The 72089-nt window shown below is 45.4% G+C and overlaps 2 non-coding genes across 2 annotated transcripts; one reads left to right on the top strand and one right to left on the bottom strand.

Annotated features, from left to right (window-relative positions):
* The first annotated feature begins 36902 nt into the window (after positions 1 to 36902).
* Positions 36903 to 36984, top strand: trnas-gcu (transfer RNA serine (anticodon GCU)). Its single transcript has one exon. It is a non-coding gene; the product is annotated as a tRNA-Ser (tRNA).
* Positions 36985 to 69750: 32766 nt separating this feature from the next.
* On the bottom strand, positions 69751 to 69823 carry trnat-agu (transfer RNA threonine (anticodon AGU)). The gene has a single exon. It is a non-coding gene; the product is annotated as a tRNA-Thr (tRNA).
* Between the last annotated feature and the right edge of the window lie 2266 nt (positions 69824 to 72089).

Below are 72089 nucleotides of genomic sequence, written 5' to 3'. Positions count from 1 at the left end.
GTTTTATAAGCATTTTTAATTTTATTGCTTAAATCGCATTTTCTCGGCGAGCTGAGCACTTTTTCTGAATTGTGCCGCTCCCGTCACTCTGGTTAGGTTGGCATCGAAAAAAACGCTCTCGGGCGCTTTAGAGTGCCGAGTTTATCACTGCGCATGAAGAAATGACCACCTCCAACGTTTGGTTTATGTTTTATAAGCATTTTTAATTTTATTGCTTAAATCGCATTTTCTCGGCGAGCTGAGCGCTTTTTCTGAATTGTGCCGCTCCCGTCACTCTGGTTAGGTTGGCATCGAAAAAAACGCTCTCGGGTGCTTTAGAGTGCCAAGTTTATCACTGCGCATGAAGAAATGACCACCTCCAACGTTTGGTTTATGTTTTATAAGCATTTTTAATTGTATTGCTTAAATCGCATTTTCTCGGCGAGCTGAGCACTTTTTCTGAATTGTGCCGCTCCCGTCACTCTGGTTAGGTTGGCATCGAAAAAAACGCTCTCGGGTGCTTTAGAGTGCCGAGTTTATCACTGCGCATAAAGAAATGACCACCTCCAACGTTTGGTTTATGTTTTATAAGCATTTTTAATTTTATTGCTTAAATCGCATTTTCTCGGCGACCTGAGCGCTTTTTCTGAATTGTGCCGCTCCCGTCACTCTGGTTAGGTTGGCATCGAAAAAAACGCTCTCGGGTGCTTTAGAGTGCCGAGTTTATCACTGCGCATGAAGAAATTACCACCTCCAACGTTTGGTTTATGTTTTATAAGCATTTTTAATTTTATTGCTTAAATCGCATTTTCTCGGCGAGCTGAGCACTTTTTTTGAATTGTGCCGCTCCCGTCACTCTGGTTAGGTTGGCATCGAAAAAAACGCTCTCGGGTGCTTTAGAGTGCCGAGTTTATCACTGCACATGAAGAAATTACCACCTCCAACGTTTGGTTTATGTTTTATAAGCATTTTTAATTTTATTGCTTAAATCGCATTTTCTCGGCGAGCTGAGCACTTTTTCTGAATTGTGCCGCTCCCGTCACTCTGGTTAGGTTGGTGTAGTGTATTATTATTATGATATCATGCAATGTTCATCTCACTAGTAAGCCTAAGTACGACCAGGGCATGTTCGGGTCAGGTTCGTGTGGTATTGTTTGGGGCTTGGTCCAGGAAGGTAGACTCATTGGCGCCAGACACATCTGGCTTCCATTAACAACTGCTAAGATACACACGATGTAGAGATGGGGAGGCAACTGCGGGGTCATAGGTCAGCCAACAGCCCCATCTGCGCGCTCCCGCGTGGAGGGAAGCGCAAGAGTATAAGGTTTAGGACGAGAGTAGACAAAGGAGACTCGACATCTTGGCTAGGGCGCGAGACACTTCTCTCTGACATCGGTTGAATAAAATCTTTCCCCAATCAACCATGTGTGACTGAAGTTTTCCTTCCCCAAGCCAGCCACTTTTTCACCATCTTGTTTGGAAGACCAGCTGACCATCGAAGAGAATTCACCACAATTTTGGCGTCACGAACTGTACTCTTGTCCTTCGGGGAGCCCTCGCCCGCCCGGGTGCGAGCATCGAGCGTCCGGCCGGCAGGCTGAGTTTGAGGTGAGAAGCTTTCACTCACAGTGTCGCAATGTGCTCGTGCCTGGTGGGGGGGGGGGGGGGGGGATGGAGTGGCTCCTAAGCGGGACAGTTAACGGGCCTGGTGTGCCAGTGGCTGGCAAAAAGGGGGGGGATTTGTCTCCCCTAGCTGGATGTCGACGAGATGTGGATTTTGAAAGGGGGGAGTAGCCCCAATAGAAAAATGAAAATGTACAAAAAAAATAGAAAAAAGAAAAAAGGCAAATAAAAATGGGAAAATAGCATAAAACTTAATGGGGAATGTGCACAATAGTGTGAGTGACATGTCTGGTGTGAATGATGAATGAGAAAGAAAATGCTCCGAGAGAGGGCACGTGAAACAGGACAGGATGTCTTAGGCATTACTGATCGGCTGTCACGAGAGAATAATAATAGAAAGTCCCATAAAACGTGGACTTTGTTTTGGCTACAGATCCGATGGAGGATGGAAATTTTAGCTGTGTGATTGAGGCGGAAACACAGGTACGATTGAACACTGTGTGCGACAAGAGACGGGCACCACCAAGCCACCGGAGGCATAATTCCCGGGGTCGTGCTGGGACGTTGAGATCACACGCAATGTAGTTGAGATCACACTAATGTGGTTGAGATGTTCGGTGGGGGCATTTGTCTCTATATATAGGTCGCACGAAAAAGGGAGGCGTGCTGCAGACCGCAATTGGCAAAGCGGAGGAATGGGCAGCCTTGGCATCCGTAACCGTGTGAACGAATGTGGGAAAATTACCGGCTGGGTCTGGGACCAGGGTGCCGAGAAGGATGATGCGCGCAGACCACGTTATTTGAGCACTGATCAGATTAGGAGTTTGTGCGGGTTGCAAGGTTCCCCCGGCTGACAGCTGGTGCGTTAGCCGCTTAGAGAGATACTCTTCGGGCAACTTACCGGGGCGAACTGGTGCGCTGCGGTTGTACCCAAGTCGTCACGGTCCGATTCCGATTGGCGAGGCGCACTGTAATAGCACACACTCCTGTCAAAGTCTGATAAAATTTACGGCTTGCAGCAGACCGCAATTGGCAGAGCGGAGGAGTGGGCAGCCGGTAGAAATTGGAAAGCGTGGAAAAAAGAGGCCTCAGGGGGGTTAATTTTGGTATACCATGTAAGAAAAGTAATTTGTGTGCACACCGAGGTTAAAAATCTGCAGTATAAGGGGAAATGCAAAGCGCTCTTAGGGGAAACAAAGACTAGAAGTGCAAAGGGCTTGTTTGTAAGTGCACCTGCGCACGGTAAGAAGACACAGAATGACCAAACCGCATGGAAGCGGTTAGTGAGAAGCTACATGAGAGATCGAATCCCTTTGTCTGTGTTCTGTGTTTGTGCGTAATGTCTGTGAAGTTTCTGTCAGTTGTCGTCGGTCGTCTGAGCTGTGTGCGCGCTTAGTGTATGGGGTGCGCGTGCGTGCGGATGCGGGTGAGTGTGTGAGCTCTGCGTGCGCGCTGTGTGTATTGAGCGGGCGTGCGTGCGCGCGGATGGGTGTGTGCATGTGCGGTTGTGTGCGCGCTCGGTGTGTGTGCGTCAGAGAATGTTCAAGAAAGGAGGGGGCCCTGGGTGCTCCAAGGCGCGGAATGGTGCTGTGTCGGCAAAGGTGGGGGCCGGCGAGACCCGCGGGCCTGGCCAGCCCGTGGCGTCAACATTGATACGCTGACACCCCCCCCCCCCCCCCTTGTCCGAGGGCGCTGTGCCGAGGAGCCCGCAAAGGCGAGGCTGGGTCCCCCCGGTAGAGGTCAATGTCGATGAGAACTGAGACATGACGAGGGGAGATCAAATGTGGATGAGCAAAGGGTGCATGATTAACAACGAACGTGCATGATTAAAACTGAAACTTCACTGGCACTAATGTTGAACAGTTTGCAAATAGGCAAGAGAGAGACATGCTTGCAATACTCATTAAAATACTAATGTATGTGTTCCTGTGTGTCTCAAGAAAAGAGTTCGGCAGTGGCAGCAGTGATTTATGGCAGGACGCCACACACATTCGGCCCAGGACCGATAGGTGGGGGGAGACAGTGAAGAAAGGGGGGTTCGCTCATAAATTAAGAGGGAGCCTGTTGAGGGCGGCCAGCGCCCCTAGTCCATCTGACAACTAATGAGAAAGTGAGTGATTACGTTAACTTGAACGAGATTGCTATTTCTCCTGTTTGCATAACAAATACGAGACGGTGGACGCGCACGTCTCCTCCCAGAGGACAAAGAGACACGGACAGAACTCCCAGGTCGTCTGAGGAAAGGCTTCGTGGAGCGCCGCACCGAAATTCTTAAGGCCAGTGTGATTTTGTCCACAAACTCTTGTGTGGTACTCTCACTCGAGAACAAGGGATTACAAAGCGGGCTTGACAACAGACTGATCGACATAAACTGATGTACGGTTGTTTTCAAACAGGTGACATCTCGAATTTTAATCTTGGCACAGGGGATTGGGGGGTCATAACTATGTGGAACCAAACACATATCGGACCAACATTCTTGTATAACGAGCGTGTATAACATCTGAAGTTGGCAAAATCTGATTGCATTGTCTTATGTGTTTTGTGGCCTCTGGTGCTTGATTATTTTCTGATCAAAAAAAATAAATAAATAAATAAAAATAAATAAAATAAAAAAAAAAAAACATGGGGGACAGGAGCCTTACCAGTCCAACAGTGACCCCCATAGAGGTTGTGTCGAAAAATAACCCGCTTATCAAAGGGGTTAAAGAAATTTCGAACAAATGGAATAAGAGATGGCCTGGCATTGAGAGGCCTTGGCCGGCAGAAGGGACTTTTAACCGAGAAGTAATTGAGATTATACGTGTACTTGTATCGACATACAAAGCAGGAGTCAAAAAAGGGAAAAAAGGGGAAAAGAGAAAGGAGAAAAGGGAATATGAATTGGGATTGTTGAAAATATTTGACGAACAGGGACAAAAATTGGATCAGGAGCTTAAGCAGAAAAAAGAGGAAATCACAGCTGATGTACTGAAGAATGTGGAAGAAGCTAGGAAGCTAATGGACAAAGTTAATACACCTTTCTCACATGTCGCCCCGGTTAAGAGTCCCCCGGCGTACAATGTGAGTGATAAACGTAATGGCTATCCGCAACTCCCGATAGTTAACCAAGAAGGTAGCTATCAGTCGGAGACCGAAGACAAAGGCATTGTCGAAACCAGAAGAGCTAGAACCACCATTGTTATGCGTCCTAGCCTGACCCATAAGAAGAATAAAACTCGACATGCGACAGAGGGGAGACAAGGGTACACCAAGAGGGAGATACAGGATGATAGCCAGAGCTACACAGAAGGGGCAGCGGGGGGCTACAACCCCGTAATCAAAAGCATTTCGAGAAGAACAGAGAAAAAAGGACGCACCCCAGGGAAAGAGACAAGAGCAAGGAAAGATGTAAGCGGTACGGAGGGCGGAAGCGGCAAGGACAGCTGGGGAGACGAATGCCCTGTGCCTACTGCACGCTCCACCCTAGTTGCCATGGAGGACTGGAGAAGGACCGCTTTAAGGAGCATCGAAGCCAGAAAAGAACAATGCTTGGAGGGGTTAGAATGGAGCGTGGAACCAAGAGAGCAGGAGGATCTAGAGGAACAGTTACAAAAGTTAGAGGTGGCCAAGCTTGAGTTGGAAAAAGTGCCGTCCAAAATGCCAGGGACACCGTTTGGTCGGGAGCAAGGATCAACCCGAGCAACCACAATTCTGCCAGTGATGGTAGTGGGACAAACCCTACCCCAACAAATTTTATTGCAACCCCCGCTGACTGCTGGCCAACCACCGCAGGTGGCCATGGCAGTGCCCGTCAGTTTAGCACCCCAATGGGGGCGCAACCAAACGCAGTTCCGAGGCACCAGAGTGCGTGGAGCCAGGGGAAAGGCAGGAAAGTCGAAACCCAAAGGGGGTCCGGGACAGAGGTCTGACGCTTGCTATAACTGTGGCCAAGTAGGACACTGGGCCCGCAACTGCAGCATGCCCACCAGAGGAGGCCTAGGAGGGGAGTTCAGCCGCCATCCCCCAAGACCCCAGGGCCCGATGAACCCTTTCGGGGGCCCGGAACCTGGATTCTAGAGGTGCCCGGTGGGCCCAAGGGGGGATGTCAGCTGGTAGTGTCAGGTCCGGAACGAGAGCCAACAATAACAGTGAAAGTAAACAATCAACCGTTGACAGCAATGGTTGACAGCGGACCGACTTTCACTTGCGTCCGGCCTGAAGACGCTATTCATCCCCCCATGTCCGGTCATTTTGTACGGGCAATAGGGTTCAAGATTATAAAACAGCTGATCCCTTCCACAAGACCAGTACAGCTCTGCTGGAAAGATCAAATGACAAACATACCAGTTTTGGTATCGGACTGTACCCCCACTGCCCTCCTAGGCAGAGATACCCTGCGGAGATTGAACTGCACCATAAAGTGTTCTCCTGATGGTTGTGTGGTCGAGGTCTTACACGAGACGTGCCATAAGGTGCTGATGTAGTCAAAACCCAAAGACAGATAGAAAGAGGGAGTGAGAGAAGAAAGGGGGGCTAACTCGTCAATAATGAGGAGATATTGGGAGTAATTCGTTTGTCCTTTCTTTAAATCGTTTCCTGGAGTAGATGGGTTAGCAACACGAGAAATTTAGAGGTTCAACAGAAAGAGAGTTAAAAGAAAATAACATTTTTGATTTGGACAATTGCAGGCTAACAGGAGCATGAGAGAGGACAGCTGAGAAGCGGGATCCACTTTGATCGGGGAGATTGGAAATTCACAGCACCATATTCTAAGTCGCATTTTTGAGCAAGCATGACACACGTGAGAGATCAAAACATAGATCAGGGCTAGTTGTGGGACGCAGACCTCTGAGTTAATTTTGAATAATGATACTGTAGACACAATGTACTGTCCCATTAAATTGGAACTATAACCAAAACGTAGTTCGACAATAGGATGAGTTGCAGGACTTACAATATAAAGACGACATTGCTGTTACTAGGAGAATTTGACTTTTGGTAAACAAACGTTACTAGTGAATGGAGGGCAGCAGCTACATTTGGAGATAGTCTTACAAGTTTGATGTCCCAGTCTGTCACTCTCAGTGCCAGGATCCCTGAAAACTCGATTCCGAGACTCCGCCTGCAGCCGTGGACGACTACAAAACGGTGCCTGGATTTGAGGCACCTTTGACCTTTGGCAAGGACAACGAAAGACTGTTGTTGTGCTTGGAGGGGGCAAGTACAGTCCGGAAGAAAGACAACATCCTCGGGGATGAGAAAAGACAGTGAGAAGTGGAGGAACTCACAATGTTGAAGAAAAAATGGACATTTGAACAATGGACTCATTCGAGAGTGATGGATGTGTTGGCTCTGAAGCAACGACAAAAGAACACCATCTTGAGAGGGTGAGGTGCGGCAAAAGATATGGACTTGAAATGTCCGACGGCCAAATCGCACTCCTTGCCGTGGCGGTGCTAAAACTTCGTGGGGCTTGGGGTAGAGTGGACAGGAGCTTCATTGTGCACTGGGTTTGACAGAACTGAGGAGACTTGATAAAAAATTGAATAATGCGTAGAGCTACAGAGAGAAGCATCATGGTCAGAGATTGAACAGATTTGAATAAAACAAATAGGCTAAAACGGTGAGAAACAAGAGCGAGATCTGATGTTTTGGCTCACCAGACATAAGAAGTAGAAATCGAGTTAGATAAATTTTAGAACGGGACATCTAGACTAAAATGGATCCAGTCAAGAGGAAGCTAGGACGCTCGATGTACCTACTCAATACTATAGAAGTTTGTTGCGCCATAGTGGAGTTTGGGTAGTCAGAAAGTTGGATCCGTTAAATTTTTGACTTTCACACATTCATGCATAGGAGTCGCACAAGGCCACAGGTAACAAGATAATGATTGAGATAGGGCTCAAATTCAACTGCACCCACACGGCAATGTAGAAGCAGGAGAGCGGAGTAAGGGATTATATGCTAAACAGTCCGCTGTAGGGTTACTCATAGGAGATTCTGTCAAAAGAACTACTAAGAGGTGGAGGCAAAGATAATAGGAGGACATAGATATTCGACGGTCTGATAAGGGAAAACTCCATTGTCAAAGGTCGGATTGGAGCAAGTAGGAATTTGCCATTTTAACAGGGATTGACAGCAGGAGAGATTGAGGATAGAAGATCTGGACAGCAATGACGTAAATTACATTAAAAACTGCTCATTCGAGGGAGACGGCTCGGCGCTCCCTGTGTGGAGCTGCAGCTTTGCAGAAGGGGGGCAGACCGCGCGAGTGAGGAGTGGTGATAGGCGACCACAAGGAAGTAGGGAGAGGTGTTGGATGGTGTGACAGGCAGGAGTTTTAGGAAGAAGAAGAAAAAAAATTAAAAAAAAAGGGGGGGAGTGAGACTCGCCAAGAGGGGCAATAAAGAGAAGCAGACTGAGAAACAGTTTTGAGCAAGACAACGGGAAAAAAGGGGGAGAGCCAAATGATGACGTAAAAAGCCAGAGAGAATAGTCTGACCCATCTTTACTGAATTTAATTAGGATAAGTAATAGAGATCGAGTTTGTAGGACCAATACGAGGGTATGGAGGCTCCCTCAAAACGCGGGTCCCACGGTTAGTCCCTCAGATAGACATATATGACAATTTGCGACGAATCTGATGGGCGAGTTTATGGGAAATTGAATTGGAGATTTTACAATAGGTCATGTTGACGAGTATGTCCGAATGTGAAGAGTCACTATTACGAGTCAATATTTGCCTGCACACTAACATACTAACTTTGCTTGGTTTGGGGGGAGAGCTGAGTGATAGAGACGGATGGGTGTGTCTGTGAGTGTGTGGATGGGTGAGTGCGCATGTGATCATCTACGGCTGTGTGTGCGCAGTATGATTGGCCAGAGAGGTCTGAAGTTGGGGTGATGTGTTTGCCATTGAGGATAAAATTCCTCTCACCTGAAGGGGTGGTACAGATCGGAGGGACTGGAACTGGTAAGTGATGAACTCTGACCGGAACCGTGGTTCAATGATCAATCAGGGGCACCATCAACAACAAAACCGTTCGATGGAGAAGGCCCGTTTCAGCGATATGGTCAGACAAGACAGAACTAATATCAAGCATCAAGACTTTGGACAATTTGACGTGTGACGACTTTGAGCTCACCCGACGGAGTGATGGACAAGGTGGACAGTGACCAAATGTTTGACGCTTGAGCTTGCTTGCGACATGAGCGAGCTCTGCTTTGTTTTTCTGTGTGACTTGATTCTTTGCAGCAGCAGCAGCAACGGCCACCAGCCAAGGAGCGGATTGCGCGTTGTTTGCGTAAACTTGTTTTCGTTCTTGCAGGTTGTCGGTTGCGTTCGTGGAACGTTTGTGTTGAATTTACAAGAATATTTTAACCCTTGCCCTTTTGGTTTTTATAATGAACTTGTTGATTACATGATTTTCAGGACAGGATCCCCGAGCGCCAGGATTCATTTTATGACTGTTTTTGTTTTGATACTTGATGTCTGTTTTTGTGTGTACAAGTGTCCGCTGTCAGCAGGGCTATAAGCTCACTGACAGGAGTGCGCTGATTTTTGTGTGTGTTGCCGAGTGTGTGGTGGACAGTCAAGTTTCAGAGACTTGGGGTGACGGTCCCGGGGCCCAGATGGGAGCTAGAAGTTCCGCGGGCCTGGCTACAATGAGTGTGGTGTTGAGGGGCACACCTTGCAGGTTCCTTTTGATACGTAATGACACATTGGGTGAATGTGTCAAAAGGGGGGAGTGGTAAAACAGAAAGGGGTGAGTAGGTTTCAATTTGTAATTGTGATATACAAAGTTTTTTTCCAAATTCACTTGTTTTTAAGCTTTAACAGGACACGCCAGAATTCAACTAGCAGTGATGGAAGGAGCCGAAGAAGCATCTTGAAAGAAAGGGAGTTAACGGGAAACAACAACCTGGAATGGATGCGAAGCGTGGTAACAATTTAGTGACAATAAGGTTTAAGATTTTTCAATGACAAAGTGCGAAGGACAAATCATGCAGTGATTTGGGAATGGACAGTGGCACAATACACAACGAAAGTTTGGAAGGTTATTGAATGGGAGGAAGACGGGGCCAGAGACAAGGAATGGGGAAATTTCTGAACGCGTGACTGCATTAAAGCTGCTATTACAGGGCAAATGTTTAATTATACATTTTAGGACGAGTAGTTTGCATAACGAATACGGAGAGGATTTGAGTGGCTGTACCGTTTTGGAAAGATTACGTAAGCGTTGTTTCAGGATGATGACTGGTTTGAACAGTGAGGTGGCTCAAACATAAGGCACAGATACATAAAGGTACAGACCTAGGAAACTACAGTATTGTGAGGGATACCGGTTTGAGAATGCTACGCATCTTTAAACTGAGGGAGGAATTTGGGGGTGACAAATAGTATTTGGACGGGAAAAAGAGCGGCTGAAGTGACATGACTGACGGGACTTCAGAAAGATGACAGTGTGATTGAGACGGGGACATCTGCGACAGGAAAGGCTACCAGGAACGGGTAGAATTTACATTGTGACTGGGGGGAGCTAGCAACGCTGTCGGCACGACGAGAAATGAGGGGAATGAGTCCTGGTTTGTTTGTTTGTTTGTTTGTTTGTTTGTTTGTTTGTTTGTTTCAGGGACCGCGTGGGCCTCTGGAAACGCGGGGTAAGTGTCGGGAGCCCTCGGGCGTTCTGATGAGATTTCGATGAGACGATGGACACAGCTTTTTCCTCGTTGCCCCATCACCGCCGAATAATTATTTGAGGGGGCTGGAAAGACTGGAGCTGTCGGGTTGTGTTGCCCTGCCAGCGTTGGCCGTCGGGGCCGGAAGGACGTCCGGCCTGGGCTGCGGCCTTTGCCATTATGACTTCACATGTTTGCACTGTTAACGTCACTTGATACAGACAGTAGCTTTAGCTTGTCATAGGTCGCCTGGCTGCTGACCGGGGCCTTGCACGGGATTCAACGGCCATCATAAGCAACAGGAGGACACTGAACGGACAGCCGGCCCGGGACAGTGCCGTCTACTACTAGTGCTATTTTCCACTGACGGCTCAGTGGACTGGATTTCATATCTGCACGCACTTGTGCATGCAAGGGGGGCAGCGCAACAACGGGTTTAATGTTCTTGCATGCTTTGACGATTCGTTTTTATATACCTCACTGTGTTACATCGTTGTTTTGTTGCCATGTTATCTACTTTATTATGTGACCGCATTGGCTTGCCCCGTGGCATGTTTACGATACGACGTTGCATGTTGAGCGATCTGTATTTGAGGGTCATGGTTCTGCTTGTTGCGGTGTTTAGGGCTCATGCTACACTTTGTGAAATGTGGTGTGTGCCGGAGCTCCCTTCACCTGACTCTCGCCAGGTGAGAGGCGCCTCCGGGGGTGTAGAATGGGCCTCGTTCTTTTTCCTCGTCATTAGATTGGCGGGGTTTTTTCGACGGCGGTCCGGCAGCTTTTTGGGGCTTCTAACGGGCCACAGCAAACTTTTCCTCTCCAAATTGATGGCGTTGGTGATATATTACCGAAGGGGGGTGTGCGGACGGCGTCAATCAGTTAATGGGGTTGGGGGATTCGATCTTGGTCAAATGTGGTTCCTGAGAGGCCTCAGATTGCTGTCAGGGAGGAATTTGCTATTAAATTAGGTTGAGCTTTCCTAGTTAATGTAACCTTAAGTAGCATGCCTTGAGCATGGTTTAGGATGAGACAAATAGGTCCAAATTGTGGACGAAAACCTTAAAATGGTTGGGGGAAGGTTTTTGGATGTACCGATGTCTTTTCGTGTTGAGTTGTTGCCGGGGCACTTGTGGTGCCCCGGCAGGGGGGAATATGTAGTGTATTATTATTATGATATCATGCAATGTTCATCTCACTAGTAAGCCTAAGTACGACCAGGGCATGTTCGGGTCAGGTTCGTGTGGTATTGTTTGGGGCTTGGTCCAGGAAGGTAGACTCATTGGCGCCAGACACATCTGGCTTCCATTAACAACTGCTAAGATACACACGATGTAGAGATGGGGAGGCAACTGCGGGGTCATAGGTCAGCCAACAGCCCCATCTGCGCGCTCCCGCGTGGAGGGAAGCGCAAGAGTATAAGGTTTAGGACGAGAGTAGACAAAGGAGACTCGACATCTTGGCTAGGGCGCGAGACACTTCTCTCTGACATCAGTTGAATAAAATCTTTCCCCAATCAGCCATGTGTGACTGAAGTTTTCCTTCCCCAAGCCAGCCACTTTTTCACCATCTTGTTTGGAAGACCAGCTGACCATCGAAGAGAATTCACCACATTGGCATCGAAAAAAACGCTCTCGGGTGCTTTAGAGTGCCGAGTTTATCACTGCGCATGAAGAAATGACCACCTCCAACGTTTGGTTTATGTTTTATAAGCATTTTTAATTTTATTGCTTAAATCGCATTTTCTCGGCGAGCTGAGCGCTTTTTCTGAATTGTGCCGCTCCCGTCACTCTGGTTAGGTTGGCATCGAAAAAAACGCTCTCGGGTGCTTTAGAGTGCCGAGTTTATCACTGCGCATGAAGAAATGACCACCTCCAACGTTTGGTTTATGTTTTATAAGCATTTTTAATTGTATTGCTTAAATCGCATTTTCTCGGCGAGCTGAGCGCTTTTTCTGAATTGTGCCGCTCCCGTCACTCTGGTTAGGTTGGCATCGAAAAAATGTTTCTCGGGTGCTTTAGAGTGCCGAGTTTATCACTGCGCATGAAGAAATGACCACCTCCAACGTTTGGTTTATGTTTTATAAGCATTTTTAATTTTATTGCTTAAATCGCATTTTCTCGGCGAGTTGAGCGCTTTTTCTGAATTGTGCCGCTCCCGTCACTCTGGTTAGGTTGGCATCGAAAAAAACGCTCTCGGGTGCTTTAGAGTGCCGAGTTTATCACTGCGCATGAAGAAATGACCACCTCCAACGTTTGGTTTATGTTTTATAAGCATTTTTAATTTTATTGCTTAAATCGCATTTTCTCGGCGAGCTGAGCGCTTTTTCTGAATTGTGCCGCTCCCGTCACTCTGGTTAGGTTGGCATCGAAAAAAATTTTCTCGGGTGCTTTAGAGTGCCGAGTTTATCACTGCGCATGAAGAAATGACCACCTCCAACGTTTGGTTTATGTTTTATAAGCATTTTTAATTTTATTGCTTAAATCGCATTTTCTCGGCGAGCTGAGCGCTTTTTCTGAATTGTGCCGCTCCCGTCACTCTGGTTAGGTTGGCATCGAAAAAAACGCTCTCGGGTGCTTTAGAGTACCGAGTTTATCACTGCGCATGAAGAAATGACCACCTCCAACGTTTGGTTTATGTTTTATAAGCATTTTTAATTGTATTGCTTAAATCGCATTTTCTCGGCGAGCTGAGCGCTTTTTCTGAATTGTGCCGCTCCCGTCACTCTGGTTAGGTTGGCATCGAAAAAAACGCTCTCGGGTGTTTCGAGTGCCGAGTTTATCACTGCGCATGAAGAAATGACCACCTCCAACGTTTGGTTTATGTTTTATAAGCATTTTTAATTTTATTGCTTAAATCGCATTTTCTCGGCGAGCTGAGCGCTTTTTCTGAATTGTGCCGCTCCCGTCACTCTGGTTAGGTTGGCATCGAAAAAAACGCTCTCGGGTGCTTTAGAGTGCCGAGTTTATCACTGTGCATGAAGAAATGACCACCTCCAACGTTTGGTTTATGTTTTATAAGCATTTTTAATTTTATTGCTTAAATCGCATTTTGTCGGTGAGCTGAGCGCTTTTTCTGAATTGTGCCGCTCCCGTCACTCTGGTTAGGTTGGCATAAAAAAAAACGCTCTCGGGTGCTTTAGAGTGCCGAGTTTATCACTGCGCATGAAGAAATGACCACCTCCAACGTTTGGTTTATGTTTTATAAGCATTTTTAATTTTATTGCTTAAATCGCATTTTCTCGGCGAGCTGAGCGCTTTTTCTGAATTGTGCCGCTCCCGTCACTCTGGTTAGGTTGGCATAAAAAAAAACGCTCTCGGGTGCTTTAGAGTGCCGAGTTTATCACTGCGCATGAAGAAATGACCACCTCCAACGTTTGGTTTATGTTTTATAAGCATTTTTAATTTTATTGCTTAAATCGCATTTTCTTGGCGAGCTGAGCACTTTTTCTGAATTGTGCCGCTCCCGTCACTCTGGTTAGGTTGGCATCGAAAAAAACGCTCTCGGGTGCTTTAGAGTGCCGAGTTTATCACTGCGCATGAAGAAATGACCACCTCCAACATTTGGTTTATGTTTTATAAGCATTTTTAATTTTATTGCTTAAATCGCATTTTCTCGGCGAGCTGAGCACTTTTTCTGAATTGTGCCGCTCCCGTCACTCTGGTTAGGTTGGCATCGAAAAAAACGCTCTCGGGTGCTTTAGAGTGCCGAGTTTATCACTGCGCATGAAGAAATGACCACCTCCAACGTTTGGTTTATGTTTTATAAGCACTTTTAATTTTATTGCTTAAATCGCATTTTCTCGGCGAGCTGAGCACTTTTTCTGAATTGTGCCGCTCCCGTCACTCTGGTTAGGTTGGCATCGAAAAAAACGCTCTCGGGTGCTTTAGAGTGCCGAGTTTATCACTGCGCATGAAGAAATGACCACCTCCAACGTTTGGTTTATGTTTTATAAGCATTTTTAAATTTATTGCTTAAATCGCATTTTCTCGGCGAGCTGAGCGCTTTTTCTGAATTGTGCCGCTCCCGTCACTCTGGTTAGGTTGGCATCGAAAAAAACGCTCTCGGGTGCTTTAGAGTGCCGAGTTTATCACTGCGCATGAAGAAATGACCACCCCCAACGTTTGGTTTATGTTTTATAAGCATTTTTAATTTTATTGCTTAAATCGCATTTTCTCGGCGAGCTGAGCGCTCTTTCTGAATTGTGCCGCTCCCGTCACTCTGGTTAGGTTGGCATCGAAAAAAACGCTCTCGGGTGCTTTAGAGTGCCGAGTTTATCACTGCGCATGAAGAAATGACCACCTCCAACGTTTGGTTTATGTTTTATAAGCATTTTTAATTTTATTGCTTAAATCGCATTTTGTCGGTGAGCTGAGCGCTTTTTCTGAATTGTGCCGCTCCCGTCACTCTGGTTAGGTTGGCATCGAAAAAAACGCTCTCGGGTGCTTTAGAGTGCCGAGTTTATCACTGCGCATGAAGAAATGACCACCTCCAACGTTTGGTTTATGTTTTATAAGCATTTTTAATTTTATTGCTTAAATCGCATTTTCTCGGCGAGCTGAGCGCTTTTTCTGAATTGTGCCGCTCCCGTCACTCTGGTTAGGTTGGCATTGAAAATAACGCTCTCGGGTGCTTTAGAGTGCCGAGTTTATCACTGCGCATGAAGAAATGACCACCTCCAACGTTTGGTTTATGTTTTATAAGCATTTTTAATTTTATTGCTTAAATCGCATTTTCTCGGCGAGCTGAGCACTTTTTCTGAATTGTGCCGCTCCCGTCACTCTGGTTAGGTTGGCATCGAAAAAAACGCTCTCGGGTGCTTTAGAGTGCCGAGTTTATCACTGCGCATGAAGAAATGACCACCTCCAACGTTTGGTTTATGTTTTATAAGCATTTTTAATTTTATTGCTTAAATCGCATTTTCTCGGCGAGCTGAGCGCTTTTTCTGAATTGTGCCGCTCCCGTCACTCTGGTTAGGTTGGCATCGAAAAAAACGCTCTCGGGTGCTTTAGAGTGCCGAGTTTATCACTGCGCATGAAGAAATGACCACCTCCAACGTTTGGTTTATGTTTTATAAGCATTTTTAATTTTATTGCTTAAATCGCATTTTCTCGGCGAGCTGAGCACTTTTTCTGAATTGTGCCGCTCCCGTCACTCTGGTTAGGTTGGCATCGATAAAAACGCTCTCGGGTGCTTTAGAGTGCCGAGTTTATCACTGCGCATGAAGAAATGACCACCTCCAACGTTTGGTTTATGTTTTATAAGCATTTTTAATTTTATTGCTTAAATCGCATTTTCTCGGCGAGCTGAGCACTTTTTCTGAATTGTGCCGCTCCCGTCACTCTGGTTAGGTTGGCATCGAAAAAAACGCTCTCGGGTGTTTAGAGTGCCGAGTTTATCACTGCGCATGAAGAAATGAGCACCTCCAACGTTTGGTTTATGTTTTATAAGCATTTTTAATTTTATTGCTTAAATCGCATTTTCTCGGCGAGCTGAGCGCTTTTTCTGAATTGTGCCACTCCCGTCACTCTGGTTAGGTTGGCATCGAAAATAACGCTCTCGGGTGCTTTAGAGTGCCGAGTTTATCACTGCGCATGCAGAAATGACCACCTCCAACGTTTGGTTTATGTTTTATAAGCATTTTTAATTTTATTGCTTAAATCGCATTTTCTCGGCGAGCTGAGCACTTTTTCTGAATTGTGCCGCTCCCGTCACTCTGGTTAGGTTGGCATCGAAAAAAACGCTCTCGGGTGCTTTAGAGTGCCGAGTTTATCACTGCGCATGAAGAAATGACCACCTCCAACGTTTGGTTTATGTTTTATAAGCATTTTTAATTTTATTGCTTAAATCGCATTTTCTCGGCGAGCTGAGCGCTTTTTCTGAATTGTGCCGCTCCCGTCACTCTGGTTAGGTTGGCATCGAAAAAATCGCTCTCGGGTGCTTTAGAGTGCCGAGTTTATCACTGCGCATGAAGAAATGACCACCTCCAACGTTTGGTTTATGTTTTATAAGCATTTTTAATTTTATTGCTTAAATCGCATTTTCTCGGCGAGCTGAGCGCTTTTTCTGAATTGTGCCGCTCCCGTCACTCTGGTTAGGTTGGCATCGAAAAAAACGCTCTCGGGTGCTTTAGAGTGCCGAGTTTATCACTGCGCATGAAGAAATGACCACCTCCAACGTTTGGTTTATGTTTTATAAGCATTTTTAATTTTATTGCTTAAATCGCATTTTCATGGCGAGCTGAGCACTTTTTCTGAATTGTGCCGCTCCCGTCACTCTGGTTAGGTTGGCATCGAAAAAAACGCTCTCGGGTGCTTTAGAGCGCCGAGTTTATCACTGCGCATGAAGAAATGACCACCTCCAACGTATGGTTTATGTTTTATAAGCATTTTTAATTTTATTGCTTAAATCGCATTTTCTCGGCGAGCTGAGCACTTTTTCTGAATTGTGCCGCTCCCGTCACTCTGGTTAGGTTGGCATCGAAAAAAACGCTCTCGGGTGCTTTAGAGTGCCGAGTTTATCACTGCGCATGAAGAAATGACCACCTCCAACGTTTGGTTTATGTTTTATAAGCATTTTTAATTTTATTGCTTAAATCGCATTTTCTCGGCGAGCTGAGCACTTTTTCTGAATTGTGCCGCTCCCGTTACTCTGGTTAGGTTGGCATCAAAAAAAACGCTCTCGGGTGCTTTAGAGTGCCGAGTTTATTACTGCGCATGAAGAAATGACCACCTCCAACGTTTGGTTTATGTTTTATAAGCATTTTTAATTTTATTGCTTAAATCGCATTTTCTCGGCGAGCTGAGCGCTTTTTCTGAATTGTGCCGCTCCCGTCACTCTGGTTAGGTTGGCATCGAAAAAAACACTCTCGGGTGCTTTAGAGTGCCGAGTTTATCACTGCGCATGAAGAAATGACCACCTCCAACGTTTGGTTTATGTTTTGTAAGCATTTTTAATTTTATTGTTTAAATCGCATATTCTCGGCGAGCTGAGCACTTTTTCTGAATTGTGCCGCTCCCGTCACTCTGGTTAGGTTGGCATCGAAAAAAACGCTCTCGGGTGCTTTAGAGTGCCGAGTTTATCACTGCGCATGAAGAAATGACCACCTCCAACGTTTGGTTTATATTTTATAAGCATTTTTAATTTTATTGCTTAAATCGCATTTTCTCGGCGAGCTGAGCGCTTTTTCTGAATTGTGCCGCTCCCGTCACTCTGGTTAGGTTGGCATCGAAAAAAACGCTCTCGGGTGCTTTGGAGTGCCGAGTTTATCACTGCGCATGAAGAAATGACCACCCCCAACGTTTGGTTTATGTTTTATAAGCATTTTTAATTTTATTGCTTAAATCGCATTTTCTCGGCGAGCTGAGCGCTCTTTCTGAATTGTGCCGCTCCCGTCACTCTGGTTAGGTTGGCATCGAAAAAAACGCTCTCGGGTGCTTTAGAGTGCCGAGTTTATCACTGCGCATGAAGAAATGACCACCTCCAACGTTTGGTTTATGTTTTATAAGCATTTTTAATTTTATTGCTTAAATCGCAGTTTCTCGGTGAGCTGAGCGCTTTTTCTGAATTGTGCCGCTCCCGTCACTCTGGTTAGGTTGGCATCGAAAAAAACGCTCTCGGGTGCTTTAGAGTGCCGAGTTTATCACTGCGCATGAAGAAATGACCACCTCCAACGTTTGGTTTATGTTTTATAAGCATTTTTAATTTTATTGCTTAAATCGCGTTTTCTCGGCGAGCTGAGCGCTTTTACTGAATTGTGCCGCTCCCGTCACTCTGGTTAGGTTGGCATCGAAAAAAACGCTCTCGGGTGCTTTAGAGTGCCGAGTTTATCACTGCGCATGAAGAAATGACCACCTCCAACGTTTGGTTTATGTTTTATAAGCATTTTTAATTTTATTGCTTAAATCGCATTTTCTCGGCGAGCTGAGCGCTTTTTCTGAATTGTGCCGCTCCCGTCACTCTGGTTAGGTTGGCATCGAAAAAAACTTTCTCGGGTGCTTTAGAGTGCCGAGTTTATCACTGCGCATGAAGAAATGACCACCTCCAACGTTTGGTTTATGTTTTATAAGCATTTTTAATTTTATTGCTTAAATCGCATTTTCTTGGCGAGCTGAGCGCTTTTTCTGAATTGTGCCGCTCCCGTCACTCTGGTTAGGTTGGCATCGAAAAAAACGCTCTCGGGTGCTTTAGAGTGCCGAGTTTATCACTGCGCATGAAGAAATGACCACCTCCAACGTTTGGTTTATGTTTTATAAGCATTTTTAATTTTATTGCTTAAATCGCATTTTCTCGGCGAGCTGAGCGCTTTTTCTGAATTGTGCCGCTGCCGTCACTCTGGTTAGGTTGGCATCGAAAAAAACGCTCTCGGGTGCTTTAGAGTGCCAAGTTTATCACTGCGCATGAAGAAATGACCACCTCCAACGTTTGGTTTATGTTTTATAAGCATTTTTAATTTTATTGCTTAAATCGCATTTTCTCGGCGAGCTGAGCGCTTTTTCTGAATTGTGCCGCTCCCGTCACTCTGGTTAGGTTGGCATCGAAAAAAACGCTCTCGGGTGCTTTAGAGTGCCGAGTTTATCACTGCGCATGAAGAAATTACCACCTCCAACGTTTGGTTTATGTTTTATAAGCATTTTTAATTTTATTGCTTAAATCGCATTTTCTCGGCGAGCTGAGCACTTTTTCTGAATTGTGCCGCTCCCGTCACTCTGGTTAGGTTGGCATCGAAAATAACGCTCTCGGGTGCTTTAGAGTGCCGAGTTTATGACTGCGCATGAAGAAATGACCACCTCCAACGTTTGGTTTATGTTTTATAAGCATTTTTAATTTTATTGCTTAAATCGCATTTTCTCGGCGAGCTGAGCACTTTTTCTGAATTGTGCCGCTCCCGTCACTCTGGTTAGGTTGGCATCGAAAAAAACGCTCTCGGGTGCTTTAGAGTGCCGAGTTTATCACTGCGCATGAAGAAATGACCACCTCCAACGTTTGGTTTATGTTTTATAAGCATTTTTAATTTTATTGCTTAAATCGCATTTTCTCGGAGAGCTGAGCACTTTTTCTGAATTGTGCCGCTCCCGTCACTCTGGTTAGGTTGGCATAGAAAAAAACGCTCTCGGGTGCTTTAGAGTGCCGAGTTTATCACTGCGCATGAAGAAATGACCACCTCCAACGTTTGGTTTATGTTTTATAAGCATTTTTAATTTTATTGCTTAAATCGAATTTTCTCGGCGAGCTGAGCACTTTTTCTGAATTGTGCCGCTCCCGTCACTCTGGTTAGGTTGGCATCGAAAAAAACGCTCTCGGGTGCTTTAGAGTGCCGAGTTTATCACTGCGCATGAAGAAATGACCACCTCCAACGTTTGGTTTATGTTTTATAAGCATTTTTCATTTTATTGCTTAAATCGCATTTTCTCGTCGAGCTGATCGCTTTTTCTGAATTGTGCCGCTCCCGTCACTCTGGTTAGGTTGGAATCGAAAAAAACGCTCTCGGGTGCTTTAGAGTGCCGAGTTTATCACTGCGCATGAAGAAATGACCACCTCCAACGTTTGGTTTATGTTTTATAAGCATTTTTAATTTTATTGCTTAAATCGCATTTTCTCGGCGAGCTGAGCACTTTTTCTGAATTGTGCCCCTCCCGTCACTCTGGTTAGGTTGGCATCGAAAAAAACGCTCTCGGGTGCTTTAGAGTGCCGAGTTTATCACTGCGCATGAAGAAATGACCACCTCCAACGTTTGGTTTATGTTTTATAAGCATTTTTAATTTTATTGCTTAAATCGCATTTTCTCGTCGAGCTGAGCGCTTTTTCTGAATTGTGCCGCTCCCGTCACTCTGGTTAGGTTGGCATCGAAAAAAACGCTCTCGGGTGCTTTAGAGTGCCGAGTTTATCACTTCGCATGAAGAAATGACCACCTCCAACGTTTGGTTTATGTTTTATAAGCATTTTTAATCGTATTGCTTAAATCGCATTTTCTCGGCGAGCTGAGCACTTTTTCTGAATTGTGCCGCTCCCGTCACTCTGGTTAGGTTGGCATCGAAAAAAAAACGCTCTCGGGTGCTTTAGAGTGCCGAGTTTATCACTGCGCATGAAGAAATGACCACCTCCAACGTTTGGTTTATGTTTTATAAGCATTTTTAATTTTATTGCTTAAATCGCATTTTCTCGGCGAGTTGAGCGCTTTTTCTTAATTGTGCCGCTCCCGTCACTCTGGTTAGGTTGGCATCGAAAAAAACGCTCTCGGGTGCTTTAGAGTGCCGAGTTTATCACTGCGCATGAAGAAATGACCACCTCCAACGTTTGGTTTATGTTTTATAAGCATATTTAATTTTATTGTTTAAATCGCATTTTCTCGTCGAGCTGAGCGCTTTTTCTGAATTGTGCCGCTCCCGTCACTCTGGTTAGGTTGGCATCGAAAAAAACGCTCTCGGGTGCTTTAGAGTGCCGAGTTTATCACTGCGCATGAAGAAATGACCACCTCCAACGTTTGGTTTATGTTTTATAAGCATTTTTAATTTTATTGCTTAAATCGCATTTTCTCGGCGAGCTGAGCGCTTTTTCTGAATTGTGCCGCTCCCGTCACTCTGGTTAGGTTGGCATCGAAAAAAACGCTCTCGGGTGCTTTAGACTGCCGAGTTTATCACTGCGCATGAAGAAATGACCACCTCCAACGTTTGGTTTATGTTTTATAAGCATTTTTAATTTTATTGCTTAAATCGCATTTTCTCGGCGAGCTGAGCACTTTTTCTGAATTGTGCCGCTCCCGTCACTCTGGTTAGGTTGGCATCGAAAAAAACGCTCTCGGGTGCTTTAGAGTGCCGAGTTTATCACTGCGCATGAAGAAATGACCACCTCCAACGTTTGGTTTATGTTTTATAAGCATTTTTAATTTTATTGCTTAAATCGCATTTTCTCGGCGAGCTGAGCACTTTTTCTGAATTGTGCCGCTCCCGTCACTCTGGTTAGGTTGGCATCGAAAAAAACGCTCTCGGGTGCTTTAGAGTGCCGAGTTTATCACTGCGCATGAAGAAATGACCACCTCCAACGTTTGGTTTATGTTTTATAAGCATTTTTAATTTTATTGCTTAAATCGCATTTTCTCGTCGAGCTGAGCGCTTTTTCTGAATTGTGCCGCTCACGTCACTCTGGTTAGGTTGGCATCGAAAAAAACGCTCTCGGGTGCTTTAGAGTGCCGAGTTTATCACTTCGCATGAAGAAATGACCACCTCCAACGTTTGGTTTATGTTTTATAAGCATTTTTAATTGTATTGCTTAAATCGCATTTTCTCGGCGAGCTGAGCACTTTTTCTGAATTGTGCCGCTCCCGTCACTCTGGTTAGGTTGGCATCGAAGAAAACGCTCTCGGGTGCTTTAGAGTGCCGAGTTTATCACTGCGCATGAAGAAATGACCACCTCCAACGTTTGGTTTATGTTTTATAAGCATTTTTAATTTTATTTTTTAAATCGCATTTTCTCGGCGAGCTGAGCGCTTTTTCTGAATTGTGCCGCTCCCGTCACTCTGGTTAGGTTGGCATCGAAAAAAACTTTCTCGGGTGCTTTAGAGTGCCGAGTTTATCACTGCGCATGAAGAAATGACCACCTCCAACGTTTGGTTTATGTTTTATAAGCATTTTTAATTGTATTGCTTAAATCGCATTTTCTCGGCGAGCTGAGCGCTTTTTCTGAATTGTGCCGCTCCCGTCACTCTGGTTAGGTTGGCATCGAAAAAAACGCTCTCGGGTGCTTTAGAGTGCCGAGTTTATCACTGCGCATGAAGAAATGACCACCTCCAACGTTTGGTTTATGTTTTATAAGCATTTTTAATTTTATTGCTTAAATCGCATTTTCTCGGCGAGCTGAGCGCTTTTTCTGAATTGTGCCGCTCCCGTCACTCTGGTTAGGTTGGCATCGAAAAAAACGCTCTCGGGTGCTTTAGAGTGCCGAGTTTATCACTGCGCATGAAGAAATGACCACCTCCAACGTTTGGTTTATGTTTTATAAGCATTTTTAATTTTATCGCTTAAATCGCATTTTCTCGGCGAGCTGAGCGCTTTTTCTGAATTGTGCCGCTCCCGTCACTCTGGTTAGGTTGGCATCGAAAAAAACGCTCTCGGGTGTTTAGAGTGCCGAGTTTATCACTGCGCATGAAGAAATGACCACCTCCAACGTTTGGTTTATGTTTTATAAGCATTTTTAATTTTATTGCTTAAATCGCATTTTCTCGGCGAGCTGAGCACTTTTTCTGAATTGTGCCGCTCCCGTCACTCTGGTTAGGTTGGCATCGAAAAAAACGCTCTCGGGTGCTTTAGAGTGCCGAGTTTATCACTGCGCATGAAGAAATGACCACCTCCAACGTTTGGTTTATGTTTTATAAGCATTTTTAATTTTATTGCTTAAATCGCATTTTCTCGGCGAGCTGAGCGCTTTTTCTGAATTGTGCCGCTCCCGTCACTCTGGTTAGGTTGGCATCGAAAAAAACGCTCTCGGGTGCTTTAGAGTGCCGAGTTTATCACTGCGCATGAAGAAATGACCACCTCCAACGTTTGGTTTATGTTTTATAAGCATTTTTAATTTTATTGCTTAAATCGCATTTTCTCGGCGAGCTGAGCACTTTTTCTGAATTGTGCCGCTCCCGTCACTCTGGTTAGGTTGGCATCGATAAAAACGCTCTCGGGTGCTTTAGAGTGCCGAGTTTATCACTGTGCATGAAGAAATGACCACCTCCAACGTTTGGTTTATGTTTTATAAGCATTTTTAATTTTATTGCTTAAATCGCATTTTCTCGGCGAGCTGAGTGCTTTTTCTGAATTGTGCCGCTCCCGTCACTCTGGTTAGGTTGGCATCGAAAAAAACGCTCTCGGGTGCTTTAGAGTGCCGAGTTTATCACTGCGCATGAAGAAATTACCACCTCCAACGTTTGGTTTATGTTTTATAAGCATTTTTAATTTTATTGCTTAAATCGCATTTTCTCGGCGAGCTGAGCACTTTTTCTGAATTGTGCCGCTCCCATCACTCTGGTTAGGTTGGCATCGAAAAAAACGCTCTCGGGTGCTTTAGAGTGCCGAGTTTATCACTGCGCATGAAGAAATGACCACCTCCAACGTTTGGTTTATGTTTTATAAGCATTTTTAATTTTATTGCTTAAATCGCATTTTCTCGGCGAGCTGAGCACTTTTTCTGAATTGTGCCGCTCCCGTCACTCTGGTTAGGTTGGCATCGAAAAAAACGCTCTCGGGTGCTTTAGAGTGCCGAGTTTATCACTGCGCATGAAGAAATGACCACCTCCAACATTTGGTTTATGTTTTATAAGCATTTTTAATTTTATTGCTTAAATCGCATTTTCTCGGCGAGCTGAGCGCTTTTTCTGAATTGTGCCGCTCCCGTCACTCTGGTTAGGTTGGCATAGAAAAAAACGCTCTCGGGTGCTTTAGAGTGCCGAGTTTATCACTGCGCATGAAGAAATGACCACCTCCAACGTTTGGTTTATGTTTTATAAGCATTTTTAATTTTATTGCTTAAATCGCATTTTCTCGGCGAGCTGAGCGCTTTTTCTGAATTGTGCCGCTCCCGTCACTCTGGTTAGGTTGGCATCGAAAAAAACGCTCTCGGGTGCTTTAGAGTGCCGAGTTTATCACTGCGCATGAAGAAATGACCACCTCCAACGTTTGGTTTATGTTTTATAAGCATTTTTAATTTTATTGCTTAAATCGCATTTTCTCGGCGAGCTGAGCACTTTTTCTGAATTGTGCCGCTCCCGTCACTCTGGTTAGGTTGGCATCGAAAAAAACGCTCTCGGGTGCTTTAGAGTTCCGAGTTTATCACTGCGCATGAAGAAATGAGCACCTCCAACGTTTGGTTTATGTTTTATAAGCATTTTTAATTTTATTGCTTAAATCGCATTTTCTCGGCGAGCTGAGTGCTTTTTCTGAATTGTGCCGCTCCCGTCACTCTGGTTAGGTTGGCATCGAAAAAAACGCTCTCGGGTGCTTTAGAGTGCCGAGTTTATCACTGCGCATGAAGAAATTACCACCTCCAACGTTTGGTTTATGTTTTATAAGCATTTTTAATTTTATTGCTTAAATCGCATTTTCTCGGCGAGCTGAGCACTTTTTCTGAATTGTGCCGCTCCCATCACTCTGGTTAGGTTGGCATCGAAAAAAACGCTCTCGGGTGCTTTAGAGTGCCGAGTTTATCACTGCGCATGAAGAAATGACCACCTCCAACGTTTGGTTTATGTTTTATAAGCATTTTTAATTTTATTGCTTAAATCGCATTTTCTCGGCGAGCTGAGCACTTTTTCTGAATTGTGCCGCTCCCGTCACTCTGGTTAGGTTGGCATCGAAAATAACGCTCTCGGGTGCTTTAGAGTGCCGAGTTTATGACTGCGCATGAAGAAATGACCACCTCCAACGTTTGGTTTATGTTTTATAAGCATTTTTAATTTTATTGCTTAAATCGCATTTTCTCGGCGAGCTGAGCACTTTTTCTGAATTGTGCCGCTCCCGTCACTCTGGTTAGGTTGGCATCGAAAAAAACGCTCTCGGGTGCTTTAGAGTGCCGAGTTTATCACTGCGCATGAAGAAATGACCACCTCCAACGTTTGGTTTATGTTTTATAAGCATTTTTAATTTTATTGCTTAAATCGCATTTTCTCGGAGAGCTGAGCACTTTTTCTGAATTGTGCCGCTCCCGTCACTCTGGTTAGGTTGGCATAGAAAAAAACGCTCTCGGGTGCTTTAGAGTGCCGAGTTTATCACTGCGCATGAAGAAATGACCACCTCCAACGTTTGGTTTATGTTTTATAAGCATTTTTAATTTTATTGCTTAAATCGAATTTTCTCGGCGAGCTGAGCACTTTTTCTGAATTGTGCCGCTCCCGTCACTCTGGTTAGGTTGGCATCGAAAAAAACGCTCTCGGGTGCTTTAGAGTGCCGAGTTTATCACTGCGCATGAAGAAATGACCACCTCCAACGTTTGGTTTATGTTTTATAAGCATTTTTCATTTTATTGCTTAAATCGCATTTTCTCGTCGAGCTGATCGCTTTTTCTGAATTGTGCCGCTCCCGTCACTCTGGTTAGGTTGGCATCGAAAAAAACGCTCTCGGGTGCTTTAGAGTGCCGAGTTTATCACTGCGCATGAAGAAATGACCACCTCCAACGTTTGGTTTATGTTTTATAAGCATTTTTAATTTTATTGCTTAAATCGCATTTTCTCGGCGAGCTGAGCACTTTTTCTGAATTGTGCCCCTCCCGTCACTCTGGTTAGGTTGGCATCGAAAAAAACGCTCTCGGGTGCTTTAGAGTGCCGAGTTTATCACTGCGCATGAAGAAATGACCACCTCCAACGTTTGGTTTATGTTTTATAAGCATTTTTAATTTTATTGCTTAAATCGCATTTTCTCGTCGAGCTGAGCGCTTTTTCTGAATTGTGCCGCTCCCGTCACTCTGGTTAGGTTGGCATCGAAAAAAACGCTCTCGGGTGCTTTAGAGTGCCGAGTTTATCACTTCGCCTGAAGAAATGACCACCTCCAACGTTTGGTTTATGTTTTATAAGCATTTTTAATCGTATTGCTTAAATCGCATTTTCTCGGCGAGCTGAGCACTTTTTCTGAATTGTGCCGCTCCCGTCACTCTGGTTAGGTTGGCATCGAAAAAAAAACGCTCTCGGGTGCTTTAGAGTGCCGAGTTTATCACTGCGCATGAAGAAATGACCACCTCCAACGTTTGGTTTATGTTTTATAAGCATTTTTAATTTTATTGCTTAAATCGCATTTTCTCGGCGAGTTGAGCGCTTTTTCTTAATTGTGCCGCTCCCGTCACTCTGGTTAGGTTGGCATCGAAAAAAACGCTCTCGGGTGCTTTAGAGTGCCGAGTTTATCACTGCGCATGAAGAAATGACCACCTCCAACGTTTGGTTTATGTTTTATAAGCATATTTAATTTTATTGCTTAAATCGCATTTTCTCGTCGAGCTGAGCGCTTTTTCTGAATTGTGCCGCTCCCGTCACTCTGGTTAGGTTGGCATCGAAAAAAACGCTCTCGGGTGCTTTAGAGTGCCGAGTTTATCACTGCGCATGAAGAAATGACCACCTCCAACGTTTGGTTTATGTTTTATAAGCATTTTTAATTTTATTGCTTAAATCGCATTTTCTCGGCGAGCTGAGCGCTTTTTCTGAATTGTGCCGCTCCCGTCACTCTGGTTAGGTTGGCATCGAAAAAAACGCTCTCGGGTGCTTTAGAGTGCCGAGTTTATCACTGCGCATGAAGAAATGACCACCTCCAACGTTTGGTTTATGTTTTATAAGCATTTTTAATTTTATTGCTTAAATCGCATTTTCTCGGCGAGCTGAGCACTTTTTCTGAATTGTGCCGCTCCCGTCACTCTGGTTAGGTTGGCATCGAAAAAAACGCTCTCGGGTGCTTTAGAGTGCCGAGTTTATCACCGCGCATGAAGAAATGACCACCTCCAACGTTTGGTTTATGTTTTATAAGCATTTTTAATTTTATTGCTTAAATCGCATTTTCTCGGCGAGCTGAGCACTTTTTCTGAATTGTGCCGCTCCCGTCACTCTGGTTAGGTTGGCATCGAAAAAAACGCTCTCGGGTGCTTTAGAGTGCCGAGTTTATCACTGCGCATGAAGAAATGACCACCTCCAACGTTTGGTTTATGTTTTATAAGCATTTTTAATTTTATTGCTTAAATCGCATTTTCTCGTCGAGCTGAGCGCTTTTTCTGAATTGTGCCGCTCACGTCACTCTGGTTAGGTTGGCATCGAAAAAAACGCTCTCGGGTGCTTTAGAGTGCCGAGTTTATCACTTTGCATGAAGAAATGACCACCTCCAACGTTTGGTTTATGTTTTATAAGCATTTTTAATTGTATTGCTTAAATCGCATTTTCTCGGCGAGCTGAGCACTTTTTCTGAATTGTGCCGCTCCCGTCACTCTGGTTAGGTTGGCATCGAAGAAAACGCTCTCGGGTGCTTTAGAGTGCCGAGTTTATCACTGCGCATGAAGAAATGACCACCTCCAACGTTTGGTTTATGTTTTATAAGCATTTTTAATTTTATTTTTTAAATCGCATTTTCTCGGCGAGCTGAGCGCTTTTTCTGAATTGTGCCGCTCCCGTCACTCTGGTTAGGTTGGCATCGAAAAAAACTTTCTCGGGTGCTTTAGAGTGCCGAGTTTATCACTGCGCATGAAGAAATGACCACCTCCAACGTTTGGTTTATGTTTTATAAGCATTTTTAATTGTATTGCTTAAATCGCATTTTCTCGGCGAGCTGAGCGCTTTTTCTGAATTGTGCCGCTCCCGTCACTCTGGTTAGGTTGGCATCGAAAAAAACGCTCTCGGGTGCTTTAGAGTGCCGAGTTTATCACTGCGCATGAAGAAATGACCACCTCCAACGTTTGGTTTATGTTTTATAAGCATTTTTAATTTTATTGCTTAAATCGCATTTTCTCGGCGAGCTGAGCGCTTTTTCTGAATTGTGCCGCTCCCGTCACTCTGGTTAGGTTGGCATCGAAAAAAACGCTCTCGGGTGCTTTAGAGTGCCGAGTTTATCACTGCGCATGAAGAAATGACCACCTCCAACGTTTGGTTTATGTTTTATAAGCATTTTTAATTTTATCGCTTAAATCGCATTTTCTCGGCGAGCTGAGCGCTTTTTCTGAATTGTGCCGCTCCCGTCACTCTGGTTAGGTTGGCATCGAAAAAAACGCTCTCGGGTGTTTAGAGTGCCGAGTTTATCACTGCGCATGAAGAAATGACCACCTCCAACGTTTGGTTTATGTTTTATAAGCATTTTTAATTTTATTGCTTAAATCGCATTTTCTCGGCGAGCTGAGCACTTTTTCTGAATTGTGCCGCTCCCGTCACTCTGGTTAGGTTGGCATCGAAAAAAACGCTCTCGGGTGCTTTAGAGTGCCGAGTTTATCACTGCGCATGAAGAAATGACCACCTCCAACGTTTGGTTTATGTTTTATAAGCATTTTTAATTTTATTGCTTAAATCGCATTTTCTCGGCGAGCTGAGCGCTTTTTCTGAATTGTGCCGCTCCCGTCACTGGTTAGGTTGGCATCGAAAAAAACGCTCTCGGGTGCTTTAGAGTGCCGAGTTTATCACTGCGCATGAAGAAATGACCACCTCCAACGTTTGGTTTATGTTTTATAAGCATTTTTAATTTTATTGCTTAAATCGCATTTTCTCGGCGAGCTGAGCACTTTTTCTGAATTGTGCCGCTCCCGTCACTCTGGTTAGGTTGGCATCGATAAAAACGCTCTCGGGTGCTTTAGAGTGCCGAGTTTATCACTGTGCATGAAGAAATGACCACCTCCAACGTTTGGTTTATGTTTTATAAGCATTTTTAATTTTATTGCTTAAATCGCATTTTCTCGGCGAGCTGAGTGCTTTTTCTGAATTGTGCCGCTCCCGTCACTCTGGTTAGGTTGGCATCGAAAAAAACGCTCTCGGGTGCTTTAGAGTGCCGAGTTTATCACTGCGCATGAAGAAATTACCACCTCCAACGTTTGGTTTATGTTTTATAAGAATTTTTAATTTTATTGCTTAAATCGCATTTTCTCGGCGAGCTGAGCACTTTTTCTGAATTGTGCCGCTCCCATCACTCTGGTTAGGTTGGCATCGAAAAAAACGCTCTCGGGTGCTTTAGAGTGCCGAGTTTATCACTGCGCATGAAGAAATGACCACCTCCAACGTTTGGTTTATGTTTTATAAGCATTTTTAATTTTATTGCTTAAATCGCATTTTCTCGGCGAGCTGAGCACTTTTTCTGAATTGTGCCGCTCCCGTCACTCTGGTTAGGTTGGCATCGAAAAAAACGCTCTCGGGTGCTTTAGAGTGCCGAGTTTATCACTGCGCATGAAGAAATGACCACCTCCAACATTTGGTTTATGTTTTATAAGCATTTTTAATTTTATTGCTTAAATCGCATTTTCTCGGCGAGCTGAGCGCTTTTTCTGAATTGTGCCGCTCCCGTCACTCTGGTTAGGTTGGCATAGAAAAAAACGCTCTCGGGTGCTTTAGAGTGCCGAGTTTATCACTGCGCATGAAGAAATGACCACCTCCAACGTTTGGTTTATGTTTTATAAGCATTTTTAATTTTATTGCTTAAATCGCATTTTCTCGGCGAGCTGAGCGCTTTTTCTGAATTGTGCCGCTCCCGTCACTCTGGTTAGGTTGGCATCGAAAAAAACGCTCTCGGGTGCTTTAGAGTGCCGAGTTTATCACTGCGCATGAAGAAATGACCACCTCCAACGTTTGGTTTATGTTTTATAAGCATTTTTAATTTTATTGCTTAAATCGCATTTTCTCGGCGAGCTGAGCACTTTTTCTGAATTGTGCCGCTCCCGTCACTCTGGTTAGGTTGGCATCGAAAAAAACGCTCTCGGGTGCTTTAGAGTTCCGAGTTTATCACTGCGCATGAAGAAATGAGCACCTCCAACGTTTGGTTTATGTTTTATAAGCATTTTTAATTTTATTGCTTAAATCGCATTTTCTCGGCGAGCTGAGTGCTTTTTCTGAATTGTGCCGCTCCCGTCACTCTGGTTAGGTTGGCATCGAAAAAAACGCTCTCGGGTGCTTTAGAGTGCCGAGTTTATTACTGCGCATGAAGAAATGACCACTTCCAACGTTTGGTTTATGTTTTATAAGCATTTTTAATTTTATTGCTTAAATCGCATTTTCTCGGCGAGCTGAGCGCTTTTTCTGAATTGTGCCGCTCCCGTCACTCTGGTTAGGTTGGCATCGAAAAAAACACTCTCGGGTGCTTTAGAGTGCCGAGTTTATCACTGCGCATGAAGAAATGACCACCTCCAACGTTTGGTTTATGTTTTATAAGCATTTTTAATTTTATTGCTTAAATCGCATTTTCTCGGCGAGCTGAGCACTTTTTCTGAATTGTGCCGCTCCCGTCACTCTGGTTAGGTTGGCATCGAAAAAAACGCTCTCGGGTGCTTTAGAGTGCCGAGTTTATCACTGCGCATGAAGAAATGACCACCTCCAACGTTTGGTTTATGTTTTATAAGCATTTTTAATTTTATTGCTTAAATCGCATTTTCTCGGCGAGCTGAGCACTTTTTCTGAATTGTGCCTTTCCCGTCACTCTGGTTAGGATGGCATCGAAAAAAACGCTCTCGGGTGTTTTAGAGTGCCGGGTTTATCACTGCGCATGAAGAAATGACCACCTCCAACGTTTGGTTTATGTTTTATAAGCATTTTTAATTTTATTGCTTAAATCGCATTTTCTCGGCGAGCTGAGGACTTTTTCTGAATTGTGCCGCTCCCGTCACTCTGGTTAGGTTAGCATCGAAAAAAACGCTCTCGGGTGCTTTAGAGTGCCGAGTTTATCACTGCGCATGAAGAAATGACCACCTCCAACGTTTGGTTTATGTTTTATAAGCATTTTTAATTTTATTGCTTAAATCGCATTTTCTCGGCGAGCTGAGCACTTTTTCTGAATTGTGCCGCTCCCGTCACTCTGGTTAGGTTGGCATCTAAAAAAAACGCTCTCGGGTGCTTTAGAGTGCCGAGTTTATCACTGCGCATGAAGAAATGACCACCTCCAACGTTTGGTTTATGTTTTATAAGCATTTTTAATTTTATTGCTTAAATCGCATTTTCTCGGCGAGCTGAGCACTTTTTCTGAATTGTGCCGCTCTTGTCACTCTGGTTAGGTTGGCATCGAAAAAAACGCGCGCACGGGACAGCAAACGAGCAGGTGATCGAGCAAGCCTTGTCTGATACGAGAGCATTGCGGTCGCATGGAGCGTGTTTGAAGTGAACAGCAGAGAAGAAAGGAACAAGGCAAAGTGTTGTGAAATAAAATATTACCTGTAATACGGATTTAGGTAGAGAACTGAACTCTCGCTCTTTATATAGCTGACGTGTCTTGCGCATCCGTTCTGCGCATCTGTAATGGCGGCCTCCGTATGAGATCCGGTTTGCGTGTGTGCGCGTGTGCGTGTGTGCGCGTGTGTGCGAGAGCGAGAGAGAGCGAGAGAGAGAGTGCGAGAGAGAACGCTCAACCGTAGCGCGCCGCCGACCGCCCAACTGCACCGCGCTGGTCGATTATTGCGACAGAGCCGTCGCTGAAATTTAGAAGATATTTTTAAAGTCCTGATGTACTTTCTAAAATTTAAGTGGACCTCAGAGCGCACTGCGCAGGGAGCTTAATTTGGTGCGGTCGCGCAACCGCAGCGCGCCGGGCGCTCACTGTCGCATTGCTTAAAGAGCGCCTTTGTGTTTTAGGATGAACAGCAGAGACCAAAGGAACAAGGCAAAGTGTTGTGAAATAAAATATTACCTGTAATACGCATTTTGTTATTTGCTGATTGAAACTGCTAATTAAACTGTGAATTGAAACTAATAGGAAGAAAACAACTCTCGCTCTTTATATAGCTGACGTGTCTTGCGCATCCGTTCTGTGCATTTTATTTCACAACACTTTGCCTTGTTCCTTTCTTCTCTGCTGTTCACTTCAAACACGCTCCATGCGACCGCAATGCTCTCGTATCAGACGCTTGCTCGATCACCTGCTCGTTTGCTGTCCCGTGCGCGCACGGAGCGCGGTGGTGCGTTTACGGGCAGTCGGAGAAATCAATGCCAACAAAAGAAATTACATCCAGCCTAGTTAAGACCATACCAGAGACTATAAAAATGGGACCCATTGCCTCCCTGCGTGTGTGACGATCATTGGGACTTAAAAAAAAAAAAAAAAAATATTTAAAAAAAAAAAAAAAAAAAAAAAATTTTTGTACCCATGTATAATGCGCACCCCAGATTTTAGGACAATAAATTAGTTACATTTTGCGCACTATACACGGAAAAAAACGGTATTGAAAGCAGGGGAATTTTCTGCCCTATAAGGCGCACCTAAAAACCAAATTTTTTATCAAAAGTCGACAGTGCGCCTTATAGTCCGGTGCGCCTTATATATGGATCAAGTGATGAATCCGTTGATCCATACTGGTTGTACACAGTGCTCTCCTTTTAGTACGTTTTAGTACGACAGCTGCACGTGTCTTTCGCTGATGATGTTCCTGAAGATGTGTCAGACTGAGGAACACAGTGTGATCTGACACATATACGGGGGCACATGTGCCATTTCATCGTCCTGGAAGGACTGCGTAGCCTCGGCGACCACAGAGCCACCATCCCCCTTCGATGATAGAGTGGGGATTTTCGCCTCCTGCTAGGACTTGTTTGATTGTTTCGGTGGTATTCATCAAGGTCTCGTCGGTAGGTTCTAGAAGTGAGGTGGTGATGCAGCGTTTTGTTTCTCCCACCTTTATTCCATCAACACGTCTTCGTCGGAAGCACAGGAGATGTGATGTGAGATGGTTTCACTCACTTCGAGAGTCACTGGTGCGGGTGTGACGACAGAAATTCTTGACACTATTGTGAATGGCCTTGAGATGGTTGTAACAGGGATAGGCGGCTAGTTGTGCCTCAGTAGTTCCCGACCGTCTGAGTCCTTTGAGGGGATTGAACCCAAAAGCCCTTAGTATTGCGAAACACCATGCATCTTTCTCCGGCATGGGTCGGGCATGTAGGACAGGCTGTTGACTTGATCGTGGCATGATGGAACATACATAACATTTAGTTTGATTGTATGTCAAACTATAATTGACACCCCCTTTGTAGCCAGACTTCGCCCTGACCGGGGCCTAGGAGCCAAGCACTCTCTGCAGCTTACAGTGGCTGAGATGTATCCAGCTGGGTCTTTCTGCAATCTTGACAGCTGTGGGTGTGGCGAGTAGGACTTGGAATGGTCCCTCCCACCGGGGTGAAGACCACGTTTTTCTTTTGATTACTTTGATGAAGACCCAGTCACCTGGTTTCGCTTTTATATAGCACATTTCATACACAGAGGCAATTCAAAGTCCTTTACAAAACAAATTATTGAAAGCAGGTGAAGCAAAGCATAGCATTTACCGAATTTTCCGCCCTATAAGGCGCACCTAAAAACCTAATTTTTTATCAAAAGTCGACAGTGCGCCTTATAGTCTGATGCGCTTTATATATGGATTAAGTGATGAATTTGTTGATCCATACTGATTGTACACAGTGCTCTCCCAAAATGTTTTAGTACGTTTTAGTATGACTAGTAAATTACAAGGTCGCATCGCTTCCCAACATTACGGTAACTGTAGTCAGGGGGCGTCACCGAATAGCTGTTGTACCCGCGAGGCTATTTCATTTCAAAATAGGCTGCTGCGTTAATGTTTCGAGTAAATATACGGATCGATATGGAAGGGAAACATAGGTAAGTAGTACCAATGCATTAGATCGAACTTTAGTCAGTTCTGATCATTTTATAGGAGATCGTTTGAGAAACGCGATTGTTTACACTTTGCTGAGGCTCATGGGAGATTGCGAGCTGAGGCTCATAGGAAATTGCGGCTGGCTAATGCTATAACGATAGCTGCTATACGCGCGAGGCTATTTCATGTCAAAATAGGCTGGTCTGTTCATGTTTTGAGTAAATCTACAGATCGATATGGAAGGGAAACATAGGTAAGTAGTACCAATGCGTTAGATCGAACTTTAGTCAGTTCTGATCATTTCATAGGAGATCGTTTGAGAAACGCGATTGTTTACACTTTGCTGAGGCTCATGGGAGATTGCGAGCTGAGGCTCATAGGAAATTGCGGATGGCTAATGCTATAATGATAGCTGCTATACGCGTGAGGCTATTTCATGTCAAAATAGGCTGCTCTGTTAATGCTTCGAGTAAATCTACGGATCGATATGGAAAGGAAACGTAGGTAAGTAGTACCAATGCGTTAGATCGAACTTTAGTGAGTTCCAATCATTTTATAGGAGATCGTTTGAGAAACACGATTGTTTACAGAGGGCTCGTTGGTTATTGGCTAGTGGGTGCATACCGCAACCCTAGTCAACCTCAGTTTGTTGCAGTAAAGCTTCTATTTTATGCGCCTTATAGTTCGGTGCGCCTTATATATGGACAAAGTTTTAAAATGGGCCGTTCATTGAAGGTGCGCCTTATACCCAGGGGCAATTTGAGGGGGGGGCGTTTGTTAGCCTGTTAATGGTGGCAAAGAGAGTACGAGCGTCACTTGTGATTTTGTTGATTATGTCAGCAAAGAAAAATTGTCTGGATTTTTTTTAGTTCTTGGTTATAGGATTTAAGGCTGTCTTTGTAAATATCATGATGAATGTGAAGTTTAGTTTTTCGCCATTTGCGTTCTGCTTTTCTAGACTCTCTTTTTTATCTTTTACAGAGAGAGAGTATGTCCATGGTGCTTTCTTACCAGAGATTAATTTGGTTTTCAGAGAGGATACTCCGTCGATAGCTTTTAGGGTTTTAGAGTTGAAGTTATCTAGGAGGTCATTGACAGATTCTGATGGAAGGGTAGGGGCCTGCGAGAAGGCCTCCATAAATAGTGTACTAGTGGCCTCATTAAAGTGACGCTTTTTAATTGTTTGTGGTTGACTGAGAGCTATAGGGGTGACCTTCATTTCGATAAAGATGCAGAAGTGATCAGATAAGGCAATATCGACTGCTGAGGAAAGATGACTCAAGACCTCTGGTTATGAATAAATCTAGTGTATGGCCTCTGTTGTGTGTAGGTCCGGAGATATGCTGGGATAGGTCGAAGGTGTCAAGGAGGTTGTTTAGTTTATTGAGTTTGTCTATGTGAATATTAAAGTCACCTACTATTGATATACAGTCATGTTCCAAGGAGATTATAGCGAGGAGTTCAGAGAATTCGACGAAGAAATTATTAGCATAACCTGGGGGTCTGTATACAACCATAAGTAGGACAGGGGGAGAAGACTTCATTACAACTGCAAGATACTCAAACGAAAGACAATCTCCAAATGACGTCCGTTTACATTGAAACAAATCAGAATAGATTAGGAAAACGCCTCCCCCTCTCTTTCCGATTCTGAGGGCGTCAATGCAGTTGAAATTAGGTGTAGGTGATCCATTAAGGATATATTCTCTGTTATCTAGATCAAGCCAGGTCTCTGTAAGAAACATGATATCTAATTCATTACTCGTAATGAGGTCATTGATGAGAAGTGATTTATTGACTAATGATCTAATATTGAGCAGGGCCGCTCGAATTGTTTTGGTTCTGGTGGAGTGTTTTGATTTCTGGAGTTGTTTCTGACGGATGGGTATCAGGTTTGATCCAGGGACGGAACGAACTGGGATGATAGGGTTGTTTATTCTAGGAGTGATCAGCGTTGTGATAGCTTCTGGAGTATGTTGCTGTGTGACCTTGTTCTTGCTGTTTTTGGGTGAGGGATTTTCTTTAGAACTCTGGCTTGCGGGGAGTAATGGGACAAGGGGGGACGTTTGGGGGGAGTTAGGTGAGGGAAAGGGGGTTTGTGTAGAGAGCTGTTCAGTTTGCTTATGGGGAGGGGTTGAGCCTGGGTGGAGCATCAATGGGGGCATGTGTTCGTTCAGGTCGGTTTGGGAATCCTGGGTGGAGCATCGATGGGGGCTGGCTATATTGATGTTTGCCCGTTCAATCCTCTCGTTCATGTGTGAAGAGAAGGGCGGTGGAGGGGGGGGAGGGAGAAAGGGATATGGAGGAGGGTGGGAAGTGGGGGGTGGATGAGAGAAGGGGGGGGGATAGTGGGTTTCTGGGGGTGTGGAGGGTGAGGTGTGGGGGGTGTATGAGAGGAGGGGGGGGGGGGTGATGGGTTTCTGGAGTTGGAGAGGTGGGGGGGTCTGAAGCGTGTGGGAGCTGCTGAGCTTGGTTGGTCTCCGTACCGGCGGCTGTAGGCGATAGAGGGTCGGTCTGGGTCCGGTCCAGTGGTTGAGATGATTCTGTGGTTGCTGTTTGTAGGGTTTCGGCTTCTTCTGCTGGAGCAGTGGTCTCTGCGTCTAACAGTGAACAACGGACAAATTCAGCAAGGTAATTTAAATACGCCATGACCCAGATTCGTTCCGGGGATGCTACGGCCACAAAAGTCAAGGTCAGGTGCGGGAGTGCAGGCTCCTATACCTCTTCCCAGAGAGCAGAAGATCAAACAAAGAGTGAGCGGGGTGACTCACATCACTCACAATCGTGGTCGCCTTGCGGGTGAGATGGGAGATGTAAATGTCTTTCAAGGAGGGGAGTGAAGCACCAATAATCTTACGAGCCGTGTTCACTATGTGCTGCAGAGCCTTCAAGTTGTAGTCAGTGCAGCCGCCACCCCAAACAGCAATACAGCTGGAGAGGACGCGATGGTGCCACGGTAAAATGTAGTCATGACGGCCGGAGGCTATACAGTCATGCAATAGCATACAAGAAATTTAGGTTCTTTTCTTTAGGATCTTCAGCCGAGATACCCAGGCAGACCATGAAAGAATGTTGATGTTAAAATGTTAGTGGAACTATCCAACTGCGCAGAGCCGATGATCCCAAAGATTTGGGGTGAGACAACATTGAAAAATTTTTTTTTCTTTGCTGACAGTGTCACTTCTTTTGTGGCTTAGCTCTTCTTCATTTTACATCTAAAGTATTGTATCATTTTACCTTGTAGCTTATACTACCCCGTACATGCCATATCATGTCGCCCATACAACTCATGCATGAGATGCGATGGCTGAGTCGGATTTTCACACAAAGTATCTCGGCACAACGTGTTGTCTACGTCATATGAGCAAGACGAGGTGGCCGAGAGGTTAAGGCGATGGATTGCTAATCCATTGTGCTCTGCACGCATGGGTTCAAATCCCATCCTCGTTAAAAGTTAATGTTACATTGTTTTACAGTAGAGCCTCGGTTTTCAAACGTCCGGGTTCTCGAACAAATCAATATTTGAACAAAAAATTTGAGAATTCTTTGCTCTGGATGTCGAACGAAATTCGATTGTCGAACCTCACGAGAGGACCCGCATGCCAACCGACTCCGTTCTTTATTACATTCTTGTTACTCTGAGGATTGCAACAACTCTAATCATGCCTCCAAAGGAAGCAAGTGGGATCAGTAAAGCCATCCTAAAACACAAAGACGCTCATAAAGCAATGCAACAGTGAGCGCCCGGCGCGCTGCGGTTGCGCGATCGGACCAAATTAAGCTCCCTGCGCACTGAGGTCCACTTAAATTTTGGAAAGTACATCAGGACTTTAAAAATATTTTCTAAATTTTAGCGACCGCTCTGTCGCTGTATTTTTAAAAATACTTTAAAAAGGCGTTTTTTTCCCCCATTATTTGTAATGGGAAAACATGATTCGGAATTTGAACGATTCAGTTCTCCAACAGCCTTCTGGAACGGATTGTGGTCAAAAACCGAGGCTCCATTGTATCTGTAATCTGGTTTGTATTTGACTCAATATCGTAATATTTATACTCTTTGGCGGCTCAGTGGAGAACTGGTTAGCATGTCCGCTTCACAGTTGAGAAAGTGCGGGTTCGATTCCATCAACGGCTGTTGCGTGTTGTTGATGATGTCCGTTGTTGGGTCAGGAGAACTAAGATGTGGGGTAACGGTTTGTTCTTTATTGGCAAGATCTTGGGTTGTTTAATGGCGGTCAGTACACATGGCACTTCAGCAGATGTAACAACATCCTCCATCTCCAGGTAAGAAGGTTTTATACTGTCCGGAAAAGGCGGGAAAGCAACACCTGATCATTTGGTATCGATGTGTATTGGAGAGTCACTGCTGTGTGTGTGTATTTGTGTGCGTGTGTATGTGTGTGTTTGTGTGTGTTATTGTAAGGCGGACGTAGTTGAGAGCGCCATGAGAACGTTAAAGGGGCGTGGATTGCCGCTGACCATCGACGGTGCTGTGGTGGAGAGAGTGAGCAGCGCCAAGTTCCTGGGGGTGCACATCAGTGAGGATCTCTCCTGGTCCACCAACACCGCATCACTGGCAAAGAAAGCCCAGCGCCGCCTGTACTTCCTGCGGAAACTCAGGCGAGCGAGCGCTCCTCCGGCCGTCATGACTACATTTTACAGCGGCACCATTGAGAGCGTCCTCTCCAGCTGTATTGCTGTTTGGGGTGGCGGCTGCACTGACTACAACTTGAAGGCCCTGCAGCGCACAGTGAACACGGCTTCGCTCCCCTCCTTGAAGGACATTTACACCTCCCATCTCACCCGCAAGGCGACCACGATTGTGAGTGATGTGAGTCACCCCGCTCACTCTTTGTTCGAGCTCTGCCCTCTGGGAAGAGGTACAGAAGAGCTTCATACTCCAGGCTGTTAGGATCCTGAACTCGTTTCCCCGTTCTGCGTAGCCACATTGGTGTAGCCACCTACACAGGTAGGTTAGGGTTGTCTCTCGTTGACCGGGGTGAACTCCAATGTTCAGGCGCCCAGCCGGAGGGCAATAAGTATACCCACACCTGCTCTCACCGTGAGCAACTCCAGAGTGGAAGAGAGTCCAGGGCCAGCTTATACCGGAACCCAAATGGGTGTGGAGGCAAGTCCGACCATGTCTTGTCGGAACCTTTCTGCCTCGCACACCAGCTCGGGCTCCTTTACAGCCAGAGAGGCGATATTCCATGTTCCAAGAGCTAGCTTCTGAAGCCAGGGATCAGTCCGCCAAGTTCCCTGCCCTTGGCCGCCGCCCAGCTTACACTGCACCCGACCCCTTTCGTCCCTCCCACAGGTGGTGAGCCCATGGGAAGGGGGACCCATGTTTCCTTGTCGGGCTGTGCCCGGCCGGGCCCCATGGGCGAAGGCCCGGCCACCAGACACTCGCCTTCGAGCCCCACCTCCAGGCCTGGCTCCAGAGGGGGGGCCCCGGTAACCCGCGTCCGGGTGAGGAAAAACAAAATCCAATTATGTTTTTCTTCATAAGGGGTTTGTGAGAGCCGTGCTTTGTCTGGCCCCTCACCTAGGATCCGTTTGCCATGGGTGACCCGACCAGGGGCATGAAGCCCCAGACAACATGGCTCCAGGATCATTGGGGCACGCAAACCCTTCCACCACGGTAAGGTGACGACTAACGAAGGGACCTCGTTTATCAATGCAGTTTAATTTCTGGTGGTTCCCATTGAATGGGCACATGTCAGTCTATTGTAATTTGGCAAAAAATATTGTTTTTGAATAAAACCAATAACCACCCCCTCAATTGCACACGCACTCCTCTTTACTGTTTACAAGCACAATCACAAGTACAAGTCATCTTCATCCATAAGCATATCAGTCTTTCCTTGTTAAAACACAGCATCCCTACAAAAAACGAAATGTGTTTCATCAACTTTTAACTTCTTAATAGACAACGATGGTATTTATTTACATATTGAAACACACGTCCACATTCTTCAATGTTACACGTGTATGCACATACAGAGAAGTTTTATTCATTTTGATCAGACTACATGAAGCAAAATATAAAGGTGAGTGTAATTCTCATTAATGGAATAAATTACTCCTTTTGACCAGCAGGGGGGGGGGGGGTTGTGTGCACATGAAGCCTCGAGAAATGAACCTATTTGCAAACCGTTTGGTGGGGAAGCCTCAAATCCTAACATCTTACGTTGAAATCAGACCCCATCAAGTCATAATTGACTGCTTAATCCTGTAAGAATGAAGCGAACGGATTGAAATGGTTTTCTAACATATGAACTATTGATTTGACCAGTAGAGGGGGTGCACTGTTCCTGGAGGTACTGCAATACCAGGTCGATGTCTCCTAGGTTTGCCGTGTGCAGCTGTGAGAGTTGCTGCAGCCATTTGGAGCACAGCCACGGGCTGGGGGGGGGGGGATCTGTCTGTTCTTCCTTACCAGCAAGTTACTGGAAATCCACATGGCGTCTTTGATGGCAGCAAAGGTCAGCGACTGCTTTGTAAAGTCTTCTTGCTTGATTTTCAATGGGGTCACTGCATAGAGTACAAGGTCTGCATTCTGCGCTTACCTTGCGGGGAATTGCAGGTCGCCCACAGGTCTACGGCAGCCCTGCACTACCAGAGCAGGTCCCACACTGACTCCTGGGCGCCACAGCCAGGTCAGGGGCACGTTGAGAGCGCTGACATGCCCCGAGAGTGCATAACGGACCTGACTGGGAGGACATCATGGGCCACCATCCATGACAGGTCCCGAAGTTTGTTTTGACAGGGCGGGGTGGTTGTCGTTGCGCACAACTTGCCGAATGCAAGCCCGCGCACTGGACGCACCGCTTCCCTCTCCTGTACGACAGAGATTATACATCTGTGATTTGTTAAAATTTCACTATTTTCTTGCTCTAATTTAAAGTTCTTCAAAAACTTCTTGATTAAGGAATAAGAAGGTGGCAGGTTAAAAGACACAGGAATTCTTTGGTCGGTGGTTATTAGCTTTAGTTTCCGGAGGTATGAGTCCATCCAGAATCGTGTCATTGCTTGGCTTTTCGGTGCATTTGGTGTAAGGAGCGCGCTTCGCAGGTGCAGGGCAACATATCTGCTTCCGAGGCTTTAAGAAGAGCTTTAAGTCCGGCACTCCTTTTCCTCCCTTTTTTTTGTTTTTCTTCATGGTGTCCCTCTTCAGTCTCTCCAACTTGGATTTGATTGATTGATTGATTGAATATTTATTGATCCCCAGGGGTGGGGAAATTCAGGCCCCAGCAGTATTCATACCACAAAGTGGGTATACAAAAGACACACAGATGGCATGAGCGCAACTCAATAGGCTCTCATAAGGCTGCCACACAACGGCGCCACAAAGAAAGCCAGAAAGTGCTCAAGATAAAAGCCATCAAAGCAAAACAAAGCTAAAAGACAAAGGAAAAAAAATAACTGTGGCCAACCAGCACCCCTCAATACAAGAGAACACCCCAAAACACACAAAATAGCCTCCACGGGGTCCATAGACAGGTGTAACGGCAGTCCAGTTCAACGGCGCCCAATGGACCGTGGTCGTGAATCGGTGAAAAACATCACAAAGCAGGCAAATGTGTGAGCAGCGTCCTGGGCACCCAGTCGGATGCACGTGCAGATGGTCACCACGGGGCTAGCATGGCGAAAGTCGTTGGTTCCGACGAGCACGAGGGAGCGGAGTCCCCACAGGGGTTGCGGTTGCAAGGCCAAGGCGAGGGACCCGGTCATCACTGGCCGGATAAGCAGGAAGCCGCCGTAGAGTCTCGACCGATGATCCCGGTCCCAGGAAGAAAACCAAGGGTAAAATCACCACTTTTATGGTTAAAATTCTCTCTTCTATGGTCAGACGTGAGACAAAAAGACAGGGTGACATTACCAAGACAGGAACCAAAAAACCTCATGACAGTGACAAACACATCAATGCTCCGACAGGGAGTGATACACAGACAGGACTTAATATACAAGACAGGTAACAAGAGGCAGGTGAGAATGATCGCACTGATCATGGGCACACAGGAGGGGAGGGGTGAGCACACAGACACACGGACAAAACTATGACAACATGGACGTGACCGGGGACGAGTAATGACATTACAGGCTTCCCTGTCTACCCATTCTCACCAACGGTTTGTTAGAATAGGGCTCTTTGGCACATGTGATCAGCTAGGTAGCTTTAGCTATGCCGTTATATCGCTGTAACCCTTGTCTTGCTTTATTAGCTTTCTCTTCTCTATGACACCTGTTAGGGTTTGCAGAATATCTTCATCGTATGATTATGTTGGAATGTAACCTGTAATAATTTAATTAGTTTGTCATGTCTAGACAAAATTAGTTTACCACTGATTGACTAAACTCAGAGGAAGCAATCAAAGGTGCTTTGGTTACAGAAAGTCGTAAAAGGCCCCCTGCTATGCCTTGATCAGCAGGGGGGCGTCTCCAGCCCAACCTGTGTATTCCCAAACCCCCACTTCAAAACCCCACTTTGTTTCTCTCAATAAATAAGCGCCTGACGAGGCCTGAGTGAGATTTTTCATTCGACTATCGCTGAGAGCACAGCGACGAGTGAACTCTCCGCCTGCAGGTGTCTAAAACGACTAACTTGTCTCCAGTGTGGTCCTTGCAAAATAAGTTAGAGTGAGCACCACCCTAACATTTTTGGTGCCGAAACCCGGGACCCTCATACCCGCCATCTGGCTGACGGAGGAGGACGTGCTGCATTGTCGACAAGCCAGCGTCCATTGGAGGACCTGGTAACGAAAGACCTGGGAAGGAAGTTCTTCGCTGGGCCAGCATCTTAGGTCTGCCTTCGTCTGTCAGAAGTGGATTGACGGGAACCCGGCAGCGCAGCGGACCAAGGGAGACAAGTAAGTCATAGAAAAAAGCGCAGATACGGCTTTGGTTTTTCCGAGCTATGAGATACGGCTTTGGTTTGTCCGAGCTATGAGATACAGCTTTGGTTTGTCCGAGCTATGAGATACATCTTTGGGTTGTCCGAGTTATGATATACGGCTTTGGTTTGTCCTGGCTGTGAGATACATTTCGGGTTTGTCCGAGTTATGAGATACGGCTTTGGTGTTTCCAAGCTATGAAACAGCTGGGATTCTAGTCCCAGTGGAAGGAACGGGCTAAGAGAAAGGAGTTTCTTTTTCTTAATTGAAGAAGGGCGTAGTTTCTCATTTTTTTTTGTCTGTTTTTCCAAGGTGTTTGCATGAAAGTTGTGTGGTTGAGTGTGCGACTGGTAGGATAAATTGACTGCAGAGAGAATTTGGTCAGAGGTCAATTTAAACCTGCATTGAGGATCCTCAAAGTAAAGAAAAGAAGAAAAAGAAATAAAAAATTGTATAAACCTAGAAAACCGAAGTAAGATGGGAAATAAGAACGGTAGATCCCTAGCTCTTGAAGGAGATGAGAAGTACATGGCGAGTAGATTTCTTAATTGTATGCAATACATGCCAAAGTGGAAGAAAAAGTTTGGAGTAGAAGCAAAGTTGAAAGTGGAAGTCTGGAAGGTAGTGGTTGATGTCTTAGAGGAGAGTGTGAAGAGGAAGTCAAAGGGACTGAAAAAGAGTAGTAAAGAGAAGGAATTGATTTGTGCTAGAATGTGGTTGAGTGTTTCACAAGAGAGAAGAGAACAAATCCAAAAGACGAAAGATAGAAAGTTGAGAAGTGATGAGGCTGCATCTATGTTTGTCAGGCCGGAAGTCAATGAGGCCACAGTGCGCAGGCGCACTGTCCCGGCCACGGCTCCAGCCGTAGCTGGAAATGCAGTTCAAGCGGAGCAAGAGGGCTCTTCCGCTCGTATGCAAAACTTGTATCCAGGTTTAACAGACCTGCACCCTCCCCCATATAACAGAAAGAAAAGTCAGTGTCACATTGCTAGAAGTCCTGTACAAACAAGAAGTTTGACCACTGCTGCTAGGTTTTCCCAAAATTTGGACAATGTTGATGTGTGCCCAATGATACAGGTGCCAAACCCTATTGTAGGGGAAGGCCAACCTCCACATACGTATGTTTTTCGGCCATGGACTTTGGAAGAGGCAAGAAAAGCAGTTGAAGGGGTTACCCCTGTTGCTGAAGACCCAGATAAATGGGCAGAAGACATGGCTGGGATCATACATTCTTATAGACTGAATGGACATGAGGCAGGAGAAGCTGCAATGTCTTCTTTGGGAAAAGACTGGGCAAAGGTTAGAGGTCATTATACAGGTAGAAATAATCAAGGGCCTTTTCCCTATCCCGGTGGGGGAAATCAATTGGTAGGGGAGTATGCAGCACAATGGAATGATCTTGTGCAAAGAGTGAGAACTATATTTCGAAGACGAGCGAATTATGGTCATTTGGCAGGAATTAAACAGAAGCCTGGGGAAGATACTGATGATTTTCGCTTAAGATTTGAAAAAGAGTTCAGGGTGCATAGTGGCATCCCATTCAATGATGCAGCTGAGAGTGCTTATCAGCAACAGCTTAAAAATGCGCTCCTTACTAATTTCCGCCCTGAAATCGGCAACTGGGTGAGGAAACATTTGGTGGAAGTAGATGTTGCAAGTGTGACAACAACTATGCAATGGGCCAGACATGCTGAACAAGTGATCAAAAGAGGCAAAAGTTCTGATGTATTTCATCTAGGCAATGATGATGATGTTGACCTAGATCAATGGTTCCCAAACTTTTGCAGGCTGGCGCCCCCTTGGCTCCCCAGTGAATTCCTAGCGCCCCCCTCACAGACACATATGGAAACAAACACCTCTTTCTTGATATTTGGTATGCTGCAATTTGAAAAGAGAAAGGTTAAACACAAATTCTTTAAACAAAGTATTTCACAAATAAAACCCAATTTAGTAAACCAATTTATTTTTTAGCAGTTTTAACTGTTTCAGCAACATAGAATGGTAAATAAACATTCCACCAGTAACCTTCATTGTCTCACACTTAATATTAATGGAATGGATGTGCTTGGTGCAGGGATATAAGCTTCTCAACATCAGGCTGGAACTCACTAAGAAGAAGTCGTAGATCCCCGTGGTCAGTAATTTTCAGTCGTTTTTGTTTTCAGTCAAACAAACGTCGACTTTGGACTGCCGCCCCCCCTACCGCCCCTTTCTTCCTCACCGCCCCCCCCAGATCTTTCCACCGCCCCCAGGGGGGCGGTACCGCCCACTTTGGGAACCACTGACCTAGATGAAGATACAACAGTCTTCTTTCATGGGTCCCAGCAGGCAAGAGGAAGAGGTAGAGGCCAACAAGGTCGCAGGCCTCCATATAATTCAAGACCCCCACCAGATTCAGAGACCTGTTGGAACTGTGCTCATCATCATCATCGGCGGTCACTCGGAACGAGTATGACGGTCTTCTTTTCAGGGTCGTCTACTTGTGGGTCCGCAGGTGGGCGTAGAGGCCGATCCGGGATCCACATATTTTTGTGCAGTGTGGGCAGGGGAAAGTGGTGGTGGGTTGTGGTCGTGCTGGAGCCAGTTTTTGTCTTTCCTTTCGGAGTTGTCGTTTGGTTTCTGCGACACGGCGGAGTTCCTTTTCGTGATGTGCTGCACCTTCTTGCACCGCTGCCCTCCAGCAGTTCCTGTTCAAGGCGATGCGCTCCCAGTCCCGAGATGTTATTTGGAATTTCTTGAGATTGGTCTTGAGGTTGTCCTTAAAACGTTTCTTTTGCCCGCCCGGGGCTCGCGGACCTCTCTCCAGCTGGGAGTATAACATCTGTTTGGGGAGGCGGGTGTCAGCCATGCGGATGAGATGTCCTGTCCATCGGAGTTGGTGCTGCATTATTAAGGTGGTGATGCTCGGTATCCTGGCTTCCTCCAGAACGCTGATGTTTGTGCGTCTGTCCTCCCATTTGATCCGGAGTATTTTCCTCAAGGTTCTCTGGTGGTGTTGTTCAAGAGCTCTTAGGTGCCTGCTGTAGGTTGTCCATGACTCTGCCCCGTAAAGTAAGGTGGGGAGAACCACAGCTTTGTAAACCAGGAGCTTGGTGTCAACCCGGAGGTCTCGGTCTTCGAAGACTCTTTTCCGGAGTCTGGCATACGCTCCACTGGCACAGCTCAGGCGATGGTTGACCTCGGAGTCAATGTCCGCTTTGGAGGAGAGAAAACAGCCGAGGTAGGGGAAATGGTGAACATAATCAAGTGCAGTGTTGTCCACATTTATGATGGGCGGAGTAGATGGCTGGTTGGGTGGGGGTTGATGTAGCACCTGGGTCTTCTTGATGTTCACGGTCAGACCCAGGGCTCTGTATGCCTTAGCAAAGGAGTTCAGGATGCCCTGGAGGTCTTCTGCAGAGTGTGCTGCTATGACATTATCGTCTGCATACTGGAGCTCCACGACCGTGGTGGTTCTGATCTTGGTTTTGGCTTTGAACCTGTTAAGGTTGAAGAGCCTGCCATCAGTCCTGTACCATATTGGGATTCCGTGTGGTAGTTCTTTGTTGATGAGGTGGAGTATGGCGGCAATGAAGACAGAGAACAGGGTGGGTGCAATAATGCATCCCTGTTTGACCCCTGTCTCTACAGTGAAAGGCTCAGTCAAGGAGCTGTTATTGAGCACTGTGGCTGTCATTCCGTCATGTAATAAACGCAGTATTCTGACGTATTTGTCCGAGCAACCATACCTCAGAAGGATGCTCCATAGGGCCTGGCGATCCACCGTGTCAAAGGCTTTTGTAAGGTCTATGAAAGCCATGAACAAAGGCTGTTTATGCTCACGGCATTTCTCCTGGAGTTGGCGTGCTGTAAAAATCATGTCTGCAGTGCCTCTAGATGGGCGAAAACCGCACTGCGATTCTGGGAGAATTTCCTCAGACAGTGGCAGTAGGCGATTGGCAAGAACACGAGCAAGTACTTTGCCAACTGTTGAAAGGAGCGAGATGCCCCTATAGTTTCCGCAATCCGCTTTGTCCCCTTTCTTGAAAATGGTCACTATCAGAGCATCCCTGTGCTCCGAGGGGAGTACTTCTTTTTCCCAGACCTTCAGAAAGAGGGAATGGAGGTGGCGCTGGAGCTCTAGTCCACCTTCCTTTAGGACCTCAGCTGGGATCCCATCTGGCCCAGAGGCCTTGTTGTTCTTCAGGCTCCTGATGGCATCTTGGACCTCTACTAAAGTGGGAGGTTCACCCATGTCTTCCCTGATGGGACTCTGAGGGATGTGACTGAGGAAATCTGACTGAGTTGTGCTGTCACGGTTGAGGAGTTCCTGAAAGTGCTCTCTCCACCGGTTGTTTATGGACTCATTGTCCTTCAACAGCTCCTGCCCGTCTTTAGAGCGTAGGGGGTTTTGGCCGCGATGGCTTGGGCCGTAGACAGCCTTAGTAGCGCTGAAAAAGCCTCTGGTGTCACCAGAGTCTGCCAAACTCTGGATTTCCAGTGCCCTTTCTGTCCACCAGGAGTTTTTAATCTGTCTCACCCGGCTCTGGACGTCAGCCTTGGCTTTGGAGTGGGCCTGTCTCTTTGCTGTGCAGGTGATGTCCTTTTGCCAGACACGAAAGGTTTCCCTTTTCTTGGAGATGAGCTGTTCTATCTCTGTGTCGTTCTCATCAAACCAGTCCTGATGCTTTCTGGCTTTGTACCCGAGAGTGGCACGGCAGGTGTCGAGGATGGAAGACTTGAGCAGGCTCCAGTGTTTTTCGATGTCCTCAGGGTATTCCTGAATGAGGCTTTCTCCAAGAGAGGCCTGAAACAGCTGCAGGGTGGCAGTGTTGTTCAGGGCCTCGAGGTTTAGTCTCTGCCGGCTCAGCTTCTTTTGGAGTCTCCTCTTCCTCTTGAGTCTGATGGACATCGTGGATCGTATCAGGCGGTGATCTGTCCAGCAGGCCTCTGAATCCATCATGGCTTTTGTGATGGTCACGTCGCGCTGATCCCTGGCTCTGACAATGACACAGTCAATAAGATGCCATTGTTTAGAGCGAGGGTGTCTCCATGAACCCTTGAGTTTGTTCTTCTGGCGAAAGATGGTATTCGTGATGGTAAGGTCATATTGAGCACATTTGCTAAGAAGCAAAACCCCGTTGGAGTTGATGTTTCCAATGCCTTCCTTTCCAATGGTGCCCTTCCAGAGGTGGTGGTCCCGGCCCACTCTGGCATTGAAATCTCCCAGTATAATGATCTTGTCCTCTTTGGGGATTTTTGACAATACATCATCCAGACAGGCATAGAAGGCCTCTTTTTTGTCCTCATCGGAAGCAAGGGTAGGTGCATAAGCACTAAGAACTGTTGCCGTCTGGTTGTTGACCAGCACCAGACGGAGGGTCATCAGGCGCTCACTGATTCCCACAGGGAGTTCAGAGAGCTGACTGATCAGTTGGTTCTTGATGGCAAAACCAACCCCATGGATCCTAGGCTCATCTGTGGCCTTTCCTTTCCAAAAGAAAGTGTATCCACCCTTTTCCTCCTTCAGATGACCTTCCTCTGCCCGCCGGGTTTCTGAAAGAGCAGCTATGTCAATCCGGCATCTTCTCAGTTCCCTGGCAATGATGGCGGTTCTCCTCTCCGGCCTATCACTGGTTACACTGTCCATTAGTGTGCGCACATTCCATGCTCCAAAATTCATGTTTTTGTGGTTTCGACCGCATATTGGTGATCCCTCTGAACGCGGTAATCCAGTCGGGAGGTTTGAGGCAGGCTATGTTTAGGGCACCTTTTCTAGCCCCTTCCCCATCAGGGGTGAGCAGAGTGGATCCTAAAAAGGGCTGCTCAGTCGTGGATGCAGCTACCGAAGAGCTCTATCTGCCTCGGTCCAGGAGCCCAACGATCATCTAACATCCACCGCCTGATGTGCCAGCTTGTGACTAGGGGCTTCCAGACTTCACAATCCTGCCCCCGTTGCCACTTACTGGTCGCCACAGGACTTTAATCCGGGATGTAAGGTGGATTCCCTGAAAAAGACGCCTGTGCGTGACTTTGTTTAAAGTGGGGAGACTGGTGCACAGACAGTCACCACACTGTCCTTGACAGATCGGGGTCAGAGTCCAGTGGCAAGGAGACCAAGACGACTGGTGACCCTTTTCTGCTGCAGCCTTCATCCGCCTTCCCAGCCGTTGTGACGCCACCCCTCAGGTCAGCCATCATCCTCCGCCTGGTCCACCGTTGAGGTCTTCACTATTTACCCATAGCTGGAGCTGTTTACCCACAGCCGGGACAGTGGTTGATGGGCAGTAGGGCGTGTCCACACACCGGTGGGCCTACATGCCACATCTCTGGGGCCCACTGCTGCTCCGAGATCCTGCACAACTTAGCCTGGGACCGCAAGGTGCCAGTTACCGTGTGTGGCCACGAGGAGGCGTGTGCAAGTCTTGGCAATGGAGAGGCTGTGTACCGGCTGAGGAGACTTACACACTCGGCTCCTCTTTTCACCCCCGGAAACAGAGGGCTAGCCGGTGGCGGTAGCTGAAAGCAGAAAAGTGGCAAGCAGAGGCAGCATGCAGCATGCACAAACTACAGGCACTACTACTCCAACACTACTGCACTGACGCATCACACGCCCTGTGCGCTGATGGAACACACACACACTGGAACTGTGGTAGACGAGGACACTTGGCAAGATCGTGTCGTTTTGCAAAACAATACCAATCAAAGGGTGGAGGAAGGGGCAGAGGAAGAGCCAAATTCTCAGCATGACTAGATTGCCCCCCTGTGATCTCTTGTCCTCCTACAGAGGAAGAGATAGTAGATGTCCATGCAGCATGGGACATTTTGAATGCATTGAAAGAAAAACCATATGTTACCTTAAACATTGGAGGGAAGAGGAAGTAGAGTTTTTGTGTGATACTGGAGCGTGTAAGACCGTAATAAAAACTAAAGTCCCAAATCTAAAGGCCTCCCAAAATACTATTTGGGTAAAATCAGCTGGTGGGCAGGTACACAAGGAGAGTATCTCCAATCCAGTCGTAGTGAGAGATGATGAAACGGGAGTCATAGCTTCAGTCTCGATTGTGCTATCCCCAAAATGTCCCATAAACCTTCTGGGACGAGATCTGATGACTAGATTGGGAATTGCAATAATTCCAGTAAAAGATGGCATGCGAGCATGTAGAGTGAGAGATGTGGACTCATATGCTGCACAAGCAGGTGAGCGGATTTTCTGTTCCTATGACGTCTCCGCTGAACAGAATCCCAAGCTACCAGGCGATTTGCTGAGTGAAGCCCGAAAACAATTGACACGACCTGAATCGGAAATGACTTGTGATGTCTTACATGTCACCATGAACATCCTCACTGACCCACATGATGACTATATTGAAAGTTTTCTCAGTGACACAGAAGTAACTTTAACAATCACTGCTCTGTACACTGATCGCAGGTCAGTTGCAGCTGCTGCTGTGCTTCTGCCCGCTCCTCAGGATGACAAATACAAGTTGACGGCTGTACCCCACATTCCATTGTTTAAACCTCACAGTATAACATGGGCAGATGTGGGTTGCCGGATTAAACTTGCTGATTCTGTCACTGATTATGAGGATAAAGGTGATGGGTGGAGCTACAGTACCAGTTGTGACATGTGGAAGCGAACTGTGTGTGAAGTAGGTGTTGGTAGGGCAGGGGCGTGTGGGCGTCCCTGACTAGTTAACGTTTGTTTAAATGAAAAGGAGGAGGGGGAATTGGCTGGGCTTCCTGACGAGCTGCTAGTTCCACATGCCGTAGATGTGTTGCTACTGTAAAGCAAGATAAACTTTTTGTCACCTGCCAGACACCTATCCTACACTGCTACGCTTCTGTCACAACCACACATTGTGATAAAGAGGTGCACAGTCCTTAACCCAGCAACGTTGATTCCGTTGCCGGGGGATGGTACACCACATAACTGTTTGGATGATACAGAACACCTACAGCTGCCCAGACAAGATTTAATTGACACACCACTTGACAAAGGGGAAAAGTGGTTTGTGGATGGGTCATGTACAAAGGATCCTAGAGGGAACAATCAAAGTGGGTATGCAATTGTGAGATTGCCAGACCAAATTGTTGAAGCAGAGAAGCTTCCATACAACAGGTCAGCGCAGGCGGCTGAGCTGATTGCACTAACAAGAGCTTGTGAATTGGCGGAAGATAAGGAAGTCACTGTATACACAGACAGTCAGTATGCGTTTTCTACTCTGTTCTATTTTGCAAAACAATGGGAGCGCAGGGGGATGACAACATCAACTGGTAAGCCGGTTACCCATGCCACCTTGTTAAAAGACTTGTTACAGGCCATTCATTTACCTGCTAAACTAGCTGTGTGTAAATGTGCTGCTCACACCACAGGCACAGATGAAGCCTCGAATGGAAACAGGTTAGCAGACAGGATTGCTAAGGAAGCAGCAACAGGGAAACATGGCCATGAATTTTTTTTAATAGATTCAGAGGACACGCAACTCATAGATAAGACTATACTGACAGATATGCAGGGCAATGCTCCAATGGTGGAAAAACGAATGTGGACAACAAAAGGTGCAATAGCGGATACAGATAGTATCCTCCGCATCAATGACAAACCTGTTTTACCTAAATCACTTTTTAAGGCAGCAGCAATAGCGACGCATGGGCCTTGCCATGTGTCGACAGGGGGGATGAGGTCCATCATACATCAACAATTCACTACCTTTGGTTTGGATGTTTACTTAAAAAATTTTTGTAAAGCATGTCCCGTTTGTGTGAAACATAATCCACAAGGAAACATGAGACCTAAGAGAGGCTCATTTCCAAAACCGTCGTACCCATTTCAAATCATGCACATGGATTTTATTGAGCTCACACAAAGTGGACCTCACAAATACTGCCTAGTGATGATTGATGCATATTCCAAATGGGTGGAAATAGTCCCATCTAAACATGCAGATGCCTTAACAGTGGCAAAAGCCATTTGCAAAGCCATCATACCGACTCATGGCATTCCCCAAACCATTTACAGTGATAATGGTCCACATTTTGTGAACCAAGTGGTACAGAACATGGCTGTACACCTTGGGATAACGTTAAAAAACCACTGCTCTTATCACCCTGCCAGCGCTGGTCTGGTTGAATGAGCAAACTATACTATCAAAAGCAGGTTGAAGAAATGCATGGAAACAACAGGCAGACCTTGGCCGGAGTGCCTAGACTTAGTAAAGCTCTATATGAGAATTACTCCCACTTCAGAAGGGCTAACACCTTTTGAAATCATCCACGGGAGGCCATATAGACTACCTGTGTTCCATGCAGATTTACAAAAGGCAGATGAAGAACAGTCTTTGGCAGATTTCATGGTCAGAACGCTCAGACTGACAGAGGTGTCAAATGCAAATTTACTGCCGCCTGCTCTGTCATCCTCACAGGTCGACAACACCATCAAGCCAGGAGACTGGGTCTACATCAAAGTCATCAAAAGAAAGAACTGGGCCAGCCCACGGTGGGAGGGACCATTTCAAGCCTTGCTGACTACCCCCACTGCAGTAAAGATCGCTGAACGGCCCAGCTGGATTCACCTCAGCCACTGCAAGCTACAAGGAGTGCTGGACCCCTAATTCAAAACGTGGATTGCGTAGATGCTGTTTGACTCGGCATTGCTTTACGGAAACTTGATGATTTGACCATCGAAAATGCCTTGCAAGTGATGGATTCAATGATGTACCGTTTCTGTGTTTTTCTTTTTTATTGATAACAGTCTGGTCACCTAAGGCAGAGGGACTGTCAGGGTTTTCCAAACTATCTTGATCTATGATTATGGTGGAATGTATATAACCGGTAATAAATAACTTAGGTAGATTAGTTTTATGCTTACGTTGGTATGTAACCGGTAATAAACCACTTAAGTCTGTCCCATCCTAAACAATGTCGTAAAACATCCCCTGCTCTGTTTTCCTAGATGTCAAGAGCTTTAACTTGTTTATTCAGTCTACTGTCACCCCCACCCTTTTTCTCTTAATAAAGATGGTCTTGTGGGAAGCGAGAGTTAGACTTCATTCGACCATCGCTGTGACAACAGCGACGAGTGAACTCTCCACCTGCAGGTGCCCAAAACGACTAACTTGTCTCCGAGTGGTTCTTGCAAAATAAGTTAGAGTGAGCACCACCCTAACATTTTGGTGCCGAAACCCGGGATCCCTCATACCCGCCATCTGGCTGACGGAGGACGACACGCTGTACACCGTCGACGGGCCAGCGTCCATTTAGCCGGACCTGGTACAGAAAGACCTAGGAAGGAAATTCTTCGCTGGGCCAGCATCTTAAGTCTGCCTTCGTCTGACAGATGTGGATTGACGGGATCCGGCTGAACAGCGAACCAAGGAGACAAGTAAGTTAAAGCCCTAAAGTTGTGGGATTGTGTTGTTGTGAAACGCGTAAAAGTGCACAGGAATAAAAATAGGCAAGACAGAAGATAAGAAGTCTTGTGGAAGGAGGGGGTGTTGTAGAGTCCCCCTCTGGATGAAGTGGCTCTTCTGGAGCAGTGGTTTTCAAAATATGTTTGTCAAATCTCACGTACCTCCGTGTACCCTGATTTGACAACCGCTGTTCTAAGGGGACAACTTCGCGTTGGCAGGGCTGGGTAACTGGACGGTTGTCTTTAGTTCCCAGGGAAGGAAGGGGTGTTGTAGAGTCCCCTATCCGGATGAAGCAGCTCTTTTATTTTTAAAAGAGGACTTCGCGTTGGCAGGGATAAGAAATTTGTGTGGTTGAGAAAGTGTGACTGGTAGGATAAATTGACTAAATAGCAGTTCTAGCATTGATCCACGAAAATAATACAGGCTAGTAATTGTTCAAAGGTCAATTTAAACTTGCATTGAGGATCCTCAAAGAAAAAGAATAAATTTTTAAGAAAAAATTGTATAAACCTAAAATACCAAATTAAGATGGGAAATAAAAACTGTAAATCCCTAGCTCTTGACGGAGATGAGAAGTACATGGCGAGTAAATTTGTTAATTGTATGCAATACATGGCGAAGTGGAAGAAAAAGTATGGAGTAGAAGGGAAGTTGAAAGTTGAAGTGTGGAAGATAGTGGTGGATGTTCTGGAGGAGAGTGTGAATAGAAAGTCAGAGGGACTGAAAAAGAAAAGAAAAGAGAAAGAATTGATTTGTGCTAAAATATGGTTGAATGCTTCACAAGAGAGAAGAGAACAACTCCAAAAGACAAAAGATAGAAAGATGAAAAGTGATGAGGCTGCGACCATGTTTGTCAGGCCGGAAGACAATGAGGCCACAGTGCGCAGGCGCACTGTCCCGGATACAGCGCAAGCAGAGGAGCAAGAGAGGTTGTCCGCTTGTGCGCAAAACTTGTATCCAAGCTTAACAGACCTGCGCCCTCCCCCATATAACAGCAAAAAAGGTCAGGGTCAAGTGATTAGAAGCCCTGTACAAACAAGAAGTTTGACCACTGCTGCTAGATTTTCCCAAAATTTAGACAATGTTGATGTGTGCCCAATGATCCAAGTGCCAAACCCTATTGTAGGGGAAGGCCAACCTCCACATACATATGTTTTTCGGCCATGGACTTTGGAAGAGGCAAGGAAAGCAGTTGAAGGGGTTACCCCTGTTGCTGAAGACCCAGAAAAATGGGCAGAAGACATGGCTGGCATCATACATTCCTATAGACTGAATGGACATGAGGCAGGAGAAGCTGCAATGTCTTCCTTGGGAAAAGACTGGGCAAAGGTTAGAGGAAATTACACAGGTAGAAATAATCAAGGGCCTTTTCCCTATCCCGTTGAGGGAAATCAATTGGGAGGGGAGTATGCAGCACAATGGAATGATCTTGTGCAAAGAGTGCGAACAATATTTCAAAGACGAGCGAATTATGGTCATTTGGCAGGAATAAAACAGAAGCCTGGGGAAGATACTGATGATTTTCGCTTGAGATTTGAAAAAGAATTCAGGGTGCATAGTGGCATCCCATTCAATGATGCAGCTGAGAGTGCTTATCAGCAACAGCTTAAAAATGCGCTCCTTACTAATTTCCGCCCTGAAATAGGCAACTGGGTGAGGAAACATTTGGTGGAAGTAGATATTGCAAGTGTGACAACAACTATGCAATGGGCCAGACATGCTGAAAAAGTGATAAAAAAAGGCAAAAGTTCTGATGTATTTCATCTAGACGTTAATGACCTAGATGAAGATACAACAGTCTTCTTCCAAGGGTCCCAGAGGGGCAGAGGAGGTAGAGGCCAACAAGGTCGAAGGCCACCATACAATTCAAAACCCCTACAAGATTCTGACAACTGTTGGAACTGTGGGAAACGTGGACACTGGTCAAAAGAGTGTTTTAGAAAAAAACAAAACCAATCAAGGGGTGGAGGAAGGGGCAGAGGGAAAGCCAAATTCTCAGCATGACTAGATTGCCCCCCTATGACCTCTTGTGCTCCTACAGAGGAAGAAATAGTAGATGTCCATACAGCATGGGACATTCTGAGTGCATTAAAAGAAAAACCATATGTTACCTTAAACATTGGAGGAAGTGAAGTTGAGTTTTTGTGTGATACCGGAGCTTGTAAAACCGTAATAAAAACTAAAGTCCCTAATCTGAAGGCCTCCCAAAATACAATTTGGGTGAAATCTGCTGATGGGCAGGTACACAAGGAGAGTATCTCCAATCCAGTTGTAGTGAGAGATGATGAAACAGGAGTCATAGCTTCAGTCTCGATTGTTCTATCCCCAAAATGTCCCATAAACCTGCTGGGACGAGATCTGATGACTCGGTTGGGAATTGCAATAATTCCAGTAAAGGATGGCATGCGAGCATGTAGAGTGAGAGATGTAGACTCATATGCTGCACAAGCAGGTGAACAGATTTCCTGCTCCTATGACATCACTCCCGAACGGAATCCCAAGCTACCAAGCAGATTGCTGAGTGAAGCTCGAAAACAATTGTCCCGACCTGAATCAGAAATGACTTGTAATCAATTACATGTCACCATGAATATCCTCACTGATCCACATGATGAGTATATTGAAAGTTTTCTCAGTGACACAGAAGTAACTTTAACAATCACTGCTCTGTACACAGATCGCGGGTCATTTGCAGCTGCTGCTGTGCTCCTACCCGCTCCTCAGAAAGACAAATACAAGTTGTCAGCTGTACCCCACATTTCATTGTTCAAACCTCACAGTATAACATGGGCAGATGTGGGTTGCCGAATTAAACTTGCTAGATCTGTCACTGATTATGAGGACAAAGGTGATGGGTGGAGCTACAGTACCAGTTGTGACATGTGGAAGCAAACAGTGTGTGAAGTAGCTGTTGGTAGGGCATGCGCTTGTGCGCTAACCTGACTAGTTGACATTTGTTTGAATGAGAAGGAGGAGGGGGAATTGGCTGGGCTTCCTGAAAAACTGTGGACAAAGGGGCCATCTGATGTAGGACTTTTAACATCCATTCCACCGGTACAGATCAAACCAAGATCAGATTGGCGTCCAAGAGTTAAGCAATATCCTTTAAAACAGGAGGCAATAAACGGGATTGCCCCTGTTATAAATGATCTTTTGACAGGAGGAATCATTAGGAAGTGCTCGGATTCTCCTTGCAACACTCCTATTTTTCCAGTCCAAAAGGCCAATAAAATTGATTGGCGAATGATACAAGATTTACGAGCAGTGAATGATGCAGTGCAGACAAGAGCACCTAATGTGCCTGACCCACACACACTTCTGAACACTTTGAAACCTAACCAGAAGTTTTTCACAGTAATTGATCTTAGCAATGCATTTTTCTCAGTACCAATTCACCCAGACTCACAGTTTTGGTTTGCGTTTACCTTTAAAGGACAAAGCTATACGTACACCAGATTGCCACAGGGATTTGCTGATAGTCCAACTATTTTCATTCAAGCTATCATGGCCTGTCTGGCTGATTTTCAGATGTCAAACAAAAGCCAACTTCTAGTTTATGTAGATGATCTCCTGATAGCCTCTGAAACTGAAGCTGCTTGCAAGGAAGACTCCTTAGCGTTGTTACACTTTCTCTGCAAAACAGGGAATAAAGTGAGCAAGAACAAGCTACAATGGGTCAGATAGGAGGTGAACTATTTAGGTCACACTTTGTCAGCTTCTGGAAGACAGATACAGAGAACCAGAAAGCAGATCATTGCAGATGCACCGAAACCTGAAACAAAAAAACAAATGATGTCATTTTTGGGACTCTGCAATTACTGTAGAGCATGGATCCCACATTATGCGGAAAAGACACAACCGCTGCTGAACATTGTGCATGGAGTCCCCATGGCAATGACAGAAAAAATTATGTGGACACCAGTGGCAGATGATGCTTTTGTGGTGCTGAAACAGGCTCTGATAGAAACTACAACTCTTATCTTGCCAGACTACAATAAAACCTTTGTGCAAACAGCAGACTGCAGGAATGGTTTTATGACCTCAGTGTTGCTGCAGAGTCATGGCAGCAAACTAAGACCAATTGCATTTTATTCCAAAAAATTGGATCCAGTGGCTCAATCTTTGCCAGACTGTGTCCAAGCAGTGTGCGCGGCAGCGCTTGCAGTGAGACAGGCTGCAGATGTGGTGCTTTTTCACAAAATGGAGCTGCTAGTTCCACATGCTGTAGACGTGTTGCTACTGCAAAGTAAAATGAGCTTTTTGTCACCAGCCAGACACCTATCTTACACTGCTACACTTCTGTCACAACCACACATTGTGATAAAGAGGTGCACAGTCCTTAACCCAGCAACGTTGATTCCGTTGCCGGGGGATGGTACACCACATAACTGTTTGGATGCCACAGAACATCTACAGCTGCCCAGAGAAGATTTAAGTGACACGCCACTTGACAAAGGAGAAAAGTGGTTTGTGGATGGATCATGTTCAAAGGATCCTAGAGGGAACAATCAAAGTGGCTATGCAATTGTGGGATTGCCAAACCAGATTGTTGAAGCAGAGAAGCTTCCATACAACAGGTCAGCGCAGGCTGCTGAGCTAATTGCGCTAACAAGAGCTTGTCAATTAGCAGAAGATAAGGAAGTCACTGTATACACAGACAGTCAGTATGCGTTTTCTACTCTGTTCTATTTTGCGAAACAATGGGAGCGCAGAGGGATGACAACATCGACCGGTAAGCCGGTTACCCATGCCTCCTTGTTAAAAGACTTGTTGCAGGCTATTCATTTACCTGCTAAACTAGCTGTGTGTAAATGTGCTGCTCACACCACTGGCACAGATGAAGTCTCAAATGGAAACAGATTAGCAGACAAAATTGCTAAAGAAGCAGCAGCAGGGAAACATGGCCATGAATTCTTTTTAATAGATTCAGAGGACACACAACTCATAGATAAAACTATACTGACAGATATGCAGGGCAATGCTCCAATGGTGGAAAAACGAATGTGGACGACGAAAGGTGCAATGATGGATACAGATAATATCCACCGCATCGATGACAAACCTGTTTTACCAAAATCACTTTTTAAGGCAGCAGCAATTGCGACCCATGGGCCTTGCCATGTGTCGACAGGAGGGATGAAGTCTATCATACATCAACAATTCACTACCTTTGGTTTAGATGCTTACTTAAAAAATGTTTGTAAAGCATGTCCTGTTTGTGTGAAACATAATCCACAAGGAAATATGAGACCTAAGAGAGGCTCATTTCCAAAACCGTCTTACCCATTTCAAATCATGCACATGGATTTTATTGAGCTCACACAAAGTGGACCTCACAAATACTGCTTAGTGATGATTGATGCATTTTCCAAATGGGTGGAAATAGTTCCATCTAAACGAGCAGATGCCTTAACAGTGGCAAAAGCCATCTGCAAAGCCATCATACCAACTCATGGCATCCCCCAAACCATTTACAGTGACAATGGTCCACACTTTGTGAACCAAGTTGTACAGAACATGGCTGTACACCTTGGGATGACATTAAAAAACCACTGCGCTTGGCATCCTGCGAGCGCTGGTCTGGTTGAACGAGCAAACTCCACTATTAAGAGCAGGTTGAAAAAATGCATGGAAACAACAGGCAGATCTTGGCCAGAGTGCCTAGACTTAGTGAAGCTCTATATGAGAATTACTCCCACTTCAGAAGGGCTAACACCTTTTGAAATCATCCATGGGAGACCATATAGACTACCTGTGTTCCCTGCAGATTTGCAAAAAGCAGATGAAGAGCAGTCCTTGGCAGACTATATGATAAGGACGCTCAAACTGAAAGATGTGTCAAATGCAAATTTACTGCCGCCTGATCTTTCCTCCTCACAGGTCGACAAACCCATCGATCCAGGAGACTGGGTCTACATCAAGGTCGTAAAAAGAAAGAACTGGCTCAGCCCACGGTGGGAGGGACCATTCCAAGTCTTGCTGACTACCCCCACCGCAGTGAAGATTGCTGAACGGCCCAGCTGGATTCACCTCAGCCACTGCAAGTTGCAGAGAGTGCTGGACCCCTAATTCGGAGTGGTGGGGAAGACTAACTTCAAAGGAGTCCTATCGTTTAGGGTGGGACGTCTCAATGTTGGTGAAGAAAACAACGATCCCCACTCCGCTAGGCGAGGGGATGTCCCGGTGTCTCTGCCATCCTAGTAGCAACGGGGCTCCATATGCCAGATGGATCCTCTGCTGCGTTGTGGTTGGAGCGTGCTATGGTCTATGGACTCATTTGAACAGACCAAGTGACAATGTTGACCGTGGAAAACGATGGTCACACGATGAGAACTTTGAGGACTGGTCATGGGACCCCAAAAACCCATACGAAACCAACACGTGGTACCGGTACGTTAAGTTCACTGTGAGAGCCCACACACAGGAGGGATGTTATGTGTGTTCAAAACTCCCCCCTTCCTCCACGCAAGTTCACTTGGAGGCCAGAGCAATGAATGTCACTGAAGCGAAATGCATGGCATCCATGGGAGGAGTTGGATATCAACACCCTGCCGTCAAAGTGAGTGATGACGACCCTTTCCGCCCTGGACTTGTGGAAGGCACCTGTGATAAGCTTTTCTGGACAAATCTCAATGTGACTGTTAAAGGACGAACATTACCGCAGGTGGCCTACACAGAGCGGCGGCCTGGAGTGAACTATACGTGTTACATCCAAGGAAGTGAGACCCACAAATGCATTGACAGTGACTGCTCTCCAGGAGGAAACTGGATGGGAGCTTTGGACATCGTCACTGAGTGTCAAGATAGGAGAGCCATTTCAGTTGGGGAGGGCTCTCCGACTAACATGTCTGCACCATCGAACGGAACATACTTCATACAGAATGGCTGGTGGCTTTGTGGTCACAAGGTTTATCCAATGCTGCCCGCCAACTGGACAGGAGTGTGTGCACCAGTGTGGGTGACAGACCACACCTACAGGATACGACATCGACAGCTGACGACAGCACGCAACTCTTCTGGACGTCAACGCAGAGCGGTTGCAACCTTTGACCCTCATGACCCTATCTGGGGTGCGAATGTTCCAGGCGACCATAAAGTATGGTCCGTTGGAGACAAAGTTGTTCATGCGCTTTTTCCCTGGGTCGGAATTGGAAAACAATCACTCTTCATCGAGACACTGAACTATCGTTTTCAATCCTTTGCGAATCTCTCACTACAAGTCAACGATGGACAAAATAGAGAGATTCAGGCTATTAGGCTGATGGTCTTGCAAAACAGGATGGTTCTGGACTTGTTGACGGCAGCACAAGGTGGTGTGTGCCACATCATTGGGACTTCCTGTTGCACATACATTCCTGGAGAAAATGATACACACATCTACGACGCCATGGCTTCGCTGAAGAACTTACAGCAGGCCATGTCAAATGACAAAGTTCCACAACAGTGGGGTTTCTTTTCATGGCTATTCTCTGGCAACTGGTGGCAACTGCTTTTGAAACTAGTGTCTCCTGTGCTTGTTGTGCTGGTGTTGTTGTGCTTGTTTACGACCTGTGTTATCCCATGTTTGAAGTCTGCTGTGACGAGGGTCGTCTCTTCTACCGTAGCACACGTGAATATACAACTTCTTAGTCGTGACGGATGTGATGACCATGATGAAACGCGGATTGCGTAGGTGCTATTATACTGGACGTGTTTTACAGAAACTTGATGATTTGACCATCGAAAATGCTTCGCAAGTGATGGATACAATGATGTACTGTTTCTGTGTTTTTCTTTTTATTTTTTTGTTGATAGCATTCTGGTCGCCTAAGGCAGAGGGACCGTGTGTGACTTTTCCTGCATATTAACATCGGCCAGCAGGTTTTTAGACCACACAATAAGTTTAATCTGGAGTATTGAGGAATGTCCTCATCTTCACTGGAAGTTGTTGCTATCGGTGTTTGTTGTTTTTGTCGTGTTTCGCCCTACACGCTCCCCAACCCGTCCGCTGTGATCTCAGTTTTTTATTGATCTTTTTTATTATTGTTTTTTTATTTTTGCTATTCTTCTTTATATTTACTTACTTACTTATGTTTGATTGATCGGGTTCACATAATCATATGATAAAACAGGAGGGAGATGTCAGGGTTTTCCAAACTATCTTGATCTATGATTATGGTGGAATGTATATAACCGGTAATAAATAACTTAGGTAGATTAGTTTTATGCTTACGTTGGTATGTAACCGGTAATAAACCACTTAAGTCTGTCCCATCCTAAACAATGTCGTAAAACATCCCCTGCTCTGTTTTCCTAGATGTCAAGAGCTTTAACTTGTTTATTCAGTCTACTGTCACCCCCACCCTTTTTCTCTTAATAAAGATGGTCTTGTGGGAAGCGAGAGTTAGACTTCATTCGACCATCGCTGTGACAACAGCGACGAGTGAACTCTCCACCTGCAGGTGCCCAAAACGACTAACTTGTCTCCGAGTGGTTCTTGCAAAATAAGTTAGAGTGAGCACCACCCTAACAGGGACCGTGTAACTCTTTTCCTGCACTTAATCTGGCCGCAGGTTTTTTGAGTTGCACATACTTTGGACTGGAGTATTGAGGGAAAAACCTCACTGGAAGTTATTGTTTTCATTTCATTGATTTCATTTTCTTACTTATGTTTGATTGTTCGGGTTTGACATAATCATATGATAAAACAGGAGGGATATGTTAGGGTTTGCAGAATATCTTCATCGTATGATTATGTTGGAATGTAACCTGTAATAATTTAATTAGTTTGTCATGTCTAGACAAAATTAGTTTACCACTGATTGACTAAACTCAGAGGAAGCAATCAAAGGTGCTTTGGTTACAGAAAGTCGTAAAAGGCCCCCTGCTATGCCTTGATCAGCAGGGGGGCGTCTCCAGCCCAACCTGTGTATTCCCAAACCCCCACTTCAAACCCCCACTTTGTTTCTCTCAATAAATAAGCGCCTGACGAGGCCTGAGTGAGATTTTTCATTCGACTATCGCTGAGATCACAGCGACGAGTGAACTCTCCGCCTGCAGGTGTCTAAAACGACTAACTTGTCTCCACTGTGGTCCTTGCAAAATAAGTTAGAGTGAGCACCACCCTAACAACACCCTTTGCACATATGTAGAAGTCGCTCTCAGTTAAGACTACAAGGTCACACGTTATCACAGCAGCTAACCAACCAGTCAGAGACTAAGCCACATTTTCTACTGTCATTGCAAAGAGCCACATCATACACCTGAGCACACATGAACCCTCCCCCCCCCACACACACACACACGCACACACACGCACACACACACACACACACACCCCTCTGCTCAGCCAAATTTATTGTGTGACATTATTATGTCACGCACCAACATGATAATGACAAATTGACTCCTACAGTACTAAAACTACAGACCAAAGACCACATTTTAGACAATGAACATTGTGTGCATTGTCTCACACAGACAAACTCAGTTCAACAAATTCCACAAACAAAAACATAAGTTTTTCCACTTACTATGTGTGGCGGGACAGACCATTCGTTTTAGTTTGTCATTTTCAGGAGACAGGATTTCAATAACGTCACTGAGGCATATTTTAACGAACTCCACTTCATTGTATGGCTTTTTAGCCCGCGCAATATTCCAAGTCAGTTGAAACAATGCAAGTGTGACAGTCTCTGAGTGCTTCGTAATTTTTTTGAAAAACTACCTATTTTTCTGCCTGACTTTTCAAAGTCTCCAAACTTGTGCTTGCGAAATTCAGTCCCTTTTGCAAAGTCCTTATCGATATTGGCATGAAGTGAGCTGAAGTGGCGCTGACCATTTGAAGCTTTTAAATGCGGCAATGACGTCCGACATATCAGGCAGAATGGCTTGCCATAGCGTTCAACAAAAAACAACTTTAATTCTGTTAAAAACATTCTGTGTTCATCGTCATATATTCGTTTAGCTTTGCATTTTTTCCTTGCCATTTTGGCAAGCGTCGTGTCAGCTTTTCTGGACCTAATGGGCCCCCGTAGTCACAGTCGCCATTCATTAAAAAGCCAGCAAAACCAGTCGCTCTGTTTGTCCCTCCTCCTTTGCAAGATTTCACCTCACGAGCATGCGCGTTTGACCAAAATACCATATTGAACTCAAGCGAAGCAAATACGCACAAAAAATAAACACAAATGTTGATATGAACGTAAAAGAGCCGCATGAAACCAGCCAAAGAACCGCATGCGGGTTGGCCACCGCTAGGCTAGGCAGAGTCGCCTCCTTGCAGGAAGGCGGCCCAGAGTAGTATAAAGAACCTTGGCGCTGGGAGAGGGACCTTCTTTCGCATCTCGCAGAAAGGGCTCCACAGCTGTACATCGATCATTCTGGCAGACATTAAATAGTTAAACTGTGAAGTGCTTCTCTTCTGGGCACTAATAAATCGCCAAACTTGTCTGCTGACTTATTTGTTCACGCTTCACCCGCAGTAATGCATGTAGTTCACGAGGCATATGTGTACCCTTTCAGCAGTCTCTATCCAAATACACAGTGTAGGTACCTATTAAAAGTGTAGTCCCGATGAATATGAAAGGCAAAGATTGATAATTCACAAAGAACTTTCCATGGTCATCATATCTACCTAACAGCTGCGCCGAAAGAGTTGGGCCAGAAGAATAGAGCGGAACTCATGCAGAAGTGCATGAACACAACCTTGTTGAATCGTTTTGTCTGTCCGTTCAGAGCAAGGAACGAGCCACTAGCCCCACGGGAAGTTGTCATTTTTTGTAAGCTTGTGTGTATGTAAATTTGTCATGGTCCAACGTAAGACTGTTTAGGGTGAATAAAAAATAACTGTAACAAGTTTATTCTGCTATTAACCAGATTCAAACTGGGGTTGCAGCCGCTTCAATGCTATATTATGGCCAATATGCAGTTGCATGTTTAGGGTCTTTTCTCTAGGATCTTCAGCCACAACACCCAGGCAGACCATGAAAGAATGTTGATATTAAAATGTTGGTGGAACTATCCAATAACTACGCAGATCCGATGATCCCTAAGACTTGAGATGAGACAAAATTGGAAAGGCTATTTGTTGACAGTCTCTGTGAGTTACTTCAACCTAAAAGTTCACATAAACTACACATAGCTAATGTTGACCACAAAATGGCATGTGAGCTGGCCAGGAGTCCTGGAATCTTCTGATCTGTAGACAGATGGGTTACCCATTGCTCCACGAGCCCCACGGGAATATGTGGCTTGTAAGCTTGTAACACTTTTGCAAAAATGAAAAAAAAAAAAAAAAATGGGTGACATTATTTGAATATGTTATATGTAATATGTTTGAATATTTATCCATTGCGCCACTCGCTCTACAAGTTACGGCTATTGACCGTAAACTTGTGTGGAAAATCGTCATTGTCCAAAAGATGGCAGTTTAGCAATAGTGAGCAAGGGAGAAATTCTTCAAAGTAATTTGATTATGCCATGGCCCAGATTCCAACCAGGGTTGCTGCGGCTACAACGCAGAGTACTAACCACTATACGATCATGGCCAATATGCATAACTTTTTCAACGCTACTGCATACACGCCATGATCGTGTAGTGGTCGATTCGAATCCGGGTTATGGTTTAATCAAATTACCTTGTTGAATTTGTCTGCTGGTCACTGTTGCTAGACAGCCTTCCTTTGGACAATGACAGTTTTCCACACAAGTTTACAGTCGATACAGTCTTGTAGGGTGAGTGGCGCAATGGATGACACATGACGGAAAGTGATGAGAATCAAAACAAAAGATTTAAGAGACCCGAGGTAAATTAACTGAACCCGATTCGTTTTAATTGACAGCCCATGCAATATGCACCTCAGATGAAATCGGGCTAGTTGATCAACAGCAATGTGATAACGAAGGGATCATCTGGGAGTTGAACCCCGGACCTCTCACACCCAAAACAAGATTCATACCCCTAGACCACCGGTGTCAAACTCGAGGCCCGAGGGCCAGTTATGGCCCACCGTATCATTTTCTGTGGCCCGGAACGACAAATTGTGCATTAAATGTATGTCATACTAAAATTGCAAATTGTCGTAACTTTCAAGAATCTTCTTAAAATAATTTTTGAAATATTTGAAAAGTTTCCACTCCTCTGATTTGAAAAAACAATTATTATTATTATTATTATTATTATTATTGTCAGTTTGTTTTGTAGCTCATACTGTATATAATATGAGGTGTTTATTTATTTGGGTTGACAGTCATAATGGCCCGTCGAGGGAAACTTTGACTACAATGTGGCCCGCGACAAAAATGAGTTTGACACCCCTTCCCTAGACCATTGAGCCTCAAAGAAAGCTTGCAGACCATGTTACATTCTGTGTAACATTGGCCTGTCAAACAGTCCACACAACGATAGACAACAGTGTTTCAAAGAAAAGCTCGTTCGGGAGTTTAACCCGGGTAATCAAAGAACCCTAGGCGAGAATCATTCCCCTGCACCAATGAGCCCCATAGTAGACCAGCTGACCCCGTTACATTCTGATTGGAAGCCCTGAAGACTGAATGCCAGTGATTTATGGAATAAATGAAATCTGGTTGGCCTAAGGCTCCCAATTCCCCAACTTCGAGCCCTAACGCTAACCCTAAAACCCTAACAATTAACAAACCCTAATAATTAAACTTTAACCTGCTAACCCGCCTACCATAACCCCCTCACCTTTAATCTCTAATGCTCCCACTAAAGGTAGTGCTCTCTAAACTTGAAAGCAGGCATATGCGAACCGGACCATGAGATTGCCCCATTTCAGAAGTGTTTTAGAAACCTTTACAGATGGTTAAAATCCACATAATTGTTATGCGCGCATGTGTTCCGTGAGCGTTCTCGCCCGCCCCCTCGCTTTCCTTTCTCCCGCAATTTGCCCGCTGCAGCGCAGTCCTCGTTAGTATAGTGGACGATATCTCCGCCTGTCACGCCGAAGACCGGGGTTCGATTCCCCGACGGGGAGTTTACTTCTTTGTGCGAAATAGCATTTAAGCAGGTTTTCAATCCATGTGCGTTAACCAGTGTTTGCAGCAGAGTAATTATATAGATGCATTGGTTGGTATCATTACATCGTAAGATGGCGCCGCAGATGGCCACCTCGGTAACTCGCTCTCTGTTACTTTGTGTTATTTTACATCTTTTTAACCTCACTTTGTATCATACTTCCGGTTTGCCACGTAGAGTGCCGCAGCGTCACTAGAGAGACGATCTACATTCCTACATTTCTATATGCTTTTCTAGTTTTTCCTCGCTTTTTACTCCACTTTTTGGAGTTTACTATTGTTGAAAGTCGCGGACCGTCAATTCCTGCCATTTCAATCGCGTCACTGTTTGGCTCTCAGCGGAGGCTTCGTGGCTGTTTGTCTACCGTCGATCATCGGACACGTAAGTATGGCTGCGGATCAAGAGGTTTGTACGGCTTTTTGCACCAACTGCACCCTTCTCTCAGAGAGGTTGTCCCTGCTAGAGGGACATGTCCGCCAGCTAGAGCAGAATAGTGGTATAACAGTAAATGTGGCGGACCCAGATGCGGACTGTAGTCAGCCTGCTAGCCCAGTTAGCATTAGCCCCAAACCACGATAAGCCAGTTAAGATGCATAGCCGTCCCAAGCCATCTCGGCCTACTGGCTCTCACACCTTGGTCATAGTTGACTCCATTACCTGAAAAACATCACACTTAAAAATCCAGCCACAGTATTGTGTATCCCTGGAGGCAGAGCACCCGACATAGAAGCTAATCTAAGGGTGCTAGCTCGCAATAGGTCTAGTCAACAGCGTAGTTCCAACAAAACTAGCCACTCGGATATAGTGATACACGGTGGCTCCAATGATATATTTCAAGCATATATCGGCTCTATTGATAATCTTACTGCATCTATATCTTCTATATCTGCATCTTAATGCATCTATATAATTCAATGTGACATTGTTAAATGCCATCGATTCGCTACCACTATTTTTATGGGACTTATCTTCTCACCAATTTAAGAAGGCTCTGAAATCACTTCTCTTTGACACTTTCCATATGAACCTGGATCCATTCATTATTCTCTTTAGTTATAGTTTTAGTGTTTTTTCCCTATTGTTGTATGTTGTATGCCAGGGGTCACCAACCTTTCTTAATTCGAAAGCTACTTCCTGGGTACTGATTAAGGCAAAGGGCTACCAGTTTGACACACACTTCTGAAGTAGCCAATTTGCTCAATTTGGTTTTCACTATGTGTTATTATTGTCATTTCCAGTTCACATGTAAGTGTGATTTTAACAAGAATAGCAAAAATACAGTCAAACCTTGGATTTTGACCACAATCCGTTCCAGAAAGCGGTTCTGAAAGCGAATCGATTGAATTCCAAATCTATTTTTCCCATTACAAATACAGTGGAGCTTTGGTTGACGACAACAATCCGTTCCAGAAGGCTGTTCGAGAAGTGGATCGTTCAAATTCCGAATCATGTTTTCGCATTACAAATAATGGAATAAAAATGAACCCATTCCAAGCAAAAAAACGCCTTTTTTAAGCATTTGTTCATTTGCGCATTTTTGTCCGATCGTGCAACTGCAGCGCACCGCCGAACGCGCAACCGTAGCGCGTCGCCGACCGCGCAACTACACCGCACTGGTCGCAATATTGTGACAGACCCGTCGCTGAAATTTAGAAAATATTTTTAAAGTCCTGATGTACTATCCAAAATTTAAGTGGACCTCAGTGCGCAGGCACCTTAATTTGGTCCGATCACGCAACCGCAGCGTGCTGGGCCATCACTGTTGCATTGCTTTAGGAGCGTCTTTGTGTTTTAGGACGGCTTTACTGCTCCCACTTGCTTCCTTTGGAGGCATGATTAGAGTTGTTGCAATCCTCAGAGTAACGAGAATGTAATAACGAACGGAGTCAGTGGGCATGGGGTCCTCTCGGCTCGCGAGATTCGACAATTGAATTTTGAACCCATGAATGCAGAGCACAATAAATTAGCAATCCATTGCCTTAACCTCTCCGCCACCTCGTCTTGTTCATCTGGCATTGACAATACACGTTATGTACGTTGTACCAAGATACTTTGTGAGGCCTGAAAATCCGACGGGGATGTGATATGAAATGATGAGTGGAGAGCACAGTGGAGTAGCAACCCATCGCCTAAATATCTCAGCCATCGCATCTCATGCATGAGTTGTATGGGCGGACATGATATGGCATGTACGGTGTAGTATAAGCTACAAGGTAAAATGATACGATACTTTAGATGTGAAACGAAGAAGAGCTAAGCCACAAAAGAAGTGACACTGTCAACAAAGAAAAATATTTGTTCAATGTTGTCTCACCCCAAATCTTTGGGATCCTCGGATCTGCGCAGTTGGATAGTTCCATCAACATTTTAACATCAACATTCTTTCATGGTCTGCCTGGGTATGTCGGCTGAAGATCCCAAAGAAAAGACCATAAATTTCTTGTATGCTATTGCATGATCGTTGTCATGATGTCGGGGTTTTGTAGATCGTTTTGTTTTGTCCTGTCCCTTGTGTTTTCACTTCCTGTTTTATTTTGTACAGAGTATGGCTCCTTCCCCTGCACAACCGTCCGCTTGACCTTCCTGGGATGACAACTACATACACCTGTGTCATCAGCCCTGATTATCTGCACCTGTGTTCACCCTCCCCCGTATGTCTATTTAGTCCGCGTCGTCCCATCGCCTTGTGCCAGTGCGTCTTGTTTGCCATGACCACCAGCGACTCCGTAGCCCCAGCTATCTCCCGAGCCTTGCCCGTGTGTTCCTGCCTTGTTTTGTCCCTCCATGTGAGGCGCCTTTTGTTTGCTGTTCCCGGCCCGTTTTTTCCCTCAAGTAGAGGCGCTTTTGTTTCTCCCCTTTTTCCTCGTGTTGAGGCACTTTTTGTTGGCACCTTTTCCCTCCTTGCGAGGCGCCTTTTGTTTGGAGCGGCCATCCGCAGAGACAATAAAGCCAGTGAACTTGCCAACTCTGCGTTCGAGTCCTCTCCCTGCTCTGCCCCTGACAATCGTATAGCGTTATGGCCGTAGCATCCCCGGAACGAAGCTGGGTCATGGGGTAATTAAATTACCCTTCTGAATTTGTCTGTGTTCACTGTTACCAAACAGTCTTCTGTTGAACACAAGCTTCCAGACATTATGTCCACCTACGTTTTAACATCAACTTTATTTCATAAAGTTCTTCCTAATTCATCTTGGCGAAACTCCCTTAGGTGTTCCCATCTTTTTCTAGGGCTGGCTGCCACGAGGAAGCGGTCGACACACAATTATGACCTTGAAAGGACTCGTCTATGATATTAATCAGAATTCATTAATCACTGAAATGCAGTCCTCAGGTCCATTTTATATTCGCTACCAATCGGAATGTAACGAAGCTGTTTCTACCCAGTTTCCAACTAGGGCTCGAGTTAGGACTATATAAAAGTGTGCCCCCGTGTGAGGGTCAAACTCACGACCTTCAGATTATGAGACTGACACGCTACCACCTGCACCAACGAGGGTTTGTCTTTGCATTTTGTGCAATTGTTTTTTACTGTAAAATTAATTCAACCACCGCCCATTTTGATCAAACTTAACTAGGCTAAGATTTCCAACTCAGACTAGGGTTCCAGGAAGGGCTAGAGTTAGGGTTGGACTATATATAAATCATGCGCCGTGTGATGATCGAACCCTCGACTTTCAGATTACGACACTGACGCGCTACCGCCTGCGCCAACGAGTCTTTGTGGCACCTGTCTTAAAATTCTATTTTTCTGTAAAAAAGATTCAACCACCGGCCATTTCCATCAAACTGCAATTCATCGAAAGAAAAAGTTACTTTTGTCTGAGCATTCTTAAACTTGGGTTTCCAACTAAGGTTTCCAACTGGGGCAAGAGTTTCCAACAAGGGGTCGAGTTAGGGTTAGGACTAAACAAATTAGAGCCCCGTGTGAGGGTTGAACTCACGACCTTCAGTATACTAGACTGACGCGCTACCGCCTGCGCTAACAAGGCCGTGAACAGCTGGTTTTACAAACCTGTTTTACTGTAAAACTGATTCAACCACCGGCCATTTCAATTAAACTCAACTTCACAGACAGAAAACTTTATTCTACTCTGAGCAACCTAGTATCTTCTGAAATTGACAATGATTTTACTGTGGACTATAGAAAACAGCGCCCCGTGTATGGGTCGAGCTCACAACCTTCAGATTTTGAGACTGATGCACGACCAATTGCACTAACAAGGTAATATGTCAATTGCATTACAATTCTCTTTTACGGTAAATTGAATAATCCACAGGCCATTTATGTCAGTAACAATTGTGAGCTTCACTTGGCAGGCTGCAGTCATCAGAAGTCGTTGCCATGTTTCACTTGGTACAGTTGTTCATATGGCTATGTGGCCTAATGCCTAAGGCGTCTGAGTTTGGGTCTGAAGCTTGAGGGTTCAAGTCCCTTCATGGTCAATTTAATATAATTCATATGAAATTAATGACTTTATTTGAGTCTGAACCAACACTTGTATCCTGTCAGAAAGGGTTTTGGTTTCTGATTTCTTTTTGTTGTTGTGCTGACTCCCCCCCAATCTCCGTTTTCAGTGCAACAAAGGGACAAAAACCAAAAGAAAAAATGCTTTCTCTGTTATACATTAGGGCCAGCGTTTCCAACTAGGGCTAGGGTTTCCAACTAGGGTTCCAACTCCGGGTAGGGTTTCAAACTAGTAATTCCAACTGGGGCAAGGGCTCCCAATTAGGGTTTCCAACTTGGGCTGGGGTTTCCAACTAGAGACAACATTGGACAGGTGCCACTTGTTGGGAACCTTTGAATGTTTAGTCTTATCAACGAATGTGTTTCAGAGGCTAGATTTAAAACGTGTCTGCTGGTTTTCGTGAACCAAACCTGTTAAAAAAAAAGGGAAAGAATGAAACAATTCCCAATAGAAGAAGCTCAGTTGGTAGAGCATGAGACTCTTAATCTCAGGGTTGTGGGTTCAAGCCCCACGTTGGGCGTCCCTGCTTCACCGTGATTGATCTGGCTTCTGCCTCCCGCTTTCCCCCTGAGTGCAGCACGTGTTTGCATTCACTTACAAAGGGATGAAATTACAATACACTCGCGTGCCGCAGGGATTCAAAAATTTGCCAGGATTGTTCGACCAGGTTCTCAAAGAACTCCTCGAACCATGCCAAATGCCGATCGGCACATTGTTGTTGCAATATGTCGATGATTTGTTGATTGCAGCAAAAGACGAGCACACAGGAACAAAGAAAGTGTTGTTGTGGTTAGGGGAGAAAGGGTTCAAGGTGTCAAGAAAGAAACTGCAATCTGTCGCCAACAGGTCACTTTTCTGGAACGTGTGCTGACCCCTAGTGGCCTCGCCATGTCGCCTGAACATAGAAACTCAATCCCACGGCCTCCCACCGTCCAGGAGATGCTATCATTCCTGGGGTTGTGCGGCTACAGCAGACATTACATACCCTGTTTTGCCGACAAAACTCAGGGTCGTGGGTTCAAGCCCCACGTTGGGCGTCCCTGCTTGTTGGGAGCCGTTCAATTCTTAGTCTTATCAAGGCCTCACTTAAAAAATTGAGTCTTTCACATGGCGATGTGGCCTCATGGATAAGGCGTCTGCGTTCGGATCGGATGATGGCGAGTTTGAGTCCCTTCATAGTCAATTTAATATCATGCTTTAGGAATCAAACACTTTATTTCAGTCTGAACCAACTCTTGATTGATTGAACTTTATTCATCCCACAGCAGGGATATTCACTTGTCACAGCAGCGCATGAGTGCAAGAATAATACGAGTGCAAGAATAAAACAAGTGACAGAATTACAAAAAAAGGGTAAATAACAGACAAGGATAAACACAAGTGCTGCTTGTAAAGACAAAACACATTCATTTTATCAGGTGGCATGCATGTTGTAAAGTCTGACAGGTGGAGGAGACTCTGGCCCTTTTTGTACAGGCCGTGGGTGTGATCAGTCCAGTCCAGTTTGTTGTTAAGGCGAACACCCAGGAATTTGTACTTCTCCACTACCTCAATGCCCGATCCCTGGATGTTCACCGGAGTGAAGATGGGTGCTGTCCTCCCGAAGCTCACAATTAACTCCTTTGTCTTGCTGGTGTTCAGCTGAAGCTGGTTGAGCTCACACTAGCTGACAAAGTCCTTGATGACCAATCTATATTAGACTTAGACAGACTTTATTGTCATTTTGTAAACACTCAGTGCACACAAAACGAAATTCCGTTGCATACGGCTCTCAACAAAGGAATGACAT

Source organism: Syngnathus typhle, linkage group LG6 (assembly GCF_033458585.1).
Source record: "Syngnathus typhle isolate RoL2023-S1 ecotype Sweden linkage group LG6, RoL_Styp_1.0, whole genome shotgun sequence".
In the NCBI taxonomy this organism is placed as follows: Eukaryota; Metazoa; Chordata; class Actinopteri; order Syngnathiformes; family Syngnathidae; genus Syngnathus; species Syngnathus typhle.
The sequence above is the reverse complement of the archived record's forward strand: the minus strand, read 5'-3'. Positions and strand labels throughout refer to the sequence as shown.